The sequence below is a fragment of the Budorcas taxicolor genome, chromosome 5 (assembly GCF_023091745.1).
Source record: "Budorcas taxicolor isolate Tak-1 chromosome 5, Takin1.1, whole genome shotgun sequence".
NCBI classification, from domain to species: domain Eukaryota; kingdom Metazoa; phylum Chordata; class Mammalia; order Artiodactyla; family Bovidae; genus Budorcas; species Budorcas taxicolor.
Window position 1 is genome coordinate 148,924,020 of NC_068914.1, and position 60,948 is coordinate 148,984,967.

Sequence of the window (60,948 nt, forward strand, 5' to 3'; positions counted from 1 at the left end):
AGGCATCCCTCCATAAGACTGGGGCTGGGACTTTTGGAAGAAAGGGGTTCCCCAAATTATGATACTAGAGCTTTATGCAGAGTCCTCTTTTTTGCCACTGTCGTTGTAATCCATATTTCTAGATTTTCCCCTTTCCAGCATGGATCAGAGGAAACTGGGGACATATAAATACATTTGACTTTACTCAGCCTTCAGCAAAACTCTCCTGCTCTGGAGAGAATCCCTGGGAGATTAAAAAGTCACATGGACCCAATTGCTGAAGATGGTTACAATCGTGAGAACCACTGTGCACCAGACACCATATCCAGGCTGCTCCCGATGGGGCCACGGCTCCCCTGGCCACCCACAGCACAGTGACACGTGGACACGAGAAGAAAAGCCTTCTGGGAAAGTAGCTTTGTCAAAGGCCTTTTGAAAAGTTTGGCAAATGTGTGACAACATGGCTAGACCTAGACGACATGATGCTAACTGAAATGAGCCAGACACAGAAAGACAAATACTGCATCATCTCATTTACATGTAGAATCTGCTGCTGCTGTTAGGTCATCAGCCGTGTCCAACTCTCTGCGACCCCGTGGACGGCAGCACGCCAGGCTTCCCTGTCCATCACCAACTTCCGGAGCCTATTCAAACTCATGTCCATCAAGTCGGTGATGCCATCCAACCACTTCATCCTCTGTCATAGAAGATTAGTTAGTTTTAGATGTCATGGGTTAGTTTTCTAAAACTAACTAAATTTAGAGAGGTAGAGAGGGAATGGTGGATGCCATGGGTCAGGGAGGGGGGACACAGGGAGAGGATGGTCACTGGGTATAAAGATGCAAGATGAGTGAGCTCTGGGCACCTCCTCCACAGTCTAGTGTCTATGGATAATCATTCTGCATTTTTAAAAATTCTGGGGGGCATGTGGGATCTTAGTTCCTCCACAAGGGATTAAACCCAGTCCTAACTGCTGGACCACCAGTGAAGTACCAATAATTCTATATTTTACACTGAAAATTTTCCTAAGGGGATAACACTTCTGGTGCATGTGCTAATAATGGTATGGCCAAAGGAACCTTTAGGAGGTGATGGATATCTGTGTTCTTGATAGTAGGGATGGGTTCCCGGGTGACACTGGTCCCCAGACTCATTAAACTGTGTGCATTAAATGTGTACATATCAGTCACTCCTCAATGAAGTGGCTTTTAAAAAATGCGGCCAAAAGATTTTGGTGAAAGAGAAAAAGGACAATTTATTAAGAGGAAATCCTGAGAAACGTGGTTTGATTGACTATTTAATGGAAACCCTGGACAATAAATTAGGGGCAACCACCTGGCAGGCTCCAGCACTGTTAAGGTATTATTCACAATAGTTTATCAACAGGTGTTATCTTTAGGGTTCAGGAACAAAAATTAGAATTTGGGAGAATTTTCAGTAACACCCAAATCTTAAGTTATTGTTTGTTAGTGCCTCAGTCATGTTAGTTGCTCTTTGAGACCCCATGGGCTGCAGCCCACCGGGTTCCTCTGTCCATGGAATTCTCCAGAAAGGAATACTGGAGTGGGTTGCCATGCCTTTCTCTGGGGGAATCTTCCTGACCCAGGGATGGAACCTGGGTCTCCTATACTGCAGGCAGATTCTTTACCATCTGAGCCACCAGGGAAGCCCAAGTTATTTTTTAATTATTCCTAAAATTAATTATATTCTTTACTCATGGATATCTAAAAAAATGTATATGGAGAAATATCAATTTTAGTTGCATTTATGAAAACTATAGTCTACAGAAAATATTCAAGCACTAGAAAACACCAGCAGGATGCCCTGGTGGCCCAGTGGTTGGAACTTCTCCTTCCAATGCAGCGGGTGCAGGTTTTATCCCTGATTGGGGAGCTAAGAGTCCATGTGCCTCTGGCCAAAACACATAAAACAGAAGCAATATTGTAACAAATTCAATGAAGACTTTAAAATGGTCCAGTAAAAGAAATCTTTTATTGGAAACACCAGCAAACATCACAGTGTATTATAATGTAACGTTCAGATTTCCCAGTGAGACATTAATAGTTAACAGCACTAGTCAGAATCATACGTTGAAATCGCTCTTTTTAAAACGTGTTTTGCTCCCAAAATTTATTATTTCTTGGAACACCATTCATAAGATTTGTGGAAAGCATACAATGCACAAAATGTATTAATAAATTAATAGAATGTATTAGTTATTATTTTATTTGCAATAATCACTCACCATTAGAGACAGGCACAGACACACACTTACAACATGGCTATAGCTATAGTTTAGAAGATCAACTGGTTAATCATCACTGCTTTTCTTCTGGGTGTTCCTGTCTGGTTTCCAAAATTATCACCCTTAACCTTGGACTCTGTGTGTCAGCATCTCCTGCACCCACGTTCCATTGCACTTCAGTGGATTCCTTCAGATGAGTAACATCTCTGTGTTACTTGCAAAGCTTTCATTCTCGAAGGAGAATAATAGAGTCTTTTCTTGTTTTCCTAACTTCTCCACTGGTTTTCCTCAAAATTTGAAATTTGGAAAAACATAGAAATTTGCCAAGCAATTCTTTCAAGTAAAGAATTCTCATGTGCAGCTCAAAATGAGCTGCAGATCAGGTGGGGATGGGGTATCAGCAGGGCCCCTGGAAGGGAAGTAGGTAGCTTGATGGGGTGGGGGAGGAACTGGGACTGGGGGCTGCAGTCCAACCTCAGGACAAATCACCTGTGCAAACAGGAACCCATCAGCCTGTCTTCTTCAATTTAGCCTCGGCTAGAAAACATATTGGCTTTCCTGGTGGTTCAGTGGTAAAGAGTCTGCCTGCCAATGCAGGAGACCCAGGTTCCATCCCTGGGTCAGGAATATCCCCTGAGAAGGAAATGGCAACCGACTCCAGTATTCTTGCCTGGAGAATCCCATGGACAGAGGAGCCTGGTGGCTATAGTCCATGGGGCCACATAGAGTCAGACACAACTTAGCGACTAAACAACAATAGAAAACACATTGGAAACAGCAGCCCCCAGCCTCATTTAGTAGCTAGTGAAGAAACTTTAAAAAATGAAGAAGACTGACAAGGTACTTGGAAAAGACAAGTCCTGACTTAACTGTGATGACTTGTCAAAGAAAGAAGGAGAATATTAGGGAAATACTGACACAACAGTTTATATCAATTAAAATTAAAACTACACCTATTTCTTCCTTGTCATAAAGCTGAGTTTCTGCCTAAGGCTCTTTGTTTGGAAGGCCAAACAACTTTCTGGTAATATTGAGAGATTTGATTTTTATAGTTTCAAGGACAGTAGACTTGAAATTCTGACACAGGTTTGCTCTTTGGAACTACACTTATCAAAATGTTTGGGGGGGGAACCATGTTTCTTAAAATTATAACAACTTAAAGTCATGGGCAGCTGCGACAGCACACAAGCACGTCCGAGAGGAGCTACTCCCCGTCCGAGGTCAGGGGCAGAAGCCGGGAGGACCCCATGCCCGAGGGGTGGCGGCCGGGAGGAGCTACCCCAGGTCCAAGGAGCGATGGCTGCATGGGTGCAGGAGGGCTGAGAGGAGCTACTCCACGTTCAAGGTCAGGAGGGGAGGTGGTGAGGAGATACCCCTTCTCCAAGGTAAGGAGCAGCGGCTGCATTTTGCTGGAGCAGCCGTGAAGAGATACCCCACGTCCACTGTAAAAGAAACCCAAGTAAGACGGCAGGTGTTGCAAGAGGGCAGACACACTGAAACCATACCCACAGAAAACTAGTCAATCTAATCACACTAGGACCAACAGCCTTGTCTAATTCAATGAAAGTAAGCCATGCCCTGTGGGGCCACCCAAGACAGGCGGGTCATGGTGGAGAGGTCTGACAGAATGTGGCCCACTGGAGAAGGGGATGGCAAGCCACTTCAGTATTCTTGCCTTGAGACCCCCAAAAGGCAAAATGATAGGATACTGAAAGAGGAACTTCCAAGGTCAGAAGGTGCCGATTATGCTACTGGAGGTCAGTGGAGAAATAACTCCAGAAAGAATGAAGGGATGGAGCCAAAGCAAAAACAATACCCAGCTGTGGATGTGACTAGTGATAGAAGCAAGGTCCAATGCTGTAAAGAGCAATATTGCATAGGAACCTGGAATGTTAGGTCCATGAATCAAGACAAATTGGAAGTGGTCAAACAGGAGATGGCAAGAGGGAACATCGACATTCTAGCAATCAGCAAACTAAAATGGACTCAAATGGGTGAATTTAACTCAGATGACCATTATATCTGCTACTGTGGGCAGGAATCCCTTAGAAGAAATGGACTAGCCATCATGGTCAACAAAAGAGTCCGAAATGCAGTACTTGGATGCAATCTCAAAAAGGACAGAATGAACTCTGTTCATTTCCAAGGCAAATCATTCAATATCACAGTAATCCAAGTCTATGCCCCAACCAGTAATGCTGAAGAAGCTGAAGTTGAACGGTTCTATGAAGACCTACAAGACCTTTTAGAATTAACACCCCAAAAAGATGTCCTTCTCATTATAGGGGACTGGAATGCAAAAGTAGGAAGCAAGAAACACCTGGAGTAACAGGCAAATTTGGCCTTGGAATGCGGAATGAAGCAGGGCAAAGACTAATAGAGTTTTGCCAAGAGAACACACCGGTCATAGCAAACACCCTCTTCCAACAACACAAGAGAAGACTCCTCATATGGACATCACCAGATGGTCAACACCGAAATCAGATTGATTATATTCTTTGCAGCCAAAGGTGAAGAAGTTCTATGCAGTCAGCAAAAACAAGACTGGGAGCGAAGTGTGGCTCCTTATTGCCAAATTGAGACTTAAATTGAAGAAAGTGGGGAAAACCACTAGACCATTCAGGTATGACCTAAATCAAATCCCTTATGATTATACAGTGGAAGTGAGAAATAGATTTAAGGGACTGGATCTGATAGATAGAGTGCCTGATGAACTATGGACTGAGGCTCGTGACATTGTACAGGAGACAGGGATCAAGACCATCCCCATGGAAAAGAAATGCAAAAAAGCAAAATGGCTCTCTGGGGAGGCCTTACAAATAGCTGTGAAAAGAAGAGAAGCAAAAAGCAAAGGAGAAAAGGAAAGATATAAGTATCTGAATGCAGAGTTCCAAAGAAGAGCAAGAAGAGATAAGAAAGCCTTGCTCAGTGATTACTGCAAAGAAATAGAGGAAAACAACAGAATGGGAAAGACTAGAGATCTCTTCAAGAAAATTAGAGATACCAAGGGAACATTTCATGCCAAGATGGGCTCGATAAAGGACAGAAATGGTATGGACCTAACAGAAGCAGAAGATATTAAGAAGAGGTGGCAAAAATACACAGATGAACTGTACAAAAAAGATCTTCATGACCAAGATAATCACGATGGTGTGATCACTCACCTAGAGCCAGACATCCTAGAATGTGAAGTCAAGTGGGCCTTAGAAAGCATCACTACAAACAAAGCTAGTGGAGGTGATGGAATTCCAGTTGAGCTGTTTCAAATCCTGAAAGATGATGCTGTGAAAGTGCTGCACTCAATATGCCAGCAAATTTGGAAAACTCAGCAGTGGCCACAGGACTGGAAAAGGTCAGTTTTCATTCCAATCCCAAAGAAAGGCAATGCCAAAGAATGCCCAAACTACCACACAATTGCACTCATCTCACATGCTGGTGAAGTAATGCTCAAAATTCTCCAAGCCAGGCTTCAGCAATACATTAACCGTGAACTTCCAAATGTTCAAGCTGGTTTTAGAAAAGGCAGAGGAACCAGAGATCAAATTGTCAACATCTGCTGGATCATCGAGAAAGCAAGAGAGTTCCAGAAATACATCTATTTCTGGTTTATTGACTATGCCAAAGCCTTTGACTGTGTGGATCACAAGAAACTGTGGAAAATTCTGAAAGAGATGGGAATACCAGACCACCTGACCTGCCTCTTGAGAAACCTGTATGCAGGTCAGGAAGCAACAGTTCGAACTGGACATGGAACAACAGACTGGTTTCAAATAGGAAAAGGAGTACGTCAAGGCTGTATACTGTCTCTCTGCTTATTTAACTTCTATGCAGAGTACATCATGAGAAACGCTGGACTGGAAGAAACACAAGCTGGGATCAAGATTGCTGGGAGAAATATCAATAACCTCAGATATGCAGATGACACCACCCTTATGGCAGAAAGTGAAGAGGAACTAAAGAGCCTCTTGAGGAAAGTGAAAGAGGAGAGTGAAAAAGTTGGCTTAAAGCTCAACATTCAGAAAACAAAGATCATGGCATCTGGTCCCATCACTTCATGGGAAATAGATGGGAAAACAGTGGAAACAGTGGCAGAGTTTACTTTTGGAGGGCTCCCAAATCACTGCAGATGGTGATTGCAGCCATGAAATTAAGACACTTACTCCTTGGAAGAAAAGTTATGACCAACATAGATAGCATATTGAAAAGCAGAGACATTACTTTGCCAACAAAAGTCCATTTAGTCAAGGCTATGGTTTTTCCAGTGGTCATGTATGGATGTGAGAGTTGGACTGTGAAAAAAGCTGAGCACTGAAGAATTGATGCTTTTGAACTGTGGTGTTGGAGAAGACTCTTGAGAGTCCCTTGGACTGCAAGGAGATCCAACCAGTGCATCCTAAAGGAGATCAGTCCTGGGTGTTCTTTGGAAGGAATGATGCTAAAGCTGAAACTCCAGTACTTTGGCCACCTCATGAGAAGAGTTGACTCATTGGAAAAGACTGTGATGGGATTGCGGAGGGATTCGGGGCAGGAGGAGAAGGGGAAGACAGAGGATGAGATGGCTGGATGGCATCACTGACTTGATGGACGTGAATTTGAGTGAAGTCCAGGAGATGGTGACGGACAGGGAGGCCTGGTGCTGCGATTCATGGGGTTGAAAAAAGTCGGACACGACTGAGCAACTGAACTGAACTGAACTGAAAGTCATGAGAAGTTGATTTATTCACCAGTTCTAGTGATAATTTTTCACGAGAATGTTACTCAGTTCAGTTCAGTTCAGTTGCTCAGTTGTATCCGACTCTTTGTGACCCCGTGGACTGCAGCCCACCAGGCCTCCCTGTCCATCATTGACTCCCAGAGCTTACTCAGACTCATGTCCATTGAGTCGGTGATGCCATCCAACCATCTCATCCTCTGTCGTTCCCTTCTCCTCCTGCCTTCAATCTTTGCCAGGACATTACTGCCCTAACTCTATTCCACTCAAGCTTTATAAAAGGACTTTATGGGGCTTCCTTGGTGGTCAGGTGGTTAAGAATCTTCCTTGCAATGCAAGGAACACTGGTTCCATCCCTGGGTCTGGGAAGATCCCTCACGTCACAGGGCAACGAGGCCTGTACACCACCGCTACTGAGCCTGCCCTCTGGAGACCGCGAACCACAGCGCGGAAGCCACTGCAGTGAGAGGCCCACACGCAGCGATTAGACAGCAAAGCCCACAGGCGGCAGGAGGACCCAGCACGCCAAAGACAGAGATATTGCTTTAAAGAAAAGGACTTTACAAATTTCCTTTAAATTAGGAAATTAGCTAAAAGCACTTATCCTATTGTAAAAATGGAGTGCAAGGAAAATAAAGGGACCTTTGAGGAGATTAACTTTGGAATTGCTAGAATCTCAGTTTGTTATGAGCCAGCCCTTGCCGCTTTAACTCAGGTTTCGCACAGATGAGGAAGATGCTTGTCCTAAAGACCACTGGGATGCTCACGGCTGCTACGGATGACACCTGGGGCCTGGAGAAAAGGGACCACCAGGCCCGGACACCTGACCACAGTCTCAGGCCCGTCTCTCTTTGGAGAAGTGTCAGAATCCAAGAGCAGCAGGGGGTGCAAACAAGAGAGGCCTGTCCTGTCTCTTTAATCTCCTTTACTCTGGGGCAGGCCCTCAGTCAGTCTTCATTTTTTGTGACTGACGTCACAAAATATAAAGACCATTTATTTTGAAGAATGTCCCTTGGCTTGGGTTTAAGTGATATTCCCTCAAGATTATAGAATCAGGCTCTGTGTTTCGGGAAGATGACCAACGCCCTGATACTGCAAAAGACTGAGGGCAGCAGAAGAAGGGGGCGACAGAGAATGAAATGTTTGGATGGCACCATTAACTCAACGGGCATGAGTTTGAGCAAACTCTGGGAGTTAGTGAAGGACAGGGAAGCTTGGCCTAAAAGGCATATAACTTTAGAGGCTGAATTCCATGGACTGTATAGTCCATGACGTTGCAAAAGTTGGACGCGACTGAGCGACTTTCACCTTCACTTTTTCCCCTTTCGTAGTGAAAATCACTATCCATTCAAAAACTGGTCCTCACTCTTTTTTATAGCTGCACCCCACGGGGTGGACCACTCTCTGATGTTTGAGTATATGGTCTTTTTTCCAACATTTTGTAATTTCAATTAACACTGCAAGGAATTATTTTGTATGTAAATATTTTCTTGTTTTTGGAGCTATGAATTTCTAGAGGTGGAATTAGTGGCACAAATAGAAAATACACACAGAATATTTTTAGATAATGCCAAACATCCCCCCAAAAGCGTTGTACCAGTTTTCATCCCTACCATCAAAGCATGAGATTGCCTGCTTCTCCAGTCCTGCTAACCAGAAGGTGCCATTATACTTTAAAACTTTCACCATTAAGTGAAAAATGATTTCAGTACAGTTTTAAGTTGCATTGCCCTATGAGTGAGGTTAAACAGTTTTTCTTTTAAGAATATTGTGAACTTCGCCCATTTTGCTGTTGGGCACATGCTTTAAAAAGGAAAAGATTGGCTATGAATTGCATTTTCCTTTCAAAGTGCTGGGCAGAAGCTAGAAGTTATACATTTGCTTAACATTTATCCTCTTCATATTTCTCATCGTAAAATCTCTAATTGCGGTAACATTTTAGTCCTTGATATGGGTACGGTCACTAAAAACATTTTATCAAGCTGTACATGTATGACTTGTGCATTTCTAAAAAGTTACTTGAAAAACCCTGAGCTGATTTAATTCCATGCTAAATTATCAGTGTCTCGTCTTCCTGATGGCTCAGGCAGGGCTTCCCTGGTGGCTCAGAGGTTAAAGCGTCTGCCTCCAATGCGGGAGACCTGGGTTCGATCCCTGGGCTGGGAAGGTCCCCTGGAGAAGGAAATGGCAACCCACTCCAGTATTCTTGCCTGGAGAATCCCATGGACTGAGGAGCCTGGTGGGCTGCAGTCCACGGGGTCACAAAGAGTCGGACACGACTGAGTGACTTTACTTACTTACGTCTGCCTGATGCTTAAAGGAAGCCTGATGATTCCCAGAATCACACCCAAGTAACCCTGATACGAAAAGATGAAAGGATGTCTTCGAAAGGCAAACCCAGCAACACAGCACACACAGTGCGTTCTACTTCCTCTCCCACACCGACGCCTACTCCTACCAGCCTCTAAGACCTCATGGAAGCTAGACAGAGCTGCCTAACTCACCACCTCTGCTGCTGCTGCTGCTGCTAAGTTGCCTCAGTTGTGTCTGACCCTGTGCGACCCCATAGACGGAGCCCACTAGGCTCCCCCATCCCTGGGATTCTCCTGGCAAGAACACTGGAGTGGGTTGCCATTTCCTTCTCCAATGCATGAAAGTGAAAAGTGAAAGTGAAGTTGCTCAGTCATGTCCGACTCTTAGCGACCCCATGGACTGCAGCCTCCCAGGCTCCTCCGTCCATGGGATTTTCCAGGCAAGAGTACTCTCACCACCTATAGGAAAGGATTTATCCAACGGGCAGTGGGAAGGACCCCCTGGTCTTAATTATTTACCTACAATCCCTTCTTTGTGTCCCAATAAGTGATGCCACTCTGTTCCAAGCCTCATTTTCTCCATAATTTTCAGGGATAGTAGCAGGAAGCAGGTAATCAAGCCTATTAAATGTGATAAGCTCCTTAGAGAAAGACCCTTAAGGGCTTGGATTTTTTTCCACTATTTTCACTGAGCAGAGTGGGACTGGCTAGTTATATGTGTTCCCTCATACTCTCAGCCCCTGTGGGAGAGACGGGGTAATCCAAAGAAACCTGCTGTGGGGTGCGGGGCTGGATGATGGAGGGCTTTTTTTAAAAAAATTACTGGTCGATTTGCACCTTTCAGGATAGTCCTAGCTGAAGTTACAGTAAACACACACACACATGCACTTTCTCTCCCCCTTCTCTGTTTTGAGCAGCATTGGGAGCTGTGGCAAGAACCTAGGCTCTCTGAGCATCACGGGACCTCAGTCTGACCCCCAGTTTCGGACAGTGTACTGGATTGTCCACACTTGCGTGGTGCAGGCCCGGAGAACAAGCGTGTAGCCACCCCAGATGTCCCTCTTCATCTCCAGACATCGCCTGGTGACTCTGTTGATAACGGCTCTTCCCTGGATGGAAGGAAAAAGAGCGAAATTGCTAACACACCCTGGGAGAACATCCCTTTGCCTGCTCCCAGTCTGCCTGCCGTGCTCTGATACAAGTCTGAGGGCTCCCTCAGTCCTCAGCAAGTCATCCAGAGGAGACAGGAAGCTGAGCGCAGAGTTAGATCACCCAGAACCTTCTCTCCTCCCCCTACAGTGAGCTAACCCCAGACCCGGGAGTGAACAGTGCTGGGCTGGTTCCTCTGTGCTCCTCCACCCCTCCTGAGCTGGAAACATCAGGTCAGCACAGCGGGCAAGTCAGCCTGCAGCCTGCAGAACCGCGCTCCTCTAGTTGGTCTCCTTTCCACATCTTCACCACTGAGCTCGTGAAACTCATCCGGACACTCCCTCCCACCAGCAAGGCTCTCTGGTGGGACAGGAGTGAAAGCCCCATTCAAGAATCTCAGCCTATTTTCTCCACCTGCTTTCTCTGGGGGGCAGTTCCTGCCCGCTTGTTGTGGGAGCTTCGCCAAGGTTTACTGCTGGAAACACTGAGGGCTTTAAAGTTAAAGAGTCTGGGTTGAATGCTTGCTCCGTTAACAGAGAGAGAGATGTGGGCAGATGACCATATCAGGGTTAATACTGACTGAGCTCTGTGCCTGACATGGAAGAAGTGCAACAGATCTTAGCTCATCTCTACCTTTCCACATCCTCATGGGGCCGAGGGAGGGACGGCGTCCTACTCTGTGCCCCCTTGTGCCACCTTCATCACCCCCAACCTCTTTGCTCCTTACCTGCTCACCTTGACACTGAGGGTCATGCCATCTGTCCTGGCCCTGTCCCCCTCTCCTAGCTTTTCCACTCCCCGCCCCGCTCTCCACCACTTTGCAGGAGTCTGCCTCAGTGCCCGGGTGAAACAGTCCTCAGAGTTCACAGCATCCAGGGGGGAGTCTGGTGGGAAGTTGACTGCTCCCCATCCATGACCTACCCCTCCCCACGTGTTTCCTTGACACCAAGCAGAGCTGAAGCTGTTCAGTCTCTCAGTTGTGTCTGACTCTTTGCAACCCTATGGACTGTAGCCTGCTAGGCTCCTCTGTCCATAGGATTCTCCAGGCAAGAATACTGGAGTGGGTTGCTGCTCTCTATGAGGAGAAGAGCTGACTCGTTGGAAAAGACCCTTATGCTGGGAAAGATTGAGGGCAGGAGGAGAAGGGGACGACAGAGGATAAGATGGTTGGATGGCATCACCGACGCAATGGACATGGGTTTGGGTGGACTCTGGCAGTTGGTGATGGACAGGGAGGCCTGGCATGCTGTGGTTCATGGGGTCACAAAGAGTCGGACATGACTGAGTGACTGAGTTGAACTGAACATCCAAATCTCTGCTCCCTCTCTGACCCCCTTATCCCTGCCTCTCATCTTTTCCAGCCACAGACTGCCCCCAGTGACCCTGCTCCCCCAGCCTCACCTGACTCCTCCCTTGCCACCTGGGTCTCCCTCTGTCGGCCGCCTCCACACCTCCCTGGGTGTATCCATCCAGCATCGATCATTCAGGGCTGCCCTCCCATTCTTCAACTGCCTCCATCACTCCCATGCCTCCATTCTCTGGGCCCCATTTCTGGACCACAGAGTGCCCCTGGAGAGGATCCATTAACCGAGTAGCCTGTCCCCAGAAGTGCCTGGAGCAGCCTGGCCTCAGAGCTTGGCTGACTCCTGCGGGCTCCTCGTCCAGGCCTCCTCAGTACGCTTTTACGCCTCAACCACCTTCTCTAAATGCCTTTATTTGTCAAAAGACCTTGCTTCCAGCCAATCTAGCCCCCTCCCAAGTGCCATGAGCAATCTCAGGGGTGGTCTCAGAGGACTGCCCTGCCTCTGTCTCTGCTGTCTGCCTCCCTTTGCTCGGAGCCCAGCCATCCCTGATGCTGAAGAAACACCCTTCCTGTCTAACATCCTTCTCTTATTTCTCCCTCTTGGCAGATTCCTCTCCTACTGAGTTTAAATATATCCAAATGTTCTAATATTCAAGAAGGGAAAAAAAGCTCCTAACTCTACCATCTTTTTCAACCAACAGTCAGTATTTTTCTCCCTTTAAGAATCAAACTTCCCAAGCAGTGAGGCAAAAACAATGGATATGATTCTGTGTTTGAATCCTGGATATGCTGTGTGACCTGGGGGATGTTGTCTGACTTCTTTGTGCTCTAGTTACCTCTCAGATAAAGTTGAGCTAATGGTAATACATCTCTTATAAGATTTGAGTAAGGATTAAATTAGGTAGTGTTTATTCCAATGTTTGGTACTTAAATATATACTCAATAAATCTTGGTTATTACAATGTATAGGCTTCCCTGAAGGCTCAGTGTGTAAGAAACCATCTGCCAATGCAAGAGGTGTGGATTTGAACCCTGGACTGGGAGAATCCCTTAGAGAAGGGAATGGCAACCCACTCCGGTATTGTTGCCTGGGAAATCCCAAGGACAGAGGAGCCTGACAGGCTACATTCCATGGGGGTCTCAAAGGAGTCGGACATGACTTGGTAACCAAACAACAACAATCACCCCGATACAGACCATTATCTCTAATGAACTCAGACCAAAAAAAAAAAAGTCTTCAACAAAATACTAGAAAAACTGTGCACCTTCAGTTCAGTTCAGTTGCTCAGTCATGTCCAGCTCTTTGTGACCCCATGGATTGCAGCACACCAGGCTTCCCTGTCCATCACCAACTTCCAAAGCTTGCTCAAACTCGTGTCCATCAAATCAGTGATGCCATCCATCCATCTCATCCTCCGTCCTCCCCTTCTCCTCCTGCCTTCAATCTTTCAAAGCATCAGGGTCTTTTCCAATGAGTCAGTTGTTCACATCAGGTGGCCAAAGTATTGGAGCTTCAGCTTCAGTATCATTCAGAATTGATTTCCTTTGGGATGGACTGGGTGGATCCCCTCGCAGTCCAAGGGACTCTCAAGAGTTTTCTCCAACACCACAGTTCAAAAGAATCAATTCTTTGGTGCTCAGCTTTCTTTATGGTCCAACTCTCACATCCATACATGACTACTGGAAAAACTGTAGCTTTGACGATATGGACCTTTGTCGGCAGAGTAATGTCTCTGCTTTAGGTACATATGTATGTTTTCCTGGAGACAGTCCATAGCATTCTTCAAGGGGTTATTAGCTTTAAGACTCATTGTTAGATAAGTCCATGTCTCTTAAAATGTGAACCTGACCCAGCACCAAGATGATCAAAGATACTCTCACAGACAAAGCATGACCTACCCTTCTCGCTCAGGCCATCCCATTGCTGCCAATTTGGCTTAACAACACAGCTTCATCACACAGTAGATTCCCATGTAGACTGTGGTCAGCCACATCCCTCATACCGCTGCCGTGCAACTTCTGCCGGATTCCCTCTACCCTGTTCTTAGTCAACTGACGATGATGTTAAATCAGAGCTTTTACATCAGTTCCTGTCGGTTTTCAACCCAATGCTCCAGACTCTCTGATGATCACAAAAGCTAATATTGTTGAACCCTTTATATGAGCCATGCACCATGATAATTGCTTTACACACATTATCTCATTAAGTCATCTCCACAGGTTTGTAAAGTAGAAATTATCATCAAGATGAAGAAACTGAGTCTCAAAAAAAGGATAGGAGAATAGCTAAAGAAGACCGAATTAGGATTAGAAGGCAAACTCTGAATTAAGTTACAACAGATTCCAATATTTTTCACCTTGCCACGCCACTTGGGTCAACACACTCAGTATTTTATGCCGAGTGCTTCATGCTCAGACTAGAAAAATTTCTAGGCTTTTCCCTTCAGAGTGCCACAAGATTAATCTTTCAAAAACACTACCAGATCAAATCTGAACTTCTCAGACTATATTGTTGTTCATCCTTGTTGTTGTTGTTGCAACTACAGAATGAAATGCGTCAGGCTCCTCTATCCTCCGCTATCTCCCAGAGTTTGCTCAAATTCACGTTCAGTGAGTCAGTGATGCTATCTAACCATCTCATCCTTTGCTGCCCTCCTCTCTTAACCTCAATCTTTCTTAGCATCAGGGTCTTTCCCAATGAGTCAGCTCTTTGTTTACATCAGGTGGCCAAAGTATTAAAGCTTCAGCTTCAACATCAGTCTTTCCAATGAATATTCAAGGTTGATTTCCTTTAGGGATGACTGGTTTGATCTCCTTGCAGTCCAAGAGACTCTCAGGAGTCTTCTCCAGCATCACAATTCAAAAGTATCTATTCTTCAGTGCTCAGCCTTCTTTATGGTCCAACTCTCAGACTATACGTTAATATATTTGTCTTAGAAAGAAACAAAAACATGTGACTCACCGGTTTAAAATCCCAGTGTATGTTCAGTCTATTTTTGACTGCTTTGGAACATGGCTCTAAAGTGGGCTTCTCCCCTTTGCCGGGGTCTGTCAGACAGCGATCGTCAGCATCTCTCTGTGCAATCAGTGGTCCCACATAGAATTCCCCAGTTAGGTGATAGTAGACGTTCTGCAAGAGAACAAAGGGATCTGCCACGGACCCTCAGTCAGGGATGCCCTTGACCTCACCGAGAACATAAAGACTGCCTTGGGTCCCTTAGGCACCCAGTCACCATGGAGGAAGCCTTGAGCATTCCTGGGTAACAGTGACTCTCCTCTGTTCTCTTCCCCATCCCCAGCTGATTCGAGAAAGAAGACCAGGCATGACAAAAAGACACTAGCCTGCTTCCTTCCACACGAGGGCTCCAATAGAATCATTTCCTACTGGTCGAGGGAGCTTATCTTGGAAAACAGAAACAACACAATTCAACTTCAAAAGCTGTCATTATAAACCCCAGCTAAGGACTTGTTGTCAGAAAACCTTTCAAATGCTCAATCACTCCCTGCCTTGCTCTGTGAACTTGGACAAATTGGTTGTTTTCATGTCTCTGTTTTGTTTTTTTTGTTTTTTTTTCAATGCTGTCTACCCTGCAGACCTCAAAAGGTTCCCATGAGTGCAACATGCAAAGTAATATGACAGCTGGAGAAAGTCCCCTGGGTGCACCCTCCACGTGGCTCCTGATCTCTCCTACCCCATGGTGGGCCTTCCATTCGGCTTCTCTCTTCCCTAACCCTCTGTTTCCTTCTCTATGGAAGAAGCCACAGGGAGCATCACCTGTCCATCTTCCAAGGCATACAAGGGGGAAGCGGGAGGATGGAGGGGCAGGGAAGGAGGAGGAAAGGGAGGGATTGGAGGTTGTTTCCAATGAAGGTATTACCATAGAGAGTGCAGTCTTTCTACGCACCCTTCTTGTACCTAAGATGGAATGACCTCTCAGGTGAGCTCAGAAGGGCTGAGTTACAAGCACAAATTTGGGCTTCTCCTTGACCCATTACCCAGGCCGCTCAGCTCCTGTCTCCCCATCACCTAACACCAAGTCCAAACCTACCAGGGACAGCCACAACAGACTGACCGAGGAGCCGGAGCAGGACAATACCTGGGAACTGTATTGATGGCAGTGATGCACAATGGGGGTGTTGCCTGGAACAGCTCCCTGGTCCAGGCAGACGCGTTCATCCAACGTGTTTTTCATCTGAGGGAGCAAAACACACAGCAACATGGTTGGAAAGAGGCAGAGAAGGAGGTTCCCCAACCCTCCCAGGGCCCTGCACCTTTGCCAGTACTCCAAAAGGGGCAAGGGTTTGAGATCCTGGCAGCCACTTTCTAAGCACTAGACAAATGCAGAAGCGAAACTCTGCTGTGATGCACTTCCTGGGAATGAAGGAGGAAAGAGACAGAACAGGCTCCATCTTGAAAGCAGGACTCCATCTTGGGCCGGACTGTGGACTTTGAGCTATATGCCCAGTATTTCCAGTATCTCTGGAAACGACATACCAACTGGAAAACCAGACCACCCCCTCACCCCCGATGGAAGAGCCCCAGGGCTTGTACCTAGACTCCCCATTGCCTAAAAGAATACCCTAATTATCTGTGTAACCGAATAGAATCATAAATTCTATTATGCTTATTGGGGTATGACCACAGGCCTGTTGATAATTGTCCACTGTTAACTATCTAGGCTTAAGGCATACGAATCATGGGTTAACTTTGATTGTATCTTTCTTTTCCTTTGTTCAGACTAGTTTCAGGGAATTGGGGCAGGCGAGTTTGGGCACATACACTTAGGGTATATAAGTGAAGTTGCTCAGTTGTGTCTGATTCTTTGCGACCCCATGGACAGTAGCCTGCACCAGGCTCCTCTGTCCATGGGATTTTCTAGGCAAGAGTACTGGAGTGGGTTGCCATTTCCTTCTCCAGGGAATCTTCCCGACCCAGGGATCGAACCCAGGTCTCCCGCATTGTAGACAGACGCTTTACCAACTGAGCCACCAGGGAAGTCCCTAGGATATATAAGGTTTTCACAAAAATTGGTTGGAGTCCTTGGCTAAGAGGAGACTCTGCCTTGGGCCCGCCGGTGTAATAAACTGCACTCCACTATCTGAATTGTCCTTCTGAGTGAGTTTGTTTCCTGGAACATGTGGCTACAACAGGAGTATCTGCTCCTCAGACCATTATAGCGCAGGTAAGGAAGGGCTCCTCCACCCACATTCAGGGGGGTGAGGCCACACACCCTGGTGGGCCGAGGAACTGTGAGGGTCAGAGCAAGGGCTGATGTTTACAAAGGAAGGAACCAGAGGCAGAGAGAAGGAAAAGATGGAGACTGGGGAGCGAGAGAGGAAAGAAAACCAAAAGGGTTGGAGGAGAGAGCTGGGGGTGGGAAGACAATGGGGGGAATGGGTTTTGAAAACCCTTCTCCGGAAAATCATGAGGCTTAGATCTCTTCATCCTTTACAGGCAGATGTTTAAAACCCGCAATGCAGTTTCGTAAAACATACTCTTCCGTAGGCCACCACGCTGTGGACTGGTTTCAGGAGAGGATAAACATTTTTCAGATACCAGTCAAAGGTTTTGCATTTCAGTTTCTTCCGGAGTGCCATTCTGGAAGAAATGTCTCCAAAATCGATTCCGGAGTTCTGCAAAGAAAACATGGAACATGGCTGCACCCTGTAACACCCTGGACTCCACCATGTGGGTGTGCTCAGATGTGTCTGACTCTGTGCCACCCCATGGACTATAGCCCGCCAGGCTCCTCTGTCTATGGGATTCTTCAGGCAAGAATACTGGAGTGGGTTGCCATTTCCTTCTCCAGGGAATCTTCCTGATCCGGGAATCAAACCTGTGTCTCCTGCATTGGCCGGCAAGTTCTTTACCACTGAGGCATCAGGGAAACAGAGAGTGCAGGGGGGAAGCAAGTATTTTCCTGATTCCCTGTAAGATAACCTTTATCATATATAGTTTTCCAGGGAAATTGGAAAAAGCTTGACCCCTAGGAATTTCTGCTGGTCTTAAGGCACTTTCGAGGCCTGCATATCCAGGTTTATGTCTCATCAGTAGCTAGCTGATGCAGACTGCTCCTATTTGAGATGATATTCATGTCAATCAGGCACAAAATGGTTCTCATGATGGCCAGGAAAGGCTTCCAAAAGGAGCGTTCTGGCAGCAAGACTGGGAGGTTAAAGGAGATGTCCTAGAAGTGGTATCTGTGGGGAATCAAAGTGGAAGGATGCTTGAACCCAGAGCGGCAGCTCAAGGACAGAGACAGCATGTCATATCAGCCTCAGGGACTAAGGCCAATGATGTGACCTTAGCCAAGGAAGCTTTCCTCGTTCATATGTGTCCAATAGAATTACGCTGCCTTCTACCACCATCCCTCACCCCACTGCCATGTTCATTTCCTCTTAAGACAGTGAATCCTTGTCCACTCCTGCCCCACAAGGAATCCCCTGGTATAAATGATGGATGAAGAGCACAGAATCTAGAAATTTCCTTGGTTTGAATCCTATCTCTGCTCTTAGGACCTTATTACCTTAAACGGCTTTCCCCCTTCCATTCTCTGTGTGTCAGTTTCTTCATTGGTAAACTTAGAATAATAAAAAATAAATATTACGCCAGAGCTACGTGGTGATAGCCGTGTGTGCCGGAAACTTAGTCCTGGGACACAAACGCTGATGCCATTGTCCTCACAGTGAGGACATGACTTCAGGTCTTTAGGGCTGGAGCAGCCCTGTTGCAGAGAGAAGCCAATTCTGACTCCAGGCTGAAACTGCTTCTTTGACTTGCTTTCCCTTGCTCTTGTTATAATCATACCTAATGGGCTGCCTCAGAGAATCCTGCCCCTCTGCCTGACTCTTAAAGTGCCTTTGTTCAGAACCCTGTCCACCTGTGGATGGCAGGAAGGAAGAAATTAACACACCCCCTTGCCTAAGGCTTGCCATCCTAGGAGATGTTTGCAAGATTAATGCCCTTTTTACTTTGTTTCCTCACCTTCCTCCCCTCCATCTCTGATCTATAAAAGAACAGGACATCCAGATGGCATAAGATGGCTATTTTGAGACATTCCTTTGCCATCTTCTGGCGAATAAAGTCATACTCCTTGCCTCAACACCTCCTCTCTTGGATTCATTGGCTCATCGTGCAGTGAGCAGACCAAGCTTGGGCTCTTGTCCCTTTCCATTCCCACCAGAACCACCACCCCTTCCTCCTCCTCCATCCTTCTCAGCTTCTGTCCCATCCAGGACGAACCTGGAGAGGTATGTTCCAGGCCATGTAGACCATGTCTTTGTACTCGTCCATCCAGATTTCAGCCACTCTCAGGGCGTTCCGCTTCAAGGGAATTCTCAGGTCTAAAGAGTAGGGCTTGTGGTGTCTCTCCAGGTGGGCAACTCGGGAGCAGGGCAAGACCTCAATTCTACCTCCACATTGCCACACCTGCAAGGGAAGGAAAAATAAAATTGCCCGGGCAAGCTGGGCACACAGACGTTAAGAGCACAGCCTGTTGACGGGGACACCACTCTTTGGAACCACGACTTCCCCGGCAGTCCAGTGGTTAAGACTCCATGCTTCCACTGCAGGGGGGTGAGGGTTTGATCCCTGGTCGGCGAACTAAGATCCCACATGCCTGGTAACCAAAAATCCAGAACATACACCAGAAGCAATATTGTAAAAAGTTCAATAAAGACTTAAAAAATGGTCCACATTAAAAAAAAATTTTTTTTAATGGAGTGTAAATTCAGTCCTTCTTCCTGTCTCTATGAGCCTCCCAACCTACTCATCGAAAAAAACTGCTTCTCTCCTGTCGCTCAGAAGCTCCAGAAATCCCACCAGGCGTGGGCGCTGGCCCACAGGAACTGTGAGATAATCAATGGATCTTGCTTTGTGCCACTAAGTTTGTGATAATTTTGTTACAATGAAATTGATAACTAATACAGGTAATTCTTGACCAAGAGATACCCTGACTTATGATCTAGTCATAAACACTCTTTCTTCTTATCCTGATGGATACACACATACTTGTCAGTCCATGCATTGTAATATGTGGCTTAAAATATTTAAAAATACTGTCTTTGTCCTGGTAGACGATAGAACTAGTGGATGTAGACCCACTATCCATCCCTGTAGAAGATACTTCCACTGATGAGTGTGTTCTCTTCACGGATGTCCAAGTGAGCTGCATTTTCTGGGAAATACTAGCCGGTCCAGTTACTATGCTTAGTCCCTCAATCGTGTCCAACTCTTTGCAACTCCATGGACTGCAGACCGCCAGGCACCTCTGTCCATGGAAATTCAGGCAAGAATACTGGAGTGGGTTGCCATGCCCTCCTCTAGGGGATTTTCCCAATCCAAGGATTGTACACAGGTCTCCAGCATTGCAGGAGGATTCTTTACCATCTGAGCTTCCAGGGAAGCCCTTCCAGCAGCGGTTAGCAGCCTATCGCACTCATGTCTGCAAATCCCTGAACATCTCAGGTCCAGTGGCTCAGTTAAAAAACCTTGGGAGGGGTTATCCTAGACTAACAGCTTTCAGATTTTTCTGTCTCAATTTATTCCCACTTGCCAGATGTCCCCCCACCCACTCACCCTCCACTCCTTCCCTCTTTCTCTGAAACACACAAAAAGAAACAGGAAGTTTCTGATTATAGTAGCTCACTTTGCATCACAAACCATCCTGACATTTTTCAGGAAGCTAGCCCTCACCACGTAGGTTTTATGATTATTCCCATTAAGGTAAGGGGTCCACCCTTACCAGCTAAGAAATGACAAAGCTAGAAGGATTCTGTGGTGCTCTGGCACAGTGCCAGGCATACACAACGTGCTGAACCAGGGTGGGTTTACTCTCTTTCCCATCAGACCAAAACTCCATCTGTGTTTATACACATCCAGGTGCACCATCACTGCCGTGGCCTCTAGGTGTCAGAATAAAACATCAAATGTAGCTCTGATGTTCTCCAAGGTCTGTTCCTAGAGAAATGTACATCCTAGCAAATGCTTAGAGGTTTGAAAGGACAAATGGCCACACACACAAACCACAGAAGCTGAATACAGATAAACTGTTTTATCAAGAAAAGGGAAGAGTGACTCTTCAGAGGGTACAGCAACTCACTCTAGTATTCTTGCCTGGAGAATTCCATGGACAAAGGAGCCTGGAATGTGCGGAGTGGGTTGCCATGCTCTCCTCCAGGGGATCTTCCTGACCCAGGCATCAAATCCACACCTCTTACATCTCCTGCTTTGGCAGGCGGGTTCTTTATCACTGAGCCACCTGAGAAGCTGTTCTCTTCGTACCGATGAGAATACAGATGTGGTGTTGAGTGTATCAGAACAATGAGGTAGAAGAGGCTTGGTTCCCAACACCCTGCTGTCGGTAATTTAGTCACTAAGTCATGTCCAATTCATGTGACCCCATGGACTGTAGCCAGCCAGGCTCCTCTGTCCACAGGATTTCCCAGGCAAGAATACTGGAGCGGGTTGCCACTTCCTACTCCAGGGGTTCTTCCCAACCCAAGGATTAAACCCACGTATCCTGTGTTGCAGGCAGTCTCCTGGGTTGTAGGTAGATTCTTTACTGCTGAGCCACTAGGGAAGACTGGAACTGTCATCTGAATCCTGAACTGCTCATATCCAAATTGTTGCAGGAATTCATTCCTATCTCATTTAAATCTCTGTTATTTGGGCCTCTGTCGCAGAAATCAAACAAGGATTCTAATTCTCAAACGTTTATAAATCATTTCAAGTTATTTATCACATTTGAACTGCACTGTCATCCTTAGGAGGAAAATAAACTGGAGCTTCCCTGGTGGCTCATGGAAAAGAATCGCCTGCAATGCAGGAGATGAGGGTTCGATCCCTGGGTCAGGAAGATCTCCTGGAGAAGAAAATGGCAACACATTCCAAGATTCTTGCCTGGAAAAATTCCATGGACAAAAGATCCAGAAGGGCTACAGTCCACTCAAGTGTTCAGTTGCTACAGTCCATGGAGTTGCAAAGAGCTGGACCCGACTTACCTACAACAAAACAACAACAAAACTGGGGAACAGATCATGAAAGAAAATGGACGTGAACTCATGTCATCCTGTCAGCTGCTTGACTGTCTGTAGGGGGACAGATTGGCTGCCCACACATCTTTATCCTCTGGTCCCTCTGCCCACTCCAGTCTCTGTCTGACTGGTCTTGCAGAGAACCACCTGCCCCAAAGTTGGTGTATCTCAGGAGACGTTTGGAAAATGCCGGCAGTCCTCAGGAAAGTAGAGACACCATCTTCCCAGCAATATCTCCCAGACTATACAGACCTATACCAAGAAGCTCCCCTCTAGAAGTTCTACAGCCTCTCCTTAGTGACCTGGAAGCATGAGAATTTGTTCACCTCTTGAGCCAACGGCATCCATCCTTGTTCCAAGGTTCCAGATATCCTCTACCTTACCCTTCTGCTCTGTCCCATAATGAGAATGGAAACATACCTACCCTCAGGCTAAGTTCCACGTTCTCTCCTCCATAGGTCAGCATCCCACCATCCAGAGAGCCAATTTCTTCCAAGAAGAGCCTGTTGGCAGCCAGGATGCCCATGATGGAAGGACTTCTGTGGAGCACATGGCAAAAGAGTCACTAACCCTGGATGCGGAATGTCAGAATGAAGGTGATGGGTAGGAACCTCAATGATGATGTAGCCTTTGAAACTCTCTCTATCAAAGCTTTTTCTTATCCTGAAGGCTTTCCCCAAACCCTCAGGCTGAACTAAGTGCATGGAGCCTTCCGTCTCAGATTATATTGAAATCCATCTTGGTATCCCTACTTCACAGCCTGATAAATCCTTACAGGCGCTGAAATGTTTTCTAAAACATTATACACTTTGCTTTATTTTGCTTAAAATTCCTTAAATAGCCAAAGTATCTGCGATTTCTTTTCTGGGATCAGCTCTTTTTTTAACCTTTCATTTTGTATTGGGATATAGCCAATTAACAACATTGTGATAGCTTCCCGTGAACAGTGAAGGGACTCAGCCATCCATAGACATGTACCCATTCTCCCCTAAACTCCGCTCCCATCCAGGCTGCCACATAACATTGAGCAGAGTTCCATGTGCTCTACAGTAGGTCCTTGTTGGTTATGAGGTCTGCTTCTTTTTTTCTCTATACCCTGTCCTTCACCCCAACTCCTCTGCTCCTCTCACCCCACTCTTAAGACTACCACCAAGGACAAACAAAGCCCAGAACGTCATTCCCTGACTTCCCCCAGGCTAATCAAGTTTACCGAGCTCATGCAGACTGACCTCACGGGAGCAGTGACATCGTGGAGATCAACCCAGGCTTTTGGCAGTGCATCATAGCGGCACCAGAGTTCCCAACCAAACCCGTCAACCGCCAGTGCATATTTAATCAGTTCAAAGGTGTCAAAAAGAATGTTGTCAAACACAGGAGACACAATCACAGTGCGGTCTTCCTGAATCCGAGCCAAGATGGGCTCAGCCCTGCAAGAAGGGTGTGTAACAGACCCAGGTGGGATTTGAGGGTAACAGCCAAAGCAAGCAGACAAAGCTGCTCCATCCCATCCCCTTGTCCTGACCCTGACCAACTTCTTCACTCAGGCCACACTGGCTAGTGGGCAGAACTCTCCAGAGTCCCAAGAATCTGCAGGTTTGAGAAATAGCTGGGAATGCTGGCAGCTGACCCCACTCAAGAGCGCATTTGAAACTGGGGTACCCAAGTACCAACCCCAAGCCACTGTGAGCAGTGCTATCAGTATCTGCCTGAATTTGTTTTACTTCTTGAGTCTCCCTGCTTCCAAAATAACATCTCTTTACTATCTGATTCCCCACATTCTTTGAATAACACAGCTCTTCGTATCATGTAACTTCATGGGAAAACCTTAAGAATTACCAAAAAGTAGTCTCTTCATGTATGGATGTGAGAGTTGGACCATAAAGAAAGCTGAGTGCTGAAGAATTGATGCCTTTGAACTGTGATGCTGGAGAAGACTTTTGAGAGTCCTTTGGACTGCAAGGAGATCAAACCAGCCAATCCTAAAGGAAATCAATTCTGAATACTCATTGGAAGGACTGATGCTGAAGCTAAAGCTCCAATACTTTGGCCACCTGATGTGAAGAACTGACTCATTGGAAAAGACCCTGATGCTGGGAAAGATTGAAGGCAGGAAGAGAAGGGTACAACAGAGGATGAGATGGTTGGATGACATCACTGACTCAATGGACACGAGTTTCAGCAAGCTCCGGAAGTTGGTGATGGACAGGAAAGCCTGGCATGCTGCAGTCCATGTCACAAAGAGATGGACACGACTGAGCAAATGAACTGAACTGAGTCTCTTCATTTTACAGATTAAGTAATTTGTTTGTTTAGTTGCTAAGTCATGTCTGACTCTTTTGCGACCCCATGGACTGTAACCTACAAGGCTCCTCTGTCCTTGGGGATTCAGGCAAGAATACTGGAGTGTGTTGCCATTTCCTACTCCAGGATATCTTCCCAAGCCAGGGATCAAACCTGCATCTCCAGCATTGGCAGGCAGATTCTTTACTGCTGAGCCACCAGGGAAGCCCTAAGTTTTGACTCATTCAACGTCACAAAATATCTGGCATAGTCAGGGTTGCTATTCAGTTGTCAATACTCCAAGCCTATTGTTTTTTCTCTAGACTATTTCCTGTAGGCAACCAAAGTCCTTAAATAAAAACATCCTGTTTGGGGAGCTTCCCTTTTCTTAAGTTCTGGTATTGACTTTCCCTACTTCCACAATATCCCATCTCTACTCATTGTATTTACAATCTCTCCTCTCTCCCCTTCCCCACATGGAGCCCCTGGAACCCTTACCACCCAACATTCACTTCAATGTGAGCATCCAGGATGGCAACCACATCAGCCGTGGCCATCTCCCTGCCGGTGTTGCGAGCTGCAGCCAGACCTCTTCTCTCGGTGTGCCGTATTATCTTCAGGAGTCCTGGAGACTTCTGGTTGTAAAGCTTAATCTTCTCATCCAAGTCTGCCTTTAATTCTCCTGCCAACCAAAGGCACAGCTATGGAAATTCTGAGTGCAATAATCAACACGGTGCAGAAATGTTATACTAGGATGCCGTAATGGTTGGACCACCTCCAGCACAGGGTGGGCAATCCTACAGCCTTGACTGAGAAAATAGTTATTCCTCTACACCAGCTTCTCCTCTGCCTCCCATCCTCAGAATTAATGTTCCCATTCCAAATCTTTCTCTTGAGGTTAAACTATCTTGGCACAGTAAAACTGCTGTGTCAGCCACTGTTACCGGTACTTTAAGTGTGTTGAGAAATCATTATGAGAATGAACAGGATCAGAGAACACCATAATTCGGAAAGACACATGCAGTCCAATGTTCACTGAAGCACTATTTACAATAGCCAGAACTTGGAAGTGACCTGAACGTCCATCAACAGGAATGGATAAAGAAGACGTGGTACACATATACAGTGGAATATTGAGTTCAATTCAGCTCAGTCACTCAGTCGTGTCCGACTCGTCGCGACCCCATGAATCACAGCACGCCAGGCCTCCCTGTCCATCACCAACTCCCAGAGTTCACTCAGACTCACGTCCATCGAGTCTGTGATGCCATCCAGCCATCTCATCCTCGGTTGTCCCCTTCTCCTCCCGCCCCCAATCCCTCCCAGCATCACAGTCTTTTCCAATGAGTCAACTCCTCGCATGACATGGCTAAAGTACTGGAGCTTCAGCTTTAGCACCATTCCTTCCAAAGAAATCCCAGGACTGATCTTCAGAATGGACTGGTTGGATCTCCTTGCAGTCCAAGGGACTCTCAAGAGTCTTCTCCAACACCACAGTTCAAAAGCATCAATTATTACTCAGTCATAAAAAAAAATGAAGTTGTGTCATTTGCAGAGACATGGATGGATCTAGAGACTGTTACACAGAATGAAGTAAGTCAGAAACAGAAAAATAAATATCATATTAACACATAATGTGGAATCTAGAAAAATGATATGGATGATTTTATTTGCAAAATGGAAATAGAGACACAGATAGAGAACAAACATGGACGCCAAGGAGAGAAAGTGTGGGTGAGATGAACCGGGAGATTGGGCTTGACATATATGCACTATGACCCTGTGTATAAAATAGGTAACTAATGAGAACCTGGGGTTTCCCTGGTGGCTCAGACAGTAAAGAATCTGCCTGCAATGCAGGAGACATGAGTTCGATCCCTGGGTCAGGGAACTCAGTGCTCTGCAGTGACCTACGTGGGAATGAAATTCAGAAGAGAGGGGATATAGATGATTTACTTTGCTGTACAGTAGAAACCAACACAACATTGTAGAGCACTTAAACTCCAATAAAAGTTTTTTGTTGTTTTTTTTTAATGAATGGGACACACCTGACCTAACTAACGTAGGGTTGCTGATGGACAGACATTGCAGATATAGCCTGGAACATCGTCTTCACAGCTAAACCCTCAAGACTTTATGGAGAGCATATAAACAACTGAAATTGTTTCATCTTCTTTTAGATATTTCTATTGGACCTGCTGAGGCTCAACTGGGATGGAATGCCCAGATGAATCTGCTTTTCAGCTTGTATCTAACAAGTTTATTCCCAAAATAAAGAAGGCTGAGTACCAAAGAATTGATGCTTTTGAACTGTGGTGTTGGAGAACTCTTGAGAGTCCCTTGGACTGCAAGGAGATCAAACCAGTTAACCCTAAAGGAAATCAGTCCTGAATATTCACTGGAAGGACTGATACTGAGGCTGAAGCTACAATATTTTGGCCACCTGATGTGAAAATCCGACTCACTGGAAAAGACTCTGATGCTAGGAAAGATTGAACACAGGAAGAGAAGGGGATGACAGAGGATGAGATGGTTGGACGGCATCACCGACTCAATGGACAAAAGTTTGAGCAAGCTCCAGGAGATGGTGATGGACAGGGAAGACTGGTGTGCTGCAGTCCATGGAGTCGCAAAGAGTCAAACACAGCTGAATGACTGAACAACAATCTCCAAAATATACAGACAAGATTCGCTCTTCCACACTGTTCACAGTTTCTTCTTCTCTCTCTCCTCTGTTTTAAAAAATATGTCTATGCATTCCTATCATTTTTTAAAAACTTGGTTTAAATCCGTTGACCTTTGGAATATTTGACTTGATGCAAATTAAGCTTCATATCAAGGGGGGACAAAGGACGTGGGTACACCTCTCATGTCAATGTGTAGCATTTCAATCTTACTACTATTGATGGTGAGGACAAGGAGAATTACGCTAGCTAACATTTACTAGGGACAAGCCCTGGGCTGAGGACTCTACATGTGTTAATTGCCAACAGCCTTGTGAGGAAGCACTATTATTTTACAGATGGTGACACAGGAGACATGAAGTAACTGAGAGACTCGCCACCACCTAAAGTCACATGAGTAGTAAGCTTCTCCTGTGGCTGATGTGGTAGAGACTTCCGATCATTTTCCGCAATTTAACACACACAAACAAGATTTTAACACAATACATAATTCAGTGCAGGCTCAAACTGGCTGCTGTTTCCATGGTTACTGAGAGAGAAGGTGATTGCTGCCCCCAATGACACCAGTCAAAGAATGACCAACAGTTCCCTCTGCCATGCCCTCCCAAACAAATTATCTCCTTGGAAGACACAAATGGGTCCCTGACCCAAGTGAGCAGGATGGGTTATACATAGGGTCTGGAACAGCCTAGAACTTTCTTTGGCTTCAAATAGTTAACGAACATAGGTATTTCGAATAAATGCTGTTAACTGCTATTACTACCTCTTTAATTCTCACTCTAGTCCATGAGATCATGATTATCCTCAACATCTGTGCTTTGCAGATAAGGAAACTAGTGGAGAAGTAAGTCACTCAAGGGATAGAGCTTGTAAGGGAGGAACTGAGATTCGTAAAGTGAAGACTCAAGTGCACTGCCTTCCACTTCTCCCTGCGTCATCTCAGCGGGGACTGGACCAGGTTGGGGGAGAGGGCAGGGCCTGAGCAAGAGACCCAGCCACTGTGGAGAGTCTCAGCACCCAGAGCTCCCTTCTCTCCAGGCTTAAATACCCAGGAAGATTGGGGTTTCCTCCTAGGGGATGATTCTGAATCTCTTCCTGGTATCTGGGGTTTTCCTGTGGACCCACCGCTCTCCCTGCGGTCTCCCTCATGGTGCATGGGCCTGACTGACTGCAGATTCACCACGTGACTGGAGCACGTGACCTCTCTTAGTTTCTTCTTCTGTGTGACCAAGAGGATCATCCCCTATCTCGACTATGGGAAGATTACTGTGCCCAGCACAGTCAATAAACAGTCCTTCTCTTTTCCCTCCATGAGAAACCCAACTTCCTGTCCACGCATGTGTGTGTGTGTGTGTGTGTGTGTGTGTGTGTGTGTGTGTGTGTGTGAGTGCATGGTCAGTAGTGTCCGACTCTTTGCAACTCTATGGACTGTTGTCCCCCACGCTCCCCTGTCCATGAGATTCTCCAGGCAAGAATACTGGAGTGGGTTGCCATGCCCTCTTCCAGGGGACCTTCCTGCCTCGCGGATCGAACCTGCATCTCCTGTATGGGCAGGCAGATTCTTTACCACAGTGCCACCTGGGAAACTAAGCTAAAACCCCTTTATCTTAGCACAATCCATACACAGTCATTTTTATACTATTCCTTGATCAGGTTACTTACCATTTGAGCTAAAATCATCTACTAAGATGATCTCCTTCAACAATCGAGGCGGGGTCCTCTGGATGATGCTGGTGATGGCTCGCTGGATGACAGACAGAGCTTCATCCATGAATATGAGGATGACGCTGAGAGATGGGAGCTGTGAAGGATACCGCTTCCAATGACACCTGTAAAAGACCTTTTATAATAACCATATCACTCTTTTAATTACTTAAACATTGTTCTCTGAAGTCCCTCTTCACTACATGGGATGTTATAATAATTTAATGAGTTCACCAACTCTCAAACTCGTTAGGAAGGGAAACTGTCAGCTGCTTATCACAGTAGAAAGATTTTGCATTTGTTTGTCCAAAGTTCTCCTGTTGTGGGGATAAACTTCATTTCTTTTTGATTAATCATCAGTAGACATTTCCCCTTGAACAGTCAACCTGCCCCACAAAGAATTCCCATTCCTTCCCCTGCCCCAAAGTAGCTTCTTTGCCAGAAGTCCTCTTTCTGCCTCCCTTTCCCCATGTTCTCAGACCTTCCATCATTTGGACACATCCCTCAACTTCACCACTATAGAGAGGTGGCAAACTGTCCAAAGAAGTGTGCTTGACACATATTTTAAATGTCACAGCTTACATTTAGTAAATGCTTACCACATGCGAGGCACTGGCTTACTCTTTTTAAAAGTCCTCATCAAGATATATTTCGCACACAATGAAAGTCACCCACTTAAAACTGCACAATTCACTGCTTTTTAATAATATTCACAGAGTTGGGCAACCATCACCACCATCTAACTTTGGGGCCGTTTCATCATGCTAGAAAGAAACCCCATATCCCTTAGCAGTATCTCTTCATTTCTCCCCAACCCCATTCCCCCTCAGCCATAGGCAATTATTAATCTACTTCTTATCTCGATAGAATTGCCCATTCTGGACTTTCTGTATAAATGGAAACATACAATATGTGGTCTTTTGTGTTTGCCCAGAATAATGTTTTCAAAGTTCATCAATGTCGTACCATATGTCAGCACTTCATTTCTTTCTGTTGTCAAATAATATTACATTGCATGGATATGTCACATATTTATCTGTTCATCCAATGTCGAACCTTTAGCATGCTTCTACTTTTTGGCTGTTATAAATGCCACTGTGAAAATTCTTGAATGAGTGTTTATGTTGCCATGTTCTCATTTTACTTATACACCCACCTCACCCAGGGTGAAGATCCTTGGAGAAGGATCCTCTTGAGAGTCCCTTGGACTGCAAGGAGATCAAATCAGTCAATCCTGAAGGAAATCAACCCTGAATATTCATTGGAAGGACTGATGCTGAAGCTGAAGCTCCCAATACTTCGGCCACCTGATGCGAAGAGCTGACTCATTAAAGAAAACCCTGATGATGCTGGGAAAGACTGAAGGCAGGAGGAGAAGGGGACGACAGAGGATGAGATGGTTGGATGGCATCACTGACTCAATGGACGAGTTTGAGCAAGCTCCAGGAGTCAGTGAAGGACAGGGAAGCCTGGCAAGCTGCAGTTTACGGGGTCACAAAGAGCTGGACAAGACTAAGTGACTGAACTGAACTGAACTGAAGAGTGAATGTGTTAAGTCATGTGGTGACTCTATATTTAACAATTTGATGAACTCCTATACTGTTTTCTAAAGTGGCTGCACCATTTTACATTCCCACCAATAATAAATGATGGCTTCAATTTTTCTCCATGTTCTGGACAATATTTGCATTATCTGTCATTGGGATGATAGCCTTCCAAGAGTATGAAGTATTGTCTTACTATTGCTTTGATTTCCATTTCCCTAATAACCAACAGTGTGAATATAACTGATGGGGTGAACTCAGACATGACTCAGTGACTAGCACTTTCAATTTTCACTTCATGGCTGATTCACTTTGCCTAGAGCAGAAAGTAACACAACGTTGTAAAGACACTGTACTCCAATTAAAAAAAAAATTTTTTTTTTAAGAATTAGAACACACACACAAAAAAAGAATTAGAACACATTTCCTCTGATTACAGAACTGTCAAAAAAACAAATTCTCGGAAGGCAAAAAGGAATATTATAAGGCTTTGAGAAATCAGGAAACAGAACATAAAAGTAAAACATAAATAAACACAAGTTGGAAAAAAATTAAAATGAAGAATTTCACTAAGCTTTTCTCCCCAAATCAGTTTCTCCTTTTTCTTGCCACTCCAACATTGATGAAATGCAGAGTAATCGAGATTGACTCTGGAGACCCATCAAGGGACTCCAAAAGGCCATGCAGGGAATTTCAAGTAGCACTGAAAACCATACAGAAGTCTGCAAGAAGGAGCTCTCCTTTCTCCTTGTTTCCTAGCACCTGACTGGCATGTGTGGACCAGTTCTGTCCAGTAGAATTTCCTACAGTGATATAGATGTTCTGCGTATACTGTCCATTGTGATCTACACTAGCCACGTGTGGCTAGTAAGCATTATAACAAGGCTATGTAAACTTAAACAAACTGCTTTTTAATTTAATCCAATGTTAATTTAAACAGCCACATGTGACTGATGCTACCATATTGGATAGTGCAGTAAAATATACTAAAAAATATTTATTGGTTGGTGAACAGCTGGAGGAATTAATCTTTAGCAAATACTTCCAGTATAGAATTACAATTGCCCCTCACCTTAGTGGGCTTCCCAGGTGGCTCAATGGTAAAGAATCCACTAGTCAAGCAGGAGAGACAGGGGATGTGGGTTTAATCCCTGGGTCAGAAAGGTCCCCTGGAGGAGAAAATGACAACCTACTCCAGTATTCTTGCCTGGAGAATCCCATGGACAGAGGAGCCTGGCAGGCCGCAGTCCATGGGGTCACAGAGAGGCAGACACAACTCTGCACACCCACATGCACTCACTCACCCCTAGCAACAGGAGGGTACAAAGGGAGAAATATATAAGGTGAGCAATTTCTAGATGTTAGGGCTGTAAGTGTGTGCGAAGTCACTTAAGTCATGTCGGACTCTTTGCGACTCTATAGACTGTAGCCTGCCAGGCTCCTCTGTCTATGATATTCTCCAGGAAAGAATACTGGAGTGGGCTGCCATGCCCTTCTCCAGGGGATCTTCCTGACCTAGGGATCAAACCCATGTCTCTTATGTCTCCTGCACTGGCAGGCAGGTTCTTTACCACTAACGCCACAGCCAGATCCAAGATGTTAGAGCTAGAAAGAGAAGTTGTATGCAAATCACAACTTTGCCAGAAACTGCTGTTGTGGAAAGAAAATAAACTGATATGCACACATGCAACCATTGCCAAACATCGCCAAACATCTTCTTATTGATACGTTGGGGTTTCCTGAGGCAAGTTAGGTAGGCAGCAAGGCCAGCTTCCTGGGTGTGTGACTTGCGCAATCACACAGGTCCTGACACTTGTGAATTAACTCGACTTCATAATTTGCTGTCACCATCTTGAAATATTTTTTAGTAATTTTTAAATAACAAGCCCCACGTTTTCATTTTGTACTGGGCCCTGCAAGTTTTGTAACTAATCTGGTCATGGCATTTTTCTGAACTCCCTATGAAAGATTAACCATTGAAGCCCTGCCTTTCCACGTGTTTAATTGTTTGTTGAAACTTAAGATGTACTTAGGGCTTCCCAGGTGGCTCAGTGGTACAGAATCTGCCTGCCAATGCATGAGACACAGGAGATATGGGTTTGATTCTAGGTCAGGAAGATCCCCTAGAAGAAGAAATGGCAACCCACTCCAGTATTCTTGCCTGGAGAATCCTATGGACAGAGGAGCTTGGCGGGCTACAGTCCATGGACTTGAAAAGAGCTGGACATGAAAGAAGCAACTGAGCATGCAGGGTCTACTTGAAACTCAATAAAGTTTATTGATTCCCCTGAATGGCCTTTCTCTGGTCTCTGAAAGTTAGAGGGAGGATGTGCCCACTTGGAGACTGCCAGGGCTGGCATGTTTCTGGGGTCAGACAACCATCCAGAAAACTGGGGAAACCAGTAGTGACGACCACCACTCTGCTTCTTGCTAGTGGGCTGCCGTCTACGGGGTTGCACAGAGTCAGACACGACTGAAGTGACTTAGCAGCAGCAGCAGTAGCAGACATAGAAGGTCCATCCTCATATTATCTTATAATTAATGTGATGGCTCTGAATCACTAACTTACTTCTTTCGCAGAGAAAATCCAAGGAGGACTTTCTTGGTGGTCCAGTGGATAGAAATCCATCTGCCAGTGCAGGGGACACAGGTCTGATCCCTGATGCGGAAAGATTCCACATGCCACAGAGTAACTAAGCCCGTGTCCCACAGCTGCTGATCCAGGCCTCTAGAGCCTGTGCTCTGCAACAGGAGAAGCCATCGCAATGAAAAACCCCCACACCGCAACAAAGAATAGCCCAGCTTGTCACGACTAGAGAAAGCCCTCAAGCAGCAGTGAGGACCCAGCACAGTCAAAAATAAACAGTAACTAAAATAAAGTTTAAAAAGTCCAGGGAGTGGTCTTCCTATAGTTCTCAAAGCCTGGTGGTTTCCAGGATGTCTTAGTTCTGGAATCCACCCATTGGAGCCACATGGATTTTTCTTGTTTCGTTTTTCTGGTCAGCAGGAAGGAAGAGCACTCATTTGATTTGTGTGCAGCAGACATGACTCATGTTATTCAAGTATAGAAGGGTACTTGAATCAGACATAGTTTGCGTCCACACTAATACTTTCTCTAACAAGCAGTTTCATGACTTAATCTCTATAGAATTCAACCTTCATGCTCCAAAATGCGTCAGTTACCCACTGATCTCAGCATATTACCCACACACCTAAAGACTTAAATGATGAAACTGAGGCAGGTTCCAAGGAAAGTAGGAGAAACGCAGAGATGCACAGCCAGACACACCTTAGTCCAAAGACCAAAAGCCAAAGATAAACTATTGAAAGTGGTCAGAGAAAAATGACTCACCACATACAAGGAGACCCTCAACAATATTCAGAGTTGACATCTCATCAAATACAATAAAAATAGAAAGCAGTGGGACAACATACTGAAATTGTCCAAAGAAAAAAGACTGTCAACAAAGCATCTTACATCTTTCAAATGCGAAGAGGAAATAAAAGCAAGTAAACATTGAGAGAATTTGTTGGTAGCAGACTACTTTAAAAGAAATACGAGTTTCTTTTCTTATACTTGTTTTATTATTTTAACCTTTTTTACCTTTTTATTTTATATTGGAGTATAGTTGATTAACAATGTTGTGATAACTTCAGGTATACAGTAAAGTGATTCAGTTATCTCTTATTTTTCAAATTATTTTCCCATTTAGATTGTTACATAATATTGAGCAGAATTCCCTGTGCTATACAGTAGGTCCTTGCTGGTTACCTATGTTAAATATAGTAGCATATACATGTTAAGACTAAACTTCCTAACTATCTCTTCCTCTTTCCTTCCCATCTGGTAACCAGATGGAAAGTTCATTCTCTAAGTGTGTGAGTCTTTTTAGGCTAAAAGCAAATGATCTTAGGCCGTAATACAAATACACACACATACACACAGAGGCAAAAACAAAGAGCACCAGTAAAGGTAACTGTGAATTATAAAAGATAGTATATTTCTTCTCTTAACTAATTTTAAAAGCAATTGCATTTTTTAAAGTGTATGTAATTGTATTATTGGGACTATAACATATAGCAATTTAATAGACTTGACAAAACGGCACAAAAGAAATGAATGGGAGCAAAACTGATTGAAGTAAGGAAATAACACCAGATGGTAAATTGAATCTACAGGAATAAGTGCAGAGAATCAGACATGGTAAATAAGATAAGTATAACACACTATAAATTTATACTTCCTCTCCTTTTTTCTCATCTTTTTTAATAGACATAAAATTATGTAATGTAATTATAATAGTATATTTTGGAGTTTGTACCATACAATTTGAAATATGTATAAAAATGATAGAAAAAAGTTGGAAGAGGGAATAGAGCTATAAATATAGTCTTCCTATATTTCACTGAAATAAGTCTAAATAGACTCTGATAAGTTCAGATGCATGTGACAAGCCCTAGAACAACCGTTAAGAAAACAACTATAAAAATATACTGAAAATTTATTTAAAGAATTAAACATTACATTAGAAAATAGCCACTTAATGTAAAAAACAAGCAGTAATGGAGGAACGGAGGGGAAACACAAGAGACTTTAGAAAACAAAACTCGAATGGCAGAGACAAACCCAACTAAGTCAATACAAGCAATGATTGTGGGTGAATTAAGCAACCCAATCAAAAGGTAAATATTGTCTGATTGCATTTAAAAAAAAAATGGTCCAACTCTATGTTGTCTTTAGGAAACATTTTAGATCAAAAGATACAAGTAGGTTGAAAGTAAAGGCTATATCAGCAAACAGCAACCATAAAAAGTTAAAGAGGTTATACTAATATCAGACAAAATAGATGGTAAAACAAAAATGTTGCTAGTTATAAAAGGAGAGATTTTGTGACCATAAAAGGATATAACCATCGGGAAGATATACCAATTTTAAACATATATTCTTAGCAACAGAGTACCGAAATACATGAAGTAAAATCTGACAGACTGAAGGGAGTAGGACCATCAGCAATGATCAGGGGTGATTTCAACACCCTACTTTCAAGGAAAGCAGAAAGGGAAGTGTTAGTCACTCAGTCGTGTCCGACTCTTTGCAAGCCCATGGACTGTAGCCCACCAGGCTCCTCTGTCCATGCGATTCTCCAGGCAAGAACACTGGACTGGGTTGCCATTTGCTTCTCCAGGGGATCTTCCTGACCCAGGGACCGAACCCAGGTCTCCAGCATTGCAGGCAGATTCTTTACTGTCTAAGCCACAAGGGAAGCCCCATACAACAACTAAACACAAGATAAACAAGGAGGGCTTTCCTGGTAGTGCAGTGGTTAAGAATCCACCTTGCAATGCAAGGGACACCAGTTCAGTCCCTGTTCCAGGAAGACCTCCCATGCCTCGGAGCAATGAAGTATGTGCCACGACTACTGAACCAGCACTCTTGAACCCATAAGCTGAAACTATTGAACTGACACGCTGCAGCTACTGAGGCCCGTGTGCCTACAGCCTGTGCTCCACAGCAAGGGAAGCCACCGCAATGAGAACCCCAAACACAAGGAAGAGCAGACCCCGCTCGCTGCAACTAGAGAAAGCTGGTGTGCAAAAACAAAGACCCACCACAGCCAAAAAAACAGAATAAAGAAATGTCTTTAAAAAGAGAAGGACAAACAAGGAAGTGTAAGACTTAAACAACATTGCAATCAATGAGAGAGACCTAGTGGCGTCCGTAAGAACAGTCTACACAACAACAGCAGATTGCTTTCAACTGGACATGCAACATTCTCCAGGAGGGGCTGTGTGCTAGAGCATAAAATAACCCTCAATAAATTTTAAGACTAAATTCATACGAAGTGTGATTCTCTGATCACAGCAAAGTGGCATGAAAGATGAAACAGAAAGATATTAGAAATTCACAAATAGGTGGAAATTAAAGAACACATTCTTAAATAAGCATTGGGTCAAAGAAAAAAGTTACAAGGAAAATTAGAAAACAGGAAATACTATAAGCAACTATCTGCCCACACATTTTAAAAGTTAGGTTAAATTGGCAAATTCCTATTAAAAAACACTTGCAACTCAATAATGAAAAGACAAACGCCTTCTTAAAAGTAGAAAGTGTCTAAATGGACATTTCTCCAAAGAAAATATACAAATGGCCTGTATACACATGAAAAATGTTCAGCATAATTAGATATCAGAGAAATTTAAATCAAAACTACAATTGTATACCACTTGGGCTTCCCTTGTGGCTCAGCTGGTAAAGAATCCGCCTGCAATGCGGGAGACCTGGGTTTGATTCCTGGGTTGGAAATATCCCCTGGAAAAGGGCAAGGCTACCCACTCCAGTATTCTGGCCTGGAGAATTCCATGGACTATAAAGTCCATGGGGTCGCAAAGAGTCAGACACAACTGAATGACTGGTGCTTTGCGCTTTCACACTCACTAGGATGGCTACGATCAAAAAACAAAAACAAATCTTGAAAATATGTTTAAAAAAAAAATCAAAACTCTCATATGCTGCTAGAGGGAATATAAAATGATGCAGCCACTTTGGAAAACAGTCTGGCAGTTCCTTGGAAGTTTAAATATAGAGTCATCATATGGTCCAGCAATTCTACTCTGAGGGTATAACCAAGAAAAATGAAGACATATGTCCACACAAGAACTTGTACATAAATGTTCAAACCAGCGTTATTCATAGTAGTCAAAAAGCGGAAATAACCCAAATGTCCATCAACTGGTAAACAGATAAAGAAGAGGTGGACAATGAAATTTTATTTTACCATGAAAGGAATGATAGTGAGAAATGAAGTAGTGATGAAGGCTGTAACATGAATGACACTTGAAAACATCATGCTACAAACAGAAGACTCCATGTTACACGATTCCATTTATACAAAATGCCCAGAAGAGGCAAGTCCATGGGGACAAAAAGCAGATTAGTGGTTGCCTAAGGTGCTCCCCGGTGGCTCAGAGGTTAAAGTGTCTGCCTACGGTGCGGGAGACCTGGGTTTGATCCCTGGGTCGGGAAGATCCCCTGGAGAAGGAAATGGCACCCACTCCAGCACTCTTGCCTGGAGAATCCCATGGACGGAGGAGCCTGGTGGGCTCCAGTCCACGGGGTCACAAAGAGTCGGACACAACTGAGCGACTTCACTTCACTTCAAGGATGAGAAAGTTGTAGGCAGATGGGGAGAGCCTGTTAGGAGGGGTAGGTTTTCTTTTGGAAGAGGTGAAAATGTTTTAAAATTGATAATGGTGATGAATAAACCAAATATCATTAAAGCATACACTTTAGTAAATTGTATGGTATGTGAATTTATCTTCAAAAACTGTTATTTTTAAAACTTATTAAAGAGGCAGAAAAAACTTACTAAGGAGAGGCGGAATGAGAAAAAATAGGAAGGGAAAACAGAAGGGAGAGGAAAGTTTCTTTAAGTTAAAATTAATAAGACCTTGGTGGTCCAGTGGCTAAGACTCTGTGCATCTAATGCAGGGGTCCCGGGTTTGATTCCTGGTCAGGGAACTAGTTCCCACATGTTGCAACTAAAGATCCTGCATGCCGCAAAGAAAACTCGGCAGAGCCAAATAAGTAAATATTTTTTAAATAAATAACAAGAAGTCCAAGCAGAGACTTTGAGAGAAACATCAGGGATAAGGGTAGCACTGTTAACTTCCTTCAACTGGCCCAAGTTGTTTCTCTCTCTCAGCCTCAGTTTCTTCATCTGTAGAATTATGAGTTAGACCCATCCTATCAGAATTCTCAAGGATCTGTGTTTCTCTGATACCTCTGTTCAGCTCTGAGGGGCTGCAAGTACTTAAATCAGTCAGTTATCTTCTCAGAGCTGCCATTATAAAATGGATTAAAGTCGAGAATTCTGTTCTGTCAGTCTTCCAGAACTTTCTACACCCTGACCCACTTCCTCACGAATCTCTCACTCTCCCACCCATCTTTTTAACCCTTGACTTCTGCTGCTCTCAAAATGTTAGTCACTCAGTTGTATCCAAATCTTTGCAACCCCCATGGACAGTAACCCACCAGGCTCCTCCGTCCATGGAATTCTCCAGGCAAGAATAGTGGAGTGGATAGCCATTCTCTTTACCAGGGGATCTTCCCGACCCATGGATTGAACGTGGGTCTCCTACATCGCAGGCAGATTGTTTACCATCTAAGCCACCTCCCAAAGCTTGTCTTCAAGCTACATTGAGGTCCCTAGGAAGCCTGCTTTGGTCCATCTTACCTGGAATCTCGAGTATCTGGGAGGGTACGATCCAGGGGCAACCGGTCACTGAGGTACACGTTATAGCCAAACTTCTGGAAGAGGTCCTCAGCCTCTTTCTGCTGAGCCTCAGAAAGGTCCCTACCCCACTTCTTGAAAAGTTCTGAGTCTGGGAAGAGAACCTTGTGGGGATTTTCCTTGAAGAAGCCACCCTCCTTGGCATGAGCTGTATCTGGAAAAGGATGCTTTTCGTCTTTCACTGTTGCCAGCATGCCAATCCCATCTTCTGATTGCTTCGTAGCCAGCTTCATAGTTTGTCCTGCAAACGAAGGGCAGGGGAGAAAACATCTCAGCCAGTTGTTAGCTCCCCGGGCGTTACTTTCTCATCCACATTTCCTTGAAATGTTTTTCTCCCCAGACTTTTAGGGGGGTGCAACAGAACAAGTGTGCAAGGAGTTGTAGATATTGGCAAGAGAAGACCCAGAGGGATGGTATCATGATGGAGAAGTTGAAGGAGCTTGCTCCAGGGTCCTGAGGTTGTGGTCAGGGCTAGATAGCATGCGTTTGTCATTTTCGAGGGGAGCAGTTCGGGAGAAAGACAAAGCCCAGAGCACACTGTGAAAGTGTGAGGCAGGAGGCAGGTAAAGGACTTTACAGAGGGGGAGGCCGAGGGATTGAATCGGTTAACCACAGGATGCTGCGGGGACCCAGGTGACAGCAGGACTCGGGGCAGAGATGAAGACTGTGAATGGATGGCCGTGGCAAGGCCTATAAGGAGGGAGAGAGTGTGTTGAGATTGGCAGGGAAGTGTCAGCTGAGGAAAGAGGACAGTCAGGCTTTCATGATAAGTAAAGTGCTGTTACAACAGTCTTCTGACTCCTTCCTTCAGGGGAACCAGAAGGATGTTTGGAATCACCCTAGATGGTGGAATGCAACGAGCCCGAGATCACCCTCTCTCTCTCGAGCACACCAACATCACTACCATCCACAGAGCAGCCATGGGTAACAAAGACCGGAAAAGATCTTCCACAACTAAAGGCATCATGAAACTGGACAGGCCTCCCTGCTGGTCCAGGGGACCTGGGTTTGATCTGCGGTCAGGAAACTAGATCCCATGTACTGCAACTAAGACCCAGCGCAGCCAAAGAAAGAAATTGGAGGCCCCCAACCTGGAGAATGATTATATTGCAGAGGTTCTCCTCCAGGAGTGAGAGTTCTGAGCTGCATGTAGGATTCCCCAGCCCAGGGGTCCCACACCAGGAAAATGAGCCCCCACAACATTTGGCTTTGAAGACCAGAAAGGCTTAACTGTGAAGTCCCAATGGGCTGGGAGAAATAGAGATTTCACTTTTAAAGGACACACACAAAAAATCTCATGCACACCAGGACCCAGAGCAAAAGCAGTCATTTAATAGGAGCCTGGGCAGACCTACCCATTGGTCTTAGAGAGTTTCCTGGGGGTGGGGGTGGAGGTGCTGTCACTTTGGGGACAGAGACACTGGCAGGAACCGTATTTGGGAACTTTCGATTGAATGAAAGCTAGAGTTGACTGATTAGTCTTTCCCAAGTCCAACATTGACTATGATACTCCTCAGCATTCAACCCCAAAATGTTAATCAAGGTGATAGGGACAGAGTAAAGGGTGATTAAATAGTTAATCCCACTAGCGGGGTGGTAGAAAAAAAATATGGGAGACCTCTGTAAGTTAATGGTCACTTAAGAAAGCAGGTTTGCTTAACCACAGAAGCAAGCAGGCTTCCTCAGCCACAAACCCATGCAATAGAAGCGAGAGACTTACCCCCAAACAATAAAACAATGGTGGCATGAGCCCCACATCCTGCCCAGTGAGCTCAACAGGTTAATGATCCTTAGGACGTGCTCTCTCCACACGTCAAAACAGTAGTTTACGGAAAGGTGGCATTTCAAAGTGAAAGGCACTCACAGTACTGAGACCTGAAATAATCTTCCCATAGTGCCATGAGATGGCTTGACCATGGAGGGACAAGAAAGCTTCCCTACCCAGCCTGGAGAAGGGGCTGATGATGGAAGCATGACATCTACTCAAGAATGAGGAAGAAGGTCTTCTCCCCCTCCCCACTTTCCCTTTGATTATAAAACTGTAGCCCACTAAGGTCCTGCAGAAGCACCCTCTGGCCTGCCCACTGTAAGCCTCTCAAGCATCCTATTCTAATCAGTTCTGCTCAGTTCATTTCATTCGCCCAGTCATGTCCAACTCTTTGCGACCCCATGGACTGTAGCACGCCAGGCTCCCCGGACCTTTCTCAAACTTGTGTTGATCAAACCAATGATGCCATCCAACCATCTCATCCTCTGTCACCCTCTTCTCCTCCTGCCTTCAATCTTTCCCAGCATCAGGGTCTTTTCCAGTGAGTCAGTTCTTTGCATCAGGTGGCCAAAGTATTGGAGCTTCTTCAGCATCAGTCCTTCCAATGAATATTCAGGGTTGATTTCCTTTAGGATTGACTGGCTTGATCTCCTTGCAGTGACTCTCAATTCTATTCTAATAAAGGGACTCTCAATTCCTATTCTAATAAATTCCTTACCTATCACTTTGCCTCTCTCACGCGGAGTTTTTTCTGCTTTAAGACACAAAGCACCAAAGCTCTTCAAAGCCCCCCAAAATACCCACCCAGTGGCTTCAGTTCAAACACACTCCACCAGAGGGAGTCCACCAGAGGGACTTGCTTAAGTTCCCACCAATCTTCCCTTTATTGTTTTCACTTTTTTGTGTCTGACTCTTTTGGCCCCATGGACTATAGCCCACCAGGCTCCTCTGTCCATGAAATTTCCCAGGCAAGAATGCTGCAATGGGTTGCCATTTCCTACTCCAAGGGATCTTCCCGACCCAGGGGTCAAACCTGCATCTCCAGCACTGGCTGGCAATTCTTTATCACCTAGTCACCAGGGAAGCCCCAGTCCTTCCTCAGACACACACTAAACTCCAACCAAATTGATGGGATCACCTCTAGCTCATGAAGTACCATCCTGCAAGTTAGAAGAGAGAATCCGTTTTTCAGATGATTGCAACCCTGGGGTACCAGCTTCAGGAGAGGACAGTCCCACCGTGTGAACCCCTCTGGGCAGAGGCAGCCCCACACCACAGCACACGGTTTGGTGTGCAAAACTTGGGCAGAATTTCAGCTACATGCCCAGCCCCTAAGAGGGATGCAGGGAAACCTTACAAATGGGAGGAGGGTATTTTTGGAAAGTGACCTCAGCCTGGCCCGTGAATGAGGAGAGTCAACCACAGAAGTGCCTATGAGACGGAAAGAGGATGGTCAAAGCAAACCCGAAAAGAAAAATAAATGGAGGATCTTTCAGAGAAGGCTCCTGGGGACTAGCTCTCATATTTGCTCAGGCAGAAAATAAACATGGGAGCAAGATTTTCACAGTATTCCAAATCAAATTATATTTTGATTCAAACTCTTCTATGCTAAGCACGGGAATCACAGAATGGCCTTGGATTCCTTGGGCCTTTAAACTCCCTTATTACTCCTCTTTGGAGATTCCCTGGTGGCCCAGATAGTACAGAGTCTGCCTGCAATGCAGGAGACCTGGGTTTGGTCCCTGGGTCTAGAAGATCTCCTAGAGAGGCAAATGGCAGCCCACTCCAGAATTCTTGCCTGGAGGATCTGGTAGACAGAGGAGCCTGGCAAGCTGTAGTCCACAGGGTGGCAAACAGTCACACATGACTGAGCAACTAACATTTTTACTTTTCACACTCTGCTCTGGGGGTTATCTGATCTTCCGCTCTCATTCATTGCTGTCAGTGGGAAATTTTGATGATGGAAGCACAGAACCCAGTGGGAGGGAGACTGTGTTACTAGACCACCCACATGACTTACACTGAAACTCTCCAAGACCCAAAGGGGACACACCCAAGTGTGTCACTCTGATGGGGCCTTTTAAGTACCCCCAGGGAAGTTCCAGAAAACTGGTTTAGAGTTATCAAGCCCTCCCGCAATAGGGATATGATTATCATTATGTGTTTGCTTTGGCTCTTCATAGACTTCATAATTTGCTCAGGTGTCCTTACTGTCATGATTTTATTCAGTCTTCTTGGAGGTAAGGAGCAACCAGAAGGAGGGGTCATCAAACCAGCTTTCCATTTCAGCACGCCCTTCTGGAAAGAAAAGCATTTGTGATCTGGAAATGGGGGTCCAGAAAACATTTTGAAATTCATCTCTGCGGGTAGGGAGTCCCTGACACCATGTCATTTCAGAGTGAATAGAATGTGGGGAGCACAGAGAACAACAAGCCAAGGAGGAGCCAGTTGTGCAAAGAGAGAGATGGAAATAAACCTGACGGCTCTGGATGGCTTCTCGGGGCACGTCGTGTCCCAGCCGGAGGAAAGATTAGCCAAGTTCTTGGCAGAACTCCTGCTATTTTAAGGCCTGAGGAGGTTGACATAGGGTGGGTGAGCCAGAGAGCTGGTGTGGTCTGTGTGCTCAGCCAAGGAGTGACAGTGATGGTCAAGGTACACACACATCCTTTGGTGAAATTGCCCTGGGAACATTTGCACAGTCAACGTGCACACCAGCCAAGGGCTCTCAAAGCCAGGGCCTCAGGAGCTGACGATCTTGGCTGTTTTCTCTGACTCTTTCCCCTGGATCACCCTTCTCTTCATCCCTGGCTGCCTGTCCTCCGTTCTCCCCTTCCTACACTCGGTCACTTGCTCTTCTGTTTAATTTCTCTGTGCCAGGCCCAGGGCAGAGAGTAGTAAAGCACATCACAAGACACTCATCAACTGAACCATCCCCTAAGAAACCTTCCCTGGTGGCTCAGACGGTAAAGAATCTGCCTGCAAGGCAGGAGACCCAGGTTCGATCCCTGAGTTGGGAAGATCCCTTGAAGAAGGAAATGGCACCCCACTCCAGTATTCTTGCCTGGAGAATCCCATGGACAGAGGAGCCTGGTGGGCTACAGTCTTTGGGGTTGCAAAGAGTCAGACACGACTGAGTGACTAACACTTTCACTTTACGAAAACTGCCTTCCAGAAATCTGAACCACAATAACATAAGAGTCTTGTGATGGGGGATGGAAACCATGCTTCATGCCTCCTCCTTCTCTCTCCCCTCATCTATTTTCCCTTTTTTCCTCCCTATCAATTCTTCCAACCTCTGCCATGGAATTTTCACTCTGGGCTCCTTTTCTGTGCTCATCTCTTTTCTCCTCTCTTGTCCCCTCTCCAAATCTCCCCTTCTCTGATTTCTACCCTTCCTTTTCCTCCTCCTGTCTGACCTTCCATCCATCCTTCTGTCTCACTGTGAACCCTGACAAGGCTCAGTTCTTGTTTTTTCAAAGACACTCCCTAGGCTTCCCTGGTGGTCCAGTGGTTAAGAATCTTCCTTCCAATGCAGAGGGACATGGGTTCGATCCCTGGTCCAGGAAGATTCCACCCGGAGTGGAGCAACCAAGCCCATGCGTGCACCACAGCTACTGAGCCTGTGCTCCAGAGCCCAGGAACCGCAACTACGGAGCCCATGGGCTGAAACTACTGAATCCTGGGTGTCCTAGACCCCGCGGCTGCACCAGGAGAAGCCAGGGCAATGAAAAGCCCGTGTACTGCCGCTGGAGAGTAGCCCCTACTCTCCGCAACTAGAGAAAGACTGACTGCAACGACAAAGACCCAGTGCAGCCAAAATAACTAAAATAAACAAATAAACGTAATTATTTTTTAAAAAAGACACTCCCCAAGGCTGTTAGGTTAAGTGAAATAAGTCAGACAGAAAAAGACAAGTACTGTATGACATCACTTATATGTGGAATCTAAAAAAAATACAATAGACTAGTGAACATAACAAAAGAGAAAACAGAAATAGACTCACAGATATAGAGAACACACTAGCGGTTGCCAATGTTTTGCAGGCAACACATGAGTAGGGCAAGGGGAGGCACAGATTGTTACTGGATGTAACGTAGGCTCGTGTATGTACTGTACCATATGGGGAATATAGCCGATATTTTATAATAAATGTAAATGAAAAATAGCCTTTAAAATTCTATAAAAATTAAAAAGAGGAAATTTCCTGGTGGTCCAGTGGCTAAGACTCTGCACTCCCAATACAGGAGGCCTGTGTCTGATCCCTAGTCTGGAAACTAGATTCCACATGCCATGACTAAGAGGTATCACAGGGCATAACTAAAGGTCCTGCATGCTGCGATGTAGATCAGAGATTCTACACACCGCAGCTGGGACGTAATACAGCCAAATAACTAAATAATCTTTTTTTTTTTTAATTAAACAGAAAAAAAAAGACACTCCCCACCACCCAGGCTCCACGGGCACACAGCCACACATCTGAGCAGTCAGTTCTCTGCTTTCACATTCCAGATCCCTCTCCCCCAGGGCCTGAGCATGAGATTCTTATCATGCTAAAAGCCCATGACTCCTGCCCTCACTGGAAGCAGACGCCAAGATACAAGAATTCACAGGAGGTAGAGTTTCATGGTGAGTTTTAAAAACAAACCCCAGAATTCCTGGGAAGAGGTTAACATGTGCTGGACCCTGAGGGCATCATCTTAAGTGAAAAAAAGCCAAAGACAAATATTATTGGGTCTCATTTATGTGTGGAATCCAAAAAGAATGAGGGGAAATGAGTTCACAGATGCAAAGAACAGGGACTTCCCTGGCAGTCTGGTGGCTAAGACTCCACACTCCCAGCGCAAGGGGCCCTGGTTTGATCCTTAGTCAGGGAACTAGATTTCACATGCTGCAACTAAGAGGTTTGCATGCTGCAACTGAAACCAGATTCTCAAAGATCTCATATGCCATAACCAAGATGCGGTACAGTCAAATATATATATGTATATATGCTGCTAAGTCGCTTCAGTCATGTCCGACTCTGTGCAACCCCAGAGACGGCAGCCCACCAGGCTCCCCCGTCCCTGGGATTCTCTAGGCAAGAATACTGGAGTGGGTTGCCATTTCCTTCTCCAATGCATGAAAGTGAAAAGTCAAAGTGAAGTCGCTCAGTCGTGTCTGACTCTTAGTGACCCCATGGACTGCAGCCTACCAGGCTCCTCCATCCATGGGATTTTCCAGGCAAGAGTACTGGAGTTGGGTGCCATTGCCTTCTCCATATATATATACATATATATATATATATATTAAAGATACAGGGAACAGATTAGTGGTTGCTAGAGGCAGGGTGGAGGGGTGGGTGGTGAGCAAAGTGTGTAAAGAAGGTCAAAAGCTATACACTCCCAGTTATAAAACAGATAAATCCTGGCGATATAATGTATAGTAGTGTGGCAACTATAGTCAATAATGCTCTACTGTATGTTTAAAAGCTGGTGACAGAGTAAATCTCAAAAGTCCTCATCCCAAGGGAAAAATGTAGAACTATGTGAAACAGCAAATGTTAATCAGATTTATTTTGTGACCATTTCACGAAATATACAAATATTGAACCCTTATGTCCTACACATGAAATTAATGTAATCTTATGAATTATTTGAAAAGACCCTGATGTTGGGAAAGATTGAAGGGGAGGCCTGGCATGCTGCAGTCCATGGGGTTGCAAAGAGTCGGACACGCCTGAGTGACTGGACTGAACTGAACTATACATCAGTTGGGCTTCCCAGGTGGTGCTAGTGGTAAGGAATCTGCCTGCCAAGGCAGGAGACTCAGAAGAAACGGGTGCTATCCCTGGGTCGGGAAGATCCCCTGGAGGGGGGCATGGCACCCCACTCTAGTCTTCTAGCCTGGAGAATTCCATGGACAGAGGAGCTTAGAGGAATACAGTCCATGGGGGTGGTAAAGAGTCAGACACGACTGAGCAACTAAGCAACAGCAGCGTATGCCAACTATAACTCAATTTAAAAAAGAGGTTGACATGTAGGGCACATCAGCCAGGGGGCTCTTTCTGCACAGACTTCACCAGGGTGTGTGCGCCCGCCCTGAGGTACACACACACACACACACACACACACACACACACACACAGAGCCTGTTCCCCTCCATCAGCTGCTGGCTCTGAGTCCCACTAATTCTCCCTCCTTTTTCCCTCCACACCTCTTTATTCTGTGCCCCTTAAACACATACTCCTAGGCACAGACAGGCACACACACTGTCCCCTCCATGTCAGTGCCGTCGACTTACTCAGATGCTGCAAATTCGCCTCTAGTCGAGAGAGTCTGTCCATCACTGTCCAATTAAGTTCAGACGGAGCAAACTGCAGCTTATTCTGGCGGTCCCCCAGGATCAACTCCTGTACAGTCCTCTTGGTGTAAAATATCAGGAGGAGATTGAGAGCGAAGACCAGCAGCAGCCCGATGCTGAGGACTCTGAGGACATTTCTCCTGAGCATGTTATTCTGTCCCTGGTTCTGCTGCTCCCTGGGGGCTGAGGGTAGAGTCACTGCCCAGGCAAGCTGAGGATCACAATGAGCTGAGCCCTGACTGTGCTGGCTGCATAGAGGATACCCTGCCCGCTGAGCCAGATGTTGTCTGAGTAGGAGAGCTGTACCGGGCTGCCTGGTTCTCCCTGGGCAGCGTCAGGCATGCGGAATGTGTCATGGCAGCCGCCCAATGATGGGCAAGTCACCTGGGCACACCTTGTGCAGAAGTCAGGTTACTGCTTGCTCCTGGAGCCAGCGGAGGCTCTTTTCTCTTGGTTCTGTTTGATTTCATTTTGGTTCTGAATGTTTCTTCCCTCCGGTAGGAGCCCTTAGGAGACTCACCAAAAGGGCGTGTGAGGTCTGGACCTGTGAGTGTAGGAGGGAAGAATCCACTGAGTGAGAAGTTTCTGGACCACGTGCTTTTTGAGAGCAAGGATGGTGTCCGAGATGTCTTTTTTGCCAGTGGCTCAGTGGTAAAGAACCCTCTTGCCAATGCCAGAGACACAGGACATGCAGGTTCGATCCCTGGGTCAGGAAGATCCCCTGGAGGAGGAAATGGCAACCCACTCCAGTATTCTTGCGTGGAGAATCACATGGACAGAGGAGTCTAGAGGGGTACAGTCCGTGGGGTCACAGAGAGTTGGACAAGACTGAGCTCGCTTGCACATAGAGTCTTGGAAATTATAGGTCTGTAACAGTTGTCAGTTCAGTGAAACTTCCTGCGAGTTCTACCTAGAAGCAGATGAGTGAGCTGGAGGGGGCCCACTAGGGTAAATAAACTCCAGGTCTCAGCCTCGCTTCACTAGTCACTGCCCAGCTCTGCACACTGAGGTGATAGCCTCCCCTCACCCTCAGCTTCTGGTAACTCTTCTGCCCCACACCTTGTACCCACTATATGCTTTGAACAAATCACTTGATTATCATCATCACAGATTAGCATTTAAAACAGTTCCCCAGGGCTTCCCTGGTGGTCCAGTGGTTAAGAATCCACCTGTCAACGCAGGGGACACAGGTTCAATCCCTGGTCAGGGATGATCCCACATGCTTCAGAGCAACTAAGCCTATGTGTCAGAACTACTATTGAGCCTGCTCTCTAGAGCCCACGAGCCTCAACAGCTGAAATCCGAGTGCCCTAGAGTCTGTGCTCCCCAACAAAAGAAGCCACTGGAATGAGAAGCCCCCACTCACCATAACTAGAGAAAGCCCACATGCAGCAATGAAGACCCAGCAGAGAAAAAAATAAAATAAATAAACATTTTAAAAATAATAATAGTAAAATAGTTACCCAGAGCCCCAAAGTTCAAAGTTCTCAATTAAGGGTTGAATTGCTTCATAATATCATCCGGTCTGTCCCAGGTCCCCAGACACAGCACATGCAGATGAGAGCTGAGGCAGACATGTGGATTAAAGCAAAGACATACAGTTTTAGGAAACGCAGGTGGAAAGAAAAAGAACCAAATGAAAAGTAATCAGTTCTTTTGTTTTCATCAGTTTTTCCCTTGCGTTCATATGCAAATTAGAGTCAAAAGAAACTTAAAACAGCTGATTGCTTCCGTTTCTGATGCAAAGTAGAATGGACCCACTTGTCTCTATTCCTCTCCATTCAGTTCAGTTCAGTCGCTCAGTCATGTCCGACTCTTTGCGACCCCATGAATCGCAGCACGCCAGGCCTCCCTGTCCATCACCAACTCCCGGAGTTCACTCAGACTCACGTCCATCGAGTCAGTGATGCCATCCAGCCATCTCATCCTCTGTCGCCCCCTTCTCCTCCTGCCCCCAATCCCTCCCAGCATCACAGTCTTTTCCAATGAGTCAGCTCTTCGCATCAGGTGGCTAAAGTACTGGAGTTGCAGCTTTAGCATCATTCCTTCCAAAGAACACCCAGGACTGATCTCCTTCAGAATGGACTGGTTGGATCTCCTTGCAGTTCAAGGGACTCCTAAGAGTCTTCTCCAACACCACAGTTCAAAAGCATCAATTCTTCAGCCCTCAGCTTTCTTCACAGTCCAACTCTCACATCCATACATGACCACTGGAAAAACCATAGCCTTGACTAGACAGACCTTTGTTGGCAAAGTAATGTCTCTGCTTTTCAATATGCTATCTAGACTGGTCATAACTTTCTTCCCAAGGAGTAAGCGTCTTTTAATTTCATGGCTGCAATCACCATCTGCAGTGATTTTGGAGCCCCCAAAAATAAAGTCTGACACTGTTACCCCTGTTTCCCCTGTTTCCCCATCACTTCATTGATGGGACCAGAGGCCATGATCTTCGTTTTCTGAATGTTGAGCTTTAAGCCAACTTTTTCACTCTCCTCTTTCACTTCCCTCAAGAGGCTTTTTAGTTCCTCTTCACTTTCTGCCATAAGGGTGGTGTCATCTGCATATCTGAGATTATTGATATTTCTCCCGGCAATCTTGATTCCAGCTTGTGCTTCTTCCAGCCCAGCGTTTCTCATGATATACTCTGCATAGAAGTTAAATAAGCAGGGTGACAATATACAGCCTTGACATACTCCTTTTCCTATTTGGAACCAGTCCTCTCCATTAAGAACAACCAAAAGCTCTGGCCACTGTACATTAGACTCTAAAAGGTGCAGAGACTAGAGCAGACCAGCTAGAGATCTTGAGACCTGAGGAAAAACTCAGCAGTGAGTTCCCCGGGTTCACTTTTCAGCTGAGAGGTCTTAGACTGAACACTGAGAAGTTGCCAACCTGTCCATGTTAACTATAAAAGCACCGAGAAATGCCTGCTGTCTATATTCAAAGGAGTAGTCTAGCAAGATAGAAAAACTTCAAATAATAACTGCCTTACTCCAGGGATTTCTCTGATGGTCCAGTGGCTAAGACTCTGCACTTCCAGTGCAGGGGGCCCAGGTTCAATCCCTGGTCAGGGAACTAGACCCCACATGACGTGCAACTAAAGATCCCACATGCTGCAACTAAGACCCAGTGCAGCCAAGTAAGCAAATTAAAAAAAACAACAACAACAACAACAACAACAAAAAAAAAAAACTGCCCTTCTCCAGCCAAACACCCCTGAAAACCCATTGCATCAGGACCGGTCATCAATAAAGACCACATGGGAAGCCTTCACTTCTACCCCCCTTCTCCAGCTGTGACAAGGGGCACCTTCCACCATCCTCCTTCAGGATGGTGTCGGAGAGCCATAACTTTTGTTCTTGTTCCCTGTGATGTCTGTAAGAACAGCATTGAAGTGTCCCTCCCTCTCTAAGCCAGTGTGGTGTCAGCAGAGAACTCAAGGGGAAACTGAGCTTCCTCCCTCCCCCACAACAATAATGAGGCCTCCCTCCCCCAGGTGTCAATGGAGGCCAAGTGAGAAGCCTAGACTTTCACCCCTACCTGTCATAAAGAAGTGGCATCTCCCTTTCCCCACCAGAGCAGTGTCAGAAAGTCCTGCTAAAACAGAAAATTTAAACAAGATACAGAATCTCATGATATAATACCAAAACATCCAGGATGCAATAAAAAAAAATATTATGTGCCATACCAAGAACCAGGAAAATCTCAACTTGAATGAGAAAAGGCAATCAACAGACATTAACAGCAGTAGGACACAGATGTTGAAACTGTTTTATAAGGGTTTTAAAGCAGCCATTAGAAAAGTACTTTGACAAGCAGTTAACAAATGTGCTTGAAAGAAACGAAAAAAATAGTAAGTCTCAGCAAAGAAGTAGAAAATCTCAGGAAAGAAATAGAAGACATAAAGGAGAACCAGATGGAAATTTTTTAACTGGAAAGTAAAATAAATAAAAATTTAAATGGTTTCTGTCTGTCTGTTAGTCATGTTCAACTCTTTGTAACCCCAGGAACTGTAGCCACCAGGCTTCTCTGTCCATGGAATTCTCCAGGCAAGAATACTGAAGTGCATTGTCATTCCCTTCAATTACAGTGTCTTAAATCCTCCCGGGGAAAAAAACAGTGATTCAGTCATTAATAATGTCTATCTTTTCTTTCCCTTGTGTACAACCTCCAGCCAGACAGCAAACATTTCAGAACGGGTTGCTTTGTCGATCATAAATGCTGACTTCTTAGAAGGAAATTCCAGCCCCCTTCCATACTTCACCACTAAAATTTCTGCTCATTCTATGATCATTAAAGGAGAGTATGTCCTCAGTAGGTTAAACTGTACCCTTTCTTAACCAGTTACAAATATCTGCGTAATTTCAGAGGATTCATTCGTTTGACAAGGAATAGGGTTGATGACAGTGGCTAAGAAAAAGCTGATTTGTGGACTGTGAGCATGTGTTGGAAGGAAAGAGAAAATAAATATCTTGTAAGCGCCTTCTATGGACCAGCCGGTGGCAGGTGCTGGATGCACGTGATCTCATCTGGTCTTCATAGTTACCCCGTGACGGGAGGACTACTACTCCATATCCCAGATATGGAAACAGAATCAGAAGGTCAGGTTGTATTTGTTTCAGTTTTTTAATCATACTTTTTTATGCTATAGGTGGCTCATCTGGTAAAGAATCTGCCTGCAATGTCGATCCCTGGGTTGGGAAGATCCCCTGGAGAAGGGAAAGGCTACCCACTCCAGGATTCTGGCCTGGAGAATTCCATGGACTGTTACAGTCTATGGGGTTGCAAAGAGTTGGACATGACTGAGCGACTTTCACTTACACTTTTTTATGCTGTAGTTTTGGGGATCAGTACAGATAATCTGCAGAGTTTTTCTTTTGCACAGATATCCATGTTCTAATGTCCTTCCTGACCTCCTGGACTGGTTGCCTATGTACTTGTCATTATGGTAAAGTGTATGTATGATGCAGAAACAAGAGCTTCAAGGCAAGAGTTTTTCACTTCAGCTGCTTAGCCAGGAGTGGGACTGTAAGATCCTAAGATGCCTCCCTTCCCACCACACCCCCCTCAAAATCATAAGGTGAGCAAAATTGTAGAGTAAGAAATTCACTTTAAAGATGGTCTTTCCCATCAATAATCAAGAGGCTTAGACGTTTTTCAACCAGAACAACAGAGGAAAGAGAAGCACACTGCAGAATTAGCACTGCAAAATCTAATGCGTTTGTACATAATTAGGAAGAGCCAATGGTGTAATCAATACAACTGATAAACATTTAACTTTGAGAAATAGCAGAACAACAGGATTCCTTGCAATTAATTCATCAGTTCTGAGTGCTTATCAAAGAATAGAGTGGGGCCAAGGGGGGAAAAAAATAGCCTGGAAAATGGACCAGTATCTGAAAGAGATGGGAATACCAGACCACCTGACCTGCCTCTTGAGAAACCCATATGCAGGTCAGGAAGCAACAGTTAGAACTAGACATGGAACAACAGACTGGTTCCAAATAGGAAAAGGAGTATCTCAAGGCTGTATATTGTCACCCTGCTTATTTAACTTCTATGCAGAGTACATCATGAGAAACGCTGGGCTGGAAGAAGCACAAGCTGGAATCAAGATTGCCGGGAGAAATACCAATAACCTCAGATATGCAGATGACACCACCCTTATGGCAGAAAGTGAAGAGGAACTAAAAAGCCTCTTGAGGAAAGTGAAAGAGGAGAGTGAAAAAGTTGGCTTAAAGCTCAACATTCAGAAAACGAAGATCATGGCATCCGGTCCCATCACTTCATGGGAAATAGATGGGGAAACAGTGGAAACAGTGTCAGAGTTTATTTTTGGGGGCTCCAAAATCACTGCAGATGGTGATTGCAGCCATGAAATTAAAAGGTGCTTACTCCTTGGAAGGAAAGTTATGACCAACCTAGATAGCATATTCAAAAGCAGAGACATTATTTTGCCAACTAAGGTCCGTCTAGTCAAGGCTATGGTTTTTCCAGTGGTCATGTATGGATGTGAGAGTTGGACTGTGAAGAAGGCTGAGCACCAAAGAATGGATGCTTTTGAACTGTGGTGTTGGAGAAGACTCTTGAGAGTCCCTTGGACTGCAAGGAGATCCAGCCAGTCCATTCTAAAGAAGATCAGCCCTGGGATTTCTTTGGAAGGACTGATGCTGAAGCTGAAACTCCAGTACTTTGGCCACCTCATGCAAAGAGTTGACTCATTGGAAAAGACTGTGATGCTGGGAGGGATTGGGGACAGGAGGAGAAGGGGACGACCGAGGATGAGATGGCTGGATGGCATCACTGACTCGATGGACGTGAGTCTGAGTGAACTCCGGGAGATGGTGACGGACAGGGAGGCCTGGCGTGCTGCGATTCATGGGGTCGCAAAGAGTCGGACACGACTGAGCGACTGAGCTGAACTGAACTGACCTGAACTGAACTGATAGATTGCAGAACAAAGCAACACAAGAAGGGAGGATCTGTACTCACAACCAAAACATGTCTGGCTTTTTTCTTTTTTAATCACACCTGGTTGTGAGTGTCATCAGAGACCTAGCAAGAAAGTCTTAGCCATTATCATCAGAATGAGAGTAGATGTAAGTTTTATGTAGCCCAGACTTGTCCTTGTCATTCACTTTCATAAACCTTTAAACTCAGTTCTTCAAATGTTATCTGATGGATGATATTTGAAGCACTATCTTAGTTACCAGCTGCCACCTGCCAGCAACAGCTCAGCTTCTGTTTCATTTAGGCATTCTAGTGAGACTTTAAATAATTCAAGGTGAAACTATCCATTTGAAAAAAAAATGGAAGAAGCACTTAAGAAAAGATATTTAGGAATTTCACACAAATGCTGGTTAGTTTGTTGGGTTTGAGAAAGTGGTATCTCTACCTTACATTGAATTTACTGAAGATTCAGCTGAAAACAAAGGCTTACCAGGTGGTTCAGTGGTAAAGCATCCACCTGCCAATGTAGGAGACAAAGTCATGTGTGTTTGATCCCTGAGTCAGGAAGATTCCCTGAAATAGGAAATGACAACCCACTCCAGTATTCTTGCCTGGAAAATTCCATGGATAGAGGAGTCTGACGGGCTGCAGTCCATAGGGTCGCAAAGAGTCAGACCCAACTGAGCACACACATGTGGTTGAAAACATATAAGAAAACACCAAGATCCTTAAAAAAAAAAAAATTCTGGAATCAATGTCTGCTTCCAGCTATGATGGAGTATTTGGAATCAGATTGCCCCTCTGGACAAGACTCTAAAACTGAACAAAATATATGAGACACTGGTTTTCAGGCACTAGTCAACAGTGCCCTGTGATCCCTCAGAGAATGGAAACATGAGATGAGGCCTACATTTACCCCTCATCTCCCAATCTGGACACAATTTTGCAACCATGGCGCAGGATGGTAAGCCCCAAGCAGAATCAGAGAGGAGAGTTTAGGAGTTGCTAAAGCATCTCTAAATTTCAGGGCAGGGAATCAAACAGTTAAAGAAGCTACATAGAAAGAGGGAGATTTCTGAGGAGTCCCTCCAGATTCCCAGACAAGGGAATGAACCCACGGAGAAACTCCACAAGGTCTAGTTAGCAAAATGCTACAGACTTGAGGCATAACAAAAATACTGGAGATCACACAGTCTTGGTAGATACAGGAATTCTGGTTGAGTCACAGAGGAGACATCTAAGTAAAAACGCCCTGAGTATTCTGCTAAGACAGTAGGAAAACTACTGCTTACATGTAACAATCATACCCAAGGATAAAGGACACTCTAATCCCATCAGTTCATGGCAAATAGATGAGAAAACAGTGGAAACAGTGGCTGACTTTATTTTGGGGGCTCCAAAATCACTGCAGATGGTGATTGCAGCCATGAAATTAAAAGACGCTTACTCCTTGGGAAGAAAGTTATGACCAGTCTAGATAGCATATTGAAAAGCAGAGACATTACTTTGCCAACAAAGGTCTGTCTAGTCAAGGCTATGGTTTTTCCAGTAGTCATGTATGGATATGAGAGTTGGACTGTGAAGAAAGCTGAGCAGTGAAGAGTCAATGCTTTTGAACTGTGGTGTTGGAGAAGACTCTTGAGAGTCCCTTGGACTGCAAGGAGATCCAACCTGTCCATCCTAAAGGAGATCAGTCCTGGGTGCTCATTGGAAGGACTGATGTTGAAGCTGAAACTTCAATACTTTGGCCACCTGATGCGAGAGCTGACTCATTTGAAAAGACCCTGATGCTGGGAAAGATTGAAGGCGGGAGGAGAAGGGGACGACAGAGGATGAGACGGTTGGATGGCATCACCGACTCAATGGACATGAGTTTGGGTAAACTCCAGGAGTTGGTGATGGACAGGGAGGCCTGGTGTGCTACAGTTCATGGGGTCGCAAAGCTTCAGACATGACTGAGTGACTGAACTGAACCGAAAACCCACTATGCTGCTGCTGCTAAGTCACTTCAGTCGTGGCAACTCTGTGCGACCCCAGAGATGGCAGCCCACCAGGCTCCCCCGTCCCTGGGATTCTCCAGGCAAGAACACTGGAGTGGGTTGCCATTGCCTCCTCCAACGCATGAAAGTGAAAAGTGAAAGTGAAATCACTCAGTCATGTCTGACTCCTAGCGACCCCATGGACTGCAGCCTACCAGGCTCCTCCGTCCTTGGGATTTGCCAGGCAAGAGTACTGGAGTGGGTTGCCATTGCCTTCTCCGGAAAACCCACTGTAACAGAGACCAAAACAAGTCTCAACAGTATCAAGGTAAGTTTCCAGTATATTGACAGCTGGAACAAAACTCAACATTCTTTAAAGGAAAACACAAACAAGATGCTTTACAAGGATTCATTCACAATGTCAAGGAAACAATTGCAAATTACTGGACGTATGGGGAAGAAGGAAAAATTAAAACACAAGTCAATAGAAACTGACAGAAGCTGACTCAGATGCCATCATTCAAACACTAGGACTTAAAAACAGCTATTATAAAAATGTCCAGGAACTTAAAGAAAGAGATGGGCATATGAATGAAGAGGTGGTGAACTCTTAATGAAAAAAAGTAGAAACTCTAAAAAAGAACCAAATGAGAATTCCAGAATTGAAATTTATAAGTATCTGAAATTAAAAATTTACCAGGTGGACTTAATAGCAGACTGGCAACTTCAGACAGAAAGGTCATAAATTTCCAGACATATCAATAGAAATTATCCAATGTGAAGGAAAAGAAAAAGATTAAAAATGATTTTTAAATCATTTTCTTGAGCTGCAGTCTCTTCTTCCTTGTTTCATTTCCTTTCATGCATCTCTTTGGCTTGTCTCTCTTTCCTTTGAATGTCCAGCTCAGCAGAGAGCTTTCTGGTCTACTGTAGACCGCTTATTAGAACATCTTGGCATCATTCTCCTCCGCATTTGTAGGTTTTTCTTCCTTATTTAATTGCCCTTCTCAGTCTTTCTCTGTGTGTTCCGTGTATTATTTTCCTGCCTGAATTATATGCGGGGCCCTTGCCTTATTCCCCTGATCCAGTTGTTGTTGCATGTTTAGTCACTAAGTCGTGTCCAAACTCTTTGCGACCCCGTGGACTGTAGCCCAGCAGGCTCCTCTGTCCATGGGATTCTCCAGGGAAGAATGCTGGAATGGGTTGCCTGTTGCTTCTCCAGGGGATCTTTCCCACTCAGGGATCAAACTAGGGTCTCCCACACCGAAGGCTTTTCTCGTTTGGATTTGTTCTTCATTTAAGGCTTGGATGGCTTTATCACTAAGCAGCAATATACTCATACCACTGAAACACAGACTTACCCACCTAGCATGTAAATAAGGTAGATTTACCAGGGCTTGTTGTGGGTTAGGCTTTATGGTGCCATGGGCAAAAGTGAATCCCAGTGTGCAGCGGCCTATCCAGCCAATTGGTAACCAAGGCCAAAGGTTAGGCCCACAAAGCCATTGGGTTCCATTGAGCATGACCCAGCGGATTCCAGGGTTATATTTCCAATCAGGGCCTGGCCAATGGATGGACTGGTTGGGGTGGTATATGACCTCAAATGTTCATTTTCATTGTTCAGGTGATAGGCACCCCATATATTTTAGTTCTTTGGGGTCTAATGGATGGTCACCAAACCCTACTGTTTGTTCTTTTTGTTCCCAACATACAGTAGTGGGTGTAATTAATTGACCCTTTTCTGGGGTCATCCAGAAATATTCATCCCAGACTTGGTAGAATTGTTCAACATACCTAGAGGCCTGTCCTCCGTTGCTGGTCAGGGAGCTTTTTTTTCCTTTTTGTTCTTTAAATATGAGGTATAGGCTTTTGTTACTTCTATGAAACTGGTGTTTACATCAAATGTCACCCAATGACCCAAGTCTATTGACTGTAGGTCTGGCTTACACCAAGAGAGCAAGGAGAGATTATGATTGACAAGAGAAAGGAAAGTCTCTTTTTGTCATTCCAGAAAAGAGCAGGGTGGTTTAAAATCTCCTTGGCAGAGTGGTGACACCCACCAAGGAAGTCCATCCATCACAGACAGAGGCATCATAGCCCCACATACCCAGCAGCTGGAGGTGTTGTGGAAGTCCGTGAAGGAATGTGCCCATGAGATGGAAACATTGTCCTCAGTTGAAATGGAAGTTAAATTCAAAATCACATTGAGGGCTGGTGCACGGTGATGACCCAGAGAGATGTTATGGGGAGGGAGGTGGGAGGGGTGTTCAAGTTTGGTAACGCATGTACACCCATGGTGGATTCATGTCAATGTATGGCAAAACCAATACAGTATTGTAAAGTAAAATAAAGTAAAAATAAAAATTAAAAAATTAAAAATTAAAAAAAAAAACCCGAATATCCACTTTCCATATAGCCCAGTAATCATGCCCTTGGGCATTTAAAAAAAAAAAAATCACATTGATGAGGCCAAGCAGCAGGAGTTGATTATGTGGCTTCATCCTGAAGGGGCTCATCCGGGATCTTCTTTTCCTTCTTCTTCTTAAGAATGATCTTGGTCTCTCGAGGGTCAGTGGGGTCCCTCTGCGCAGCCCACTCAGCGTTTTCGGGGTCTGTGTGGTACATTCTCTTCACCCTCATGTGGTGGATCTGGGAAGTGACACCTGCAACTTGAACTGCCATAGGGATGGTTGGAACAACAGTACATGGACCCTTCCAATGTGGGGCCAAGGAGTCATGTTTCCACTCCTTGACCCACACCTGATCCCCGGGCACAAATTCGTGAATCTGTTCCCCAAGGGGGAACAGCACCCTTTCTTGTACAAAGTTAGTTACCTGATTTATTGCCTTACCCAGTTGTTCCATCTGCTGCGAAATCTCATCTCCCCTTACCTGAGGCAAATTTGTTGACACCTGTTTTATTATGGGAGGGGGCCTCCCATACACCATTTCATATGGAGAATAGCCATGGGACCGTGGGGTCATCCTGAGTCTGAGCAGAGCCATCAGGAACAAGTCCCCTCCACAGTCAGGCTCTATGATCCAGCTGGAGAATGTCTCTTTAAGTGTCCGGCTGGTTCCTTCCACCATCCCAGAACTCTGGGGCCTATATGCTGTATGTAATTTCCACTTGATGTTTAAAGTTTTGCTTACTTGTTGTACTAAATCAGCTACGAAAGCCAGGCCGTTGTCTGATCCAGTGCTGATAGGAGATCCAAATCTGGGAACTATCTCCCTAAGCAGGCACCGGGCTACTTCTGATGCTCTTTCAGTCTTTTCCAGGTAGGAAAAGCTTCTAACCATCCCGAGAACATACATACCATGACCAGCAGGTAACGGTAGTGTCAGTGAGGTTTCATTTCAGTGAAGTCCGCTTCCAGGTGCTCAAAGAGCAGCGTGCCTTTTAGTTGAATCCCCAGAGGTTTCTGTCTGTGCCAAGAGGCAGCATTGACCTGTGAGCAGGCAACGCAGTTCTGAGATTCTGTCCTGCATAGGGAAGAGAGGTGGGGAACCAAGAAATAGTTTTTGAATTAGCTCTTCCAGTTTATCATGGCCTAGGTGGGTCACTTGGTGTGTTTGGCTTACCAGAGTGGGTGCCAGCTCCTCCGGTATCAATAATTTGCCACTTGGCAATTCCCACCATCCCTTTTTAGTCTTGATGGCCCCTCCCACTTTGGCTAGTTGGTTTTGGGCTTCATTGTATTTTGGAGGGTCCAGCGATGGTTCAGGCAGCCCCACCAATACGGAAGCTTTAATCGGGGCTTCACTTGTCAAGCCCAAGCCCTCGGCTGCTTGTTTAGCGGTCTTATCTGCCAGTCTGTTTCCCCGATCCTGGAGGGGTATCCTCTTTTTGATGTCCTTGGCAGTGTATGACTACAACACTTTCTGGTTCCCAGGCAGCATCTAATAGGGTCTTAATTTCTTCCTTATTTTTAATATCTTTTTCATTAGCTGTCAAAAGGCCTCTCTCCTATACAGAGCACTGTGTACACATAGTGTGGCAAAAGCATACCTGGAGTCTGTGTCAATGTTTGTCTTCTTACCTTTTGACAGCTGGAGGGCCTGGATTAGAGCATACAATTTGGCCTGTTGAGCGGACCAGTGTGATGGCAGAGAGCTAGCCTCAACGATGGTTTCTTCCACGACTACTGCATATTCCACCAGTCCTTGTCCTTGTTTCACCAGGCTGGTGCCACTGGTGTACAGGACCAAATCTGGGTCCGGTCCGGGATTGGCAGGTCTCTCAAGTCAGGTCTGCAGGCATATTTCCTTGCAATCATGTGAGGGCCCACCTCCCACAGGAAAGAGAGTGGCCGGATTCAGGGCCTGACAAGACTCAATAGTAACATAGGGGTTCTCACGTAATAGTCCCTGGTATTGAGTAATCCAGGATGTTGACAGCCATTTATGGCAATGTCCTCTTAGGAGACTGTTGACCTTATGCGGGACTTTTATGATCAAATCTTGGCCCAAAGTCAGCTCGGTTGCCTCCTGGACCCGTAAGGCAACTGCAGCAAATGCCCGTAAGCATCCTGGACACCCAGTGGCAACATTGTCCAGCCATTTCGAGAGATAAGCCATGGGTCCATCCCAAGTCCCCAAAGTCTGGGACAACACTATAGCCACCTTGTCTTTTTCAGTCACATAAAGAATAAACAACTTAGCAGGCTCTGGCAGGCCCAAAGCGGATGCTGACGTAATTGTACTGGGTTTGAGTTCTATTAGAATTGAGACTTGTTTTGCAAGCCTGGAGGGGTTGTCTTCCGCCCAGACCTCAGGGAATTGTTGAGTTAACTCTCCTGACTGTTTAGCCTGTCTGGTTTCCCTTCCAAGGGATCATGCAACCTCCATTCATCTTGAGGGGTTACCGAGAGGAAGAGTAAATAGGTTGTTGAGCCCACTCGAAGAGTAGGTCTTTCGCTGGGGGGAAAGGTCACTTGTGCCCCTAATTTAGACAACAAGTCTCTTCCCAACAAAGGTACTGGACATTCAGTCATGTATGAAAATTCATGAGTCACTTGGTGTCCCCCGATCTGACATTTCCGTGTAGGCTTGAGACACAAAATCTGCATTTTTCACCATCTGAGACCCAGCAGCCTCTAGATCTATTGGCGTATAAAGTCTACAGGCCTTGAACAGTCTTTCGTGGAACTCCGAGAGTGATTTGCTTTCCCTTTGAATCACTTTGGAGCGTTTTGCCCTATTTATAGGTTTTCAGGCCCCACTCTTGAGACCTTGTAAAATAGCCGCCCGATATCTCTCCAGGTGGCCCCTTCCTCTGTGTTACAGTCCCAGCTGGGCCTCTCATCGGGGTGGCTGGTTCTGCCCACCGCTGCGGGTTTGCAGTACCCTCGGGTGCCATTTCTCTTAACCATTTTCCGGCCTCAGTTAGGATCCTGTGTCTTTCCTCTGCTGAAAAGGGAGACTAGTGGTTGGATTACGTCATCCCATGTAGGGCAGTAGGTTCGAAAATTAGCCTCCATTAGCCTAATCATGGCTTGTGGCTCCCCCGAGTACAGTGGAGTGTTTCTCTGCCAGTTTAATATATCCGTAGAGGAAAATGGCTGGTAATAATAGGCTACAGGGGGCTGATGGTAGTGCCCACGTGTGTCCTGAACCAGAGGCTGTTGTAGCTCTCTGAGGGACATCTGTAGTGGAGTTCTTTCTCCCTGTTCCTTGGCAGAGCACAGCTTCTAATTCCTGTGTTTTCTTCACCCTTCCCATCAGTACTCACCAGGAGCGGTGGATACAATCTAGGAGTTCCGGCTGAGGTGGAATTCTGGGGGCGTTGACCAGAGGTCTCCATCGCTGGGATCGGAGCCTGCCGAAACGGTGGCTCTACGATCTCTGGGAGAGCTGGTGGGAGAGCAGTGGCTGCTGCAGGAACTTCACCTGGCCCTGGATCGGTCATTAAGGCGGCCTCCGGTCCTGGTGGAGCACTGGGAGGCAGGCGCGTCATTATCCTGTACGGGGGAGGGGTCAGGTCATCCCCATCCAAATCCTGTAGAATTTCCCTTTTTATCATCAGTCAATTTTTATGCCATTAATATTTTTCCCCTTCCCATCTGGATACAGAACCTTGTCCATGTAGGAGGGTCTTGAGCTAACCCTGGCCATGAGTCAATATATGGATATTGATCCAGCTGTCCTGGCTCTCCTGTGACTACTGTATAGA

General features: G+C 45.4%; 1 protein-coding gene and 1 non-coding gene across 2 annotated transcripts; one reads left to right on the forward strand and one right to left on the reverse strand.

The window, feature by feature from the left end:
• Positions 1-10,212: 10,212 nt before the first annotated feature.
• On the reverse strand, positions 10,213-60,732 carry GALNT8 (polypeptide N-acetylgalactosaminyltransferase 8). Its single transcript, XM_052640632.1, has 12 exons — positions 60,508-60,732; positions 46,285-46,615; positions 38,181-38,478; positions 28,361-28,527; positions 24,513-24,696; positions 22,964-23,161; positions 22,159-22,273; positions 18,943-19,128; positions 17,196-17,333; positions 15,797-15,892; positions 14,662-14,829; positions 10,213-10,356 (listed from the first exon to the last, which is right to left on the reverse strand). Exons 1-12 carry the CDS (start codon positions 60,730-60,732, stop codon positions 10,213-10,215), a joined length of 2,250 nt encoding a protein of 749 aa, XP_052496592.1.
• TRNAG-UCC (transfer RNA glycine (anticodon UCC)) lies at positions 49,347-49,419 on the forward strand. The gene has a single exon. It is a non-coding gene; the product is annotated as a tRNA-Gly (tRNA).
• Positions 60,733-60,948: the final 216 nt, after the last annotated feature.

Excerpts from the sequence above, each read along its gene's own strand:
- GALNT8 (XM_052640632.1), bottom strand. The coding sequence starts at position 60,732 with ATGACGCGCCTGCCTCCCAGTGCTCCACCAGGACCGGAGGCCGCCTTA. Across the intron at positions 24,697-28,360 it reads AGATGATTTTAGCTCAAATG|GAGAATTAAAGGCAGACTTG; the intron begins GTAAGTAACCTG and ends TTTGGTTGGCAG. Across the intron at positions 17,334-18,942 it reads CCTGGAACATACCTCTCCAG|AACTCCGGAATCGATTTTGG; the intron begins GTTCGTCCTGGA and ends TTTTCTTTGCAG.